This window comes from Ceratotherium simum, chromosome 31, assembly GCF_057802395.1.
Source record: "Ceratotherium simum simum isolate JZ-2026a chromosome 31, ASM5780239v1, whole genome shotgun sequence".
Lineage (NCBI taxonomy): Eukaryota > Metazoa > Chordata > Mammalia > Perissodactyla > Rhinocerotidae > Ceratotherium > Ceratotherium simum.
The window spans coordinates 21553223-21625311 of record NC_141930.1 but is presented as its reverse complement, the minus strand read 5'-3'; the positions used below and the strand labels follow the sequence as shown (position 1 = coordinate 21625311).

Sequence of the window (72089 nt, the reverse complement as noted above, 5' to 3'; positions counted from 1 at the left end):
AGAAATATCAAATCTACAATTGAGAAAATCCTCAAGATATATCCTGTATCTGCCTGACTGCAGAGCTCACATTCTTACCAACACACAGACTTCCTCCTTAAATACACGATTGCAGATTGAAATCTTCTCCTTAAGAAAGGCCAAAATTAGAGATATGAAAAGATACTACTTAATTTAAGGACAGCACTTGACTTAAGAGGGACTTTCCTTAGCTTTTTAGCAATACTTCATAGCCAATTCTGATTGCAGGGCTTTGAGATTATGTACAGAGTTCGAAAAAGCCATCTTTTTTTTTTTATTATTTATTTATTTTGTGTGTGAGGAAGACTAGCCCTGAGCTAACATCCGATGCCCATCCTCCTCTTTTTTTTATTTTCCTCTGAGGAAGATTGGCCTTGGGCTAACATCCGTGCCCATCTTCCTCCACTTTATATGGGACGCCGCCACAGCATGGCTTGACAAGCAGTGCATCAGTGCCCGCCCAGGATCGGAACCTGCAAACCCTGGACTGCCGAAGTGAAGCCCGTGCACTTAACAGCTTGCGCCACCAGGCCGGCCCTCGAAAAAGCCATCTTTATTGGGCATCCACAGTCTTCTTGGTATTGGAAAGAGAACATCTATTACTCGAGGTCAAGAAACTTCAGGAAAAGTCTTAGCTCTACCACTATCTAGGAGTGAGGACTTTGAGTTTTAGTTTCTTTTTTTCTAAGATGAGGATAAATATAGCCATGTCTCATGTCTGTATAAATGTCAAAATCAAAATAGAACAATGCATGTGAAGTAAACTGTATGAGTGTTCCACAATTGTAAGAAGTTAATTGTGCAGATGGGGGAACTGAGGCAGAGAGTTGAGTGTCTTATGTTAGGTTCCCCCAGATTAAAGAGGTGTCTCTGTGCACTGTAGAACCATGGAGTCTGAGCTGGAGTGGGGCAGAGGGAGTCTCCCCCAGTGCCACCATTAAAGAGAATGGGAGTATAATTAAACTATGCTCACTTTTATCCTTACCATTGCCAGTCACTAAGCCCTATTGCTTCCATCCCTACCCCCAATATCCTTCTCTAATTCTCCATTATCATTGCCTTCATTCACCTCTTCAACTTCTACCTGCTGGCTCACTTGACCACTAAACAAATGGAGTAGGTACCATGCCCCAGGCACAGTGTTAGCCATTGGAAAAGTAAAGATGAATGAAATTTGATTCTAGTTTTCCGAGAGTTCACAGTCTTTTTTTAAAAGGCAGTCTTACATCCATCGGGATAACTAGAATCAAAAGCCAGATAATAAAATTGTGGCCAAGATGTGGAGGAATTGGAAGCCCCGTATACTGCTGGTGGGAATTAAAATGGTGCAACCACTTTGAAAGGAAGTCCAGAAGCTCCTCAAATGATTACATGTAGAGTTACCATGTGACCCAGTAACTTCACTCCTAAATATATACTCAAGAATTAAAAATATATGTCCACACAAAAACTTGTACATGAACGTTTATGGTAAAAGTACTCATAATTGCCAAAAAATGGAAACCACCCAAGAGTCCATCAACAGATGAATGGATAAACATGATATGGTATATCCACAAAGTGGAATATTATTCACCCATTAAAAGAAAGGAAGTACATTAAAAGAAAGGGTACATGCTAACGTTTGGATGAATTTTGAAAATATTATACTAAGTGAAAGAAGCCAGTCACAAAGTCCACGTAGTATATGATTCCATTCGTATAAAAGTCCAGAATAGGGAAATCAGTAGAGACAGAAAGTAGATTAGTGATTGCTTAGGGCTGAGAGTGGGGACAGGGGTTGGGAAGGTAGGAGGAGGTGACAGCTAAAAGGTATAGAGCTTCTTTTTAAGATGATGAAAATGTTCTAAAAATGATTGTGATGATGGTTACACATACCTGTGAATATACTAAAAACCACTGAAACTGTACTCTTCAAATGGGTGAATTGTATGGTATGTGAATTATATCTTAATAAAACTGTTTTTAGAAAAGCAGGTTCAAGTAAGTGCTGTAAAGAATTTTAATTGCCACGATTAAAGCATAGAGTCCATCAGGGACAGCAAGGAGGGAATTCAACTTGGAGATCGGGGAAGACTTTATAGAAAAGTGATGATACAGCCAAGACTTGAAATATGAGTGGTTGTTTATTGTCCCCAGTGATCTTCCTCCAATCCATTAGCTATACTGCTGCCACGGTGATATTTGAAAAATTAAAATCTGCTCATGTTAGAGAGGGGCACACCGGGGTCTTATAAGGCACTACTTATGTTCTATTTCTTTCTGTGGGTAGAGGGTACATGAGTGTTATTTTTCTGTATATAAAGATTATATATATTCATTGGAATAGATGATACATTGTAAAATGAAAAATTCTCATTATATTACCACTCTGCCTAAAGTCACTCAATAGCTCCACACCACCAACATAGAAGAGATTCAGCTGCTTGGTACACCCTGGACTTGTTCGGCATCGCATCTTCAGCTACTTGCCCAGTGCCTGCACAAGTAAGCCTAGAGTTTTAGGTTGTTTCAGAGCCTGGGACTATGACTCGGGTGCAGGCAGTTTATTTGGGAGGTGATCCCAGGAAGCAAGAGTGAGTGAGGGGCAAGCTGGGAGGAAAGGCCGATAGAAGGGTGCATTCTTAAGGTTGCTACTGTAGACAATGGGGCTTTAGCTCCACCAACATCTCTGAAAAGCATATAGAATGCCTCCCAGAGTTGTCTACCTGAAGGACAGGCGGCTGGAGCATGCCTGCTTCTGTACCCTATGGCCACTAACTAAAGGACAGGCCAAACAGAATCCCAAGGGATCAGAGAAGGCCCTGAGTCAGAAAACATAGAGTAGGAAGATGTGGTGCACATTTGAGGCGGGGGGCCACCAGCTGTGGATGAGCCCGAGCTTTCACAGTTTCCCACCATAGCTGTGGCAGAGATTAGAAGCGCACCAGTAGAGATGTGCCTTGGAACACCAAAGGCTTCTGCTATATACTTGTTTCCTCAATGAATGAATTGCCCCATTTTCTCTACACACACATTTGCTCCAACTATACTTAACTACTTGTGGTTCCCTGAAAATGAAAATACTATGCTTTTCCTCCCCATATCTCTGTTTCTACAGATTCTAATCATTTGCATGTTTCTCTCCTATTAGGCTAGCACAGTATCTGGAAGATGGTAAGGATTCAGTAAATATTAAAAGAAGGGCTGAATGAGTTTCATGGCTGTTAAATATTTCAGGTTTTCTAGACAAGAGGAGCAGTAGTTTTCAAAGTTTTGGTCTCAAGATGCCTCTACCCTCTTAAAAATTATCGAAGACCCCAAAGAGCTTTTGTTTATGTGAATTTTATCTATCAAAAGAAGATAGAAGAAATAAGCTGTGATATATTAAAAATATGTCTTAAAAACATTACATGTTAGTACAAATCACATATTTTTATGAAAAATAGCTATATATAGTGACAAATTTGGCATTGTTCTACATTTTTGCAAATGTCTTTCATGTTTGGCTTAATAGAAGACAGCTGGATTCTCCTATCTGCGTGCTCATCAATCTGATGTGATGTTGTTTGGGTTGAAGTGTATGAATAAAATCCAGTTTCACACAGATGTGCAGTTGGAAAAGGAAGGTGTATTTTGATAGCCTTTTTAGGTAATTTGAATACTCATTGAAACTATGCCAAAACTCATTGAAAAGTAATTTCTTGAGGATTGGCTGCAATGTGGAATAAGAAACCACTTTTAACATCATGCTTTGGTCATTTGGAAAGTATTGGTTCACTGGGTGATACAAATTTTCCAAATGTTCAGGCTTTATTATACAATTTCAAAAAGTCATATTTGGTAATATCATCACCTGTCTCATCAGAAAAGTCTTTAAGTATTAGGAAGCTGTCACGCCCACAATGGTGAATTCAAGTTTTCAAAAATTCTAACTTTCACTTGAAAGTTCAAATTTTACTACCAACAACAAATACTGTGAGTTGTTTTTCTTAAAGCGATAGGTTTATTTTATTCGGTTTTTGGAGAAATTGTCTGCCTTATGTCCAAGTCTGAATAACCAGAGTCTGTCAGTCATTCTTTCAAGTAAAAATGGTGTTCCATGTACTCAAAAGTCTAGATTTAGTAAAGCTAATACATTTTACTGCTTCTTTAAGGGCATCGTTAAGTGAAACTGACACTTTCTCTTTTTACTGTTGTGTGTGGTGTTGAAGAACACAATGGCAAATAAAAAGTAGTTAGATCCCACTATCTTGATTCACACAGTTTTGTCCACTATATCTTTTGCACCATTAGTGCAAATGTCAACCCAGTAAAAATGCTCCCATAATGTCTTGGCATTATTATGAGAGTTGCTTTGGCCTCGGGGAACCCCAGACTCTCCAGGACCCCCAAAAATCCACAAACCATGCTTTGGGAACTGCCGAAGTAGAGTTCTAGTGTGTCATAAATTATCTGCATCCTTGAAAAGAATTTCAAGAGTTTATTAAGTTAGACACATTCCAATAGGATCAAAATCATGATCTAATACCACTTAATTACTGAGCCCATCCCAGCTGGGCCTCTTCATCAATTCTGGCCCATTTTGCTGCACCCAGACCTGTCAGTTAGGAGCTCAGCTTATTATCTGACATACACAGTGTCCAACAAGAGGGACCCAAAACGACAAACGAAAATAATCAGGAAGGAGAAGCAGAAGGTCTTTTGTAATTCTAGAACACACAGCTTCATTGTCAATGGGTTCCAGAATCATCAGTTTGCAGTCAAGTTCTTCTTGAACAGCTCAGCTGGTTTTAGACGTCCAAAGAGAAATTAAGGAAAGGGGACTTTGGCCAGACTCAGATTTGAGTTCTAATCTATTCCTACGGACTGGATTGACATGCAGGCAGCAGGAATAAGAGCGACTCTAGAGGAGGATAAGGTCAACAGCCAGAGTTGAACTTTCTCCTTTTAATGCTTTCCTTGGAGTGTTGTGTGTTTTAAGGAAGAAAGGTCATACCTTTTAACAAGGACAGAAAGAGAGGAAAATACTTGATAGCAATTCAAATGAAAAATGCCCAACAGTTTTAGTTGACCGGTGCCTGGGCTGATTTTCAAGACTGAGTGGGTCATATGCTTGGGAAAGCCATCTGCTGTGTGCCCTACTTTCCCTTTGACTCATCTCTTACTGGACCATGACAGAACTGAAAGCTTCATCTCTAAGGCAAGTGCTAATAATATTCAGACTTTACATTTTAATAGAGCTTCATAGTTTACAACTAGTACCCTAACATTAGTTAGTCAACATTTGTTAGTCACCTAAGCTGTGCTAGGCATATGTATATTTATTAGTTCATTTAGTAGTAGTAATATTAAATTTATTGAGCATTTACTATGTATTAGATTTTGTACCAAGCACTATACATATATTTTTATCTTGTTTAAATATTTTCAACAACATTACAGGTAGGGCTATTAGTATTTCCAATTAATGATGAGAAATCTGGCCTCAGGAAATTTAAGTAACTTGCTCAACATCACACAATTAGAAAAAGGTCTATCTGATTAAAGTGAGGCTCTTAACCACTAGACTATTCTAGGTGGAACATGCCCAAAAAGAGTAGATAACATGGTTTGAAGTGTTCAAGCCTTTGGGAGAGAAGGAAATATTTATTGAGTCACAACTAAAGGCATTTTTTTCTTCATTATCAATTTTTGTTTTTTGGTGGTTATTGTCCTAATAACTAGAAGAAGAAAAGCGTGCCTCCTCTGTCAGGCTCTGTGGCAAGTTAGATGCCTGGGAGGGGCACTCACTCCCTGGGCCCTGAGCGCATCAATAGTTCATCGCTGATGTGCAAATGCTGCTACTGAGAGCTAAATGGCCGTCAAGCGAATGGGATTTAGGTCGTGGAGACTTTTTCAATGTAAAGCAAGGCCTGTGGGTTTGTCATCCACTCCTTGCTGGCTACAAATGAATGATGATGACATTACTTCCTGTTGCTGGGATGGCCATGTATCTTGGATGACTGCAGCCATTCACAGATCTTCCCCTGCAGGTAATCATGGTCCTTCAGGAGGGCGAGGTTGGGTTTTTTAGGTCACGAGAGAATGACGTCACTCTGTGGAGTACGAATGCTGGAATGGCCAGTTGGCTCGGTTACTCTCAGGCCTGTGTTAATGAGCTTGGCGTCAGGTTTCAATTCCCATAGGAACCAACTGACTTTATATAGAGAAAAGTCTGTGCCACTGATTTTATGCTCCCATAATCAGAGCCTTTCTTGCAGGTTGGCATGCGGGCATACCCTTTCCTGGGCACTAGGTGCCACTCAGAGAAGGCAGCCAGTAATGAAGGCAGAGGGATCCTTGTGATGGTGAAGGAGGTGTCCAAGGTGGCTGGACGTGACTAAAAATGTCTCAAAATGACTTGAGGTCTTCATTTATTTATCCAGACATTTATTATAGCTTAATCAATATTTGTTCAATGAATGAATAAATTTACTCTATTTTCCCCTAAAAATCTTTATGGCCATGATCTCTGTTCCGGATAAGAAGAGGGAAAAGCCTCAGAATTAAAAAGCGTCTTTTTCTTCATAGACCCTCAGACAGGATGGAGAGTAGAACAGGATCCATTGTAATGGAGTTAGCAATTAAAGGATCAAAAAACTCTATTTTTTCAGATTTCTGACTCAGACTTCTTATATTTCCTCTCAGGGATTTCTTGTCTTTGTTTTACTATCAGTAGATAATTAAATTCATCTTAAAAATTTCACCCTGTTTTACTGTAGTAAGAGAAACTAAAGAAAGAGGAGTTTGGCCATGCTCCATTAGAGTATTTAAGTTTGTGTCAGTTATTCCCAAGGACCAGATTTGGTGTGGACAGTAGGAATCAGAATGACTCCAAGGGCAAAGTGCAAGTCACAGGACAGAGGAAATGCTCTCCTTCCTGCTTTTCTCTGTGTGGAGTGATCTGCGTTCTCTTTTAAGGAGGAAAGACCATGCAAGGCTAAATGACCAGGAAGGACTCGCTAACAATTCAAATAAAAGATAATGTGGGGTTTCGGCTAACAAATTCAGTTAAGCTCACAATGTGATACAGCTGCTAACATTCCCAGGCTGCATCCAAAGAAATATAATGTTCAATACAGAAAGAAGTAGCCTTGCTGTTCCTTTTGCTGGCTGTCAGAAATGGCTGGCACTTACCCTGGCTCTGCCTGTTACTAACTGCGTGTGCTTAGGAAACTTACTTCACTTCTTTCAACTTTGCCTTCCTTGTCTGCAAAATGGGGATTTATGGTAATAACGCAAAGGATGGTTGTGATGAATAAACAAATAATACATGGTAAAAATTTAGCCTAGCACTTGGCCTAGAGCAAGAGTTCAAATGGCAGCCCCTACGGCCATTGTTTTGCTGCCAATATTACCACGGCTGCCTTGTACACTCTGGCTCTAAAGTGAAGGCCTTTAGGTTGCAAAGAAGAAAATATTATCTGCCTCACATACAGCAAATGGAGATTTTATTAAACCATTAATAATGGAGATTTATTAAACTATTATATGGAGCCTTTAAAAACCTGATGGGAAAACTGGATATCTGGGCACAATAAATGAGCAGTAACAAGCAACTTCGTGGGTCCAAGCAGCTGGATCTATTTTGGCAGGCATGTCCAGACACTTTCACCATTTTCAGTCTTGTAGTCACTCTGTTCAAGATCCAAATTCCAGCTTGGATCACATTGCCAGTGTAGATCCATCAGGGGAAAAGTAATTCCCCAGAAGAAATCTTGCACCATTACTTAAGAAGGCTTACTAGCTAAAAAGCCAACAAATGTCTAATACTTCTAATAAGATGTGTATCTTTGAACATTTAAATAAAATAATTTAGGTTATAATTGATATTTACTGCTGTGGGGAACTGATTAAACCACACTCTTAGGTCCCATTTATGTTCCGAGTTTGTTACTGATTTAAGGAGCCCAAGTAAAAAAAATCTGAGTCATGTAAATATTACAGTGGCCACTAGATGGCAGTCCTAAGAGTTAGGAATTATTTAAAAATAAATCAATAGCAAAAATTTCTTAAAATTTTCAGCACTTTAACATTTGTTAACTCATTAGCTTCACACAATAGTTCTGTGATCTTGAAATTATTATTCCAAGAGTTTGCATTTGAGGAAACCGATCCTCAGAGAAATTCACTGACTTGCCCTATGCCCAGAGTTGAGCAGTTTAGTCTACGTTCCGCGCCTTTTCTACTAACTTTGCTAGATTATTTATACTTAAAGAGTTTCAAAGACTCTAAAATTTCCAAGCTTAGAAACTGGAAAGGGCCTTTAAAATCATCTATATAATCTGTTCATTTTCCAAGCGAGGAAACAGAGTCCCAGAAAATTTAAGTAACTTACTCAAGGTCACACAGTTGGTTCATAGCCAAGTCTGGTGAACCCTGAGCCCTGCCTAGACCAGGGGCCTTTTTAACAAAACACACTTCCTTGTGCACCATGTTGCACCACAAGTACCCTCCCTTACCAGACTTCACTAATAAGATAATACCTGTGGAATTGAACCAGAGTCTTTAGTAAAGCCTTGTCTGAAAAACAAAGTTTGGCTAAAATTCCCATCCTAAGGATGACCACGAACTCCTTAGCCATCTCCAGTGACAAATAAAACCAGATCCTACCTGTATTTGGCATTGTGGTTCACCTCTTCTGGCTGTAGGACAGCTGCTGTAATGAAAGGTGTCTTTTGTGGCTTGCCTGCTAAATGTTATGCTCTCAAGTCGTGAATTGGGTAGTATATTATGAAAGATAGCCCAGATAAATAAAAGAAACATCCATGCTGCCAAAGAGGAGCTGAGACCTACAGCATCCAGGGAAGATCTATGGTCACCTCAGGAACAATTGGCAATATTGTCACCATTCATTATGGAAATGGTCTTGAGTTAATGGCCAACCCAGAGGATATTGTTTACACTGACAAAGAGTTTCACTCCTGCTGTTCTCTTCATCCCCTCCACCCCTGTCCAACATGTACAAACCCTGAGAATTACAACCCACTCACCTTGGTCCATTTTTTTAGTCCAATGTATAATGAGACTTTCAACATTCCTAAGTGTCATTCCTCTAGGTGCTCTGGTTCTGCATTAAAAGCGTTCTTTCCAGCCTTGCACCATAAAACCTTTAACAAATAAAACATTCAGCTAATCATCTGGAAAATTTTTGTTTTATGTAGCAAAAGGCAACATGATGTTGTAGAAAGAGCTCATGAGGTAGACGACCTTGTTGTGAGAACTACGTTGACTGCTCATCGGTAGGGGGTTTTTTGTTGGATTTTGTTGGTTTTTTGTGTTAGGTTTCCTAATTTTCTGAGGTTCAATGTACTTACTTATAAAAATTGGGTAATAATGTCTGCCTCACATGGTATTGGTTGGGACTATTTGTTTCCAAGTAATAGAAACCATCTTAAGTTTTATTAAGCAAAAATTAGGGGTTGATTGAGGAAACAAGGATGTATCACAACCCAGGAAAGAAGCAAGACCTCAGGAAGGGCTAAAACTAGAAAATGGAAATAAAACCTTTTCCTCAATCTCTATCTTTTGTCTCTTCATCTTCTTCAATCTCTACTTTGTGGCAACCAACTGTCTCTGCCTCTCTGTCCACACAGCAGGAGGCCATGCGGAAAAGTGGCTAAAAGTGGTGGAAGGCATGTTACAAAAGCTCTCTAGGAGTAATTTTTCAACATTGGTAGAATGGATCTATTAATAGTTGTCTCTCTCTTTAAAGATTAAATAAGTTAATATATATAAAGTGCTTAGTAAAGCCCTAACATACAGTAAGCATTGAATAAATATAGCTGTTATTACTACAGGCCCACAAGCCCTTATCCTCAATTTTAAATCCAAAGAGCTCTGAAAATTGAGCTTTTTTTGTAAGTTTTTTGAAAAATTATTTGATTTCAAAACATGACCTAAATTGAGTTGATGCAATCAAAGTCTTTATTAAATTCCACTTAGTGTGAATATGCTTATGTTTTGCTATAGAAATGGTAGTGTGTTTGGTTATGGTGTGTTGCTCAGAACCCACTGGGAAATATATGGTATATGCACCTGATCTTTCTAAAATTCAAAAATTCTGAATTCTGAAAGAGATCTGGTCCCAAGGGTTTTGGATAAGGATTTGGGGGCTTGTTTATAGTAAAACTATAGTCATAGTATAGTCATTATAGTCATAGTAGACTAAAAATTTTAATTATGACCTGAGCCCTTGGATGGTAATGCCTGTGGAATGTTAGAGTCAATGTTTGAACATCATTAGGATAGCAGACTTTCTCACTGATTCTCAGTCTTAAATGATTCTAAGTGTCCTTTCCTGGCAACTGAAGGTCATTTTATTTCTTTAACAACAGCAACAAAAACAATGAAACTATAGCCAGTGTATTAGCTGACTGCCGTAACAAAATACCATAGACTTGCTGGCTTAACCAACAGAAATTTATTTTCTCACAGTTCTGGAGGCTGAAAGTCTGAGATCAGGGGGTCAACATGGTCGGGTTCTGGTGAGGACTCTTCCTGGCTTGCAGAGAGCCGGCCTTCTAGCTGCCTGCTGACATGACCTCTTCTTTGTGCCCATGTGGTGAAAGAAAGAGAGCAAGTTCTCTGGTGTCTCTTCTTATAAGGACACGAATCCCATTATGGGGCCCCACCCTAACCCTAATTACCTCTCAAAGGCCTCATCTCCAAATACCACCATATTAGGGGCGAGGGCTTCAACATGTGAATTTGGAAGGGTACAAACATTCAGTCCATAACAGCCAGTTATTTAAATATTCAATGATGAGGTACATGATATTTATTCATTCACTTATTCATTCATTCATTTATTCATTAAGCCTTTTAATTGAGTACCTACTATGCCCACACACTTCGACTTGTATAAGGTCGAGGAAGGCAGATGTGGTCACTACTACCGTGTTGCCAGTGACATACAGTTTGCTTCCTTTTTCTCCAAGTCCCTACTGGGAAGCACACAAAGGAAAGTAGTTACAAAGAATAAGTGTCAGTTTGTGGTTTCCTACAGGGAGCTCTTTCCTGCCGTTGGACAGTGGACTCTCAAGTTTTTGTGGCTCTACTTCAGCAACAACAGGATGGACACGTGACTGCTTCTTACATGCCCTGCCATCTGACTCACTCCTGGAAATCTTCGAAGGCCATGTCTCTGATAAAGGGAACCACCCAGAAGGTATTGTGGCCTAATTGTGTCTGTTTGTTGCAATGCAATGTCCTTAGCCTCCCAAGGGCTCTGCCTCAGAGCCTTGCCTACACAGCCAACTCCACTTGGCAAGCGATGCCTCTAACAAAGCAATGACCTTGGCCCCATTAATGTGCTTGCCTCGAGGTCTGTTGTGTTCCTCCTTTCGTTCCATGGGGCTCAAATTCTTTGGTTTTCCAGGGCTCAGTGTACTCAAGATGGAGTCAAGAGACCCTAACTTCCCTGTCATAAATAAGCACTGCTCCAAAGGGCTTGCAGTGAACTTGGACACTATTCTTTTCTAGATATTATTTTCCCTATCTATAAAGTGAGGAGGTTGGCTAAGACAGTGGTTTCAAACTTTGTACCAGCAGCAGAATCATTTGTACCAAAGAAAGCTTATATAGGAACACAATATGCTTCACAGTCTAGTAATAATTACTACTTGTAGTTCCCCAAACACTGTCATGCCTGGTACTTTTGCACATGCTGTTTTCTTTGCAAGGAATGTCCCTGCACGACATTCTTTAAAACCAGCTCAACCATCACCTGCTCTTTGAAGCCTTTCCTGACTCTCCAGTATTCTTCCAAAGTGTTACTCACTCACTCATTTGCTCATTAATTAATTCAGAGATGTAAATTTAATTTCTATCTTACATTAGGTGCTGTGCTAGAATACAGAGCTGAATTACAGCCTAGTCTTAAGATCTTTAAATCCTAGCATTTAAAGATTCACAATCCACGAGGGGGATATATCAGTCAGGGTCCTGGTATAGAAACATGTGGCCCACTCAAAGGGAAAAATTGAGGATAGTCTAATAAAGGGTCTATTTACAAAGGTGAGAGCGGAGGTGAAGGAAGCCAACAAGGGATGGGAAATGAGCCAAGAGGGGGAGCCTGAGACAGACAGAGGAAGAGAATGGAACTCAGAGACAACAACAGCAGCTACAGGAAAAAGCCTTCCTACAAAAGCTGTGGGCTTGGGGAAAGGAGGCCTGAGGGAGAGAGGCTGGGGAATGAATACCTGGCCCTCACTTTCCCCCAAGCCTCCAAACCTCTGACAGCGCCTCCTACTGGCCAAACCCTCCCAGAAGGCAAGACAGGTTTGGGGCTGCCCATAAAAGTCAGCCCCCCAAGACCCAGCAGATTTATTTTACAGATAAAGAAACTAAGGCACCAAGATGTTAAGCACTTGGCCAGGATCACCCTGCTGGTAAGTCTAGAGGTGGAATATGAACCCAGGCAGCCTCAGACCAGAGGCCTCCATCTTACACTTGAAGTTCTCACTCTATGATAGAATAAAAATAAAGTGACAGTACAAAGAAGATGATCAGCTCTGCTTGAGTAGGCTCTGAAGGATATGTAGAACTTTGCCAGACATATTAAAGATAGGGCTGGGGAGGGAGAGGAAGGAAGTGGATTCATAGCCAGGAGAGCAGGGCATGCAAAGACATATGTTTATGCCAACATTGGTAGGGTTAAAAGAGGATGATTTTGACCAAGCATAAGGAGGAGTTTGGATGTGTGTGAAAATTGAACCTGAAGAAGTGGCTATAGGTCAGATCATGGAGGGTCTTGGATGTTATTCAAAGTAGTTTGGGCTTGATCCTATAGACAAGGGAAGATCTCCAAGGTTTATAAGCAGGGAAATAACATAAGCAGATTTGCCTTGTAGAAACATCACTCTTGTGGCAGTGTAGCAAATGCACCTGGAGGCAAGATAGAGGGCAAGAGACCAGTTAGGAGAATACTACAGCATCCCAGGAAAAAGATGACAAGGATGTTACTTAAGGCAGTAGCAATGGGGAAGGAGAGTTAGAAAGTGATTCTAGAGGGATTTAGGAGGGAGAAATATGGGGCTTAATGATCAGGTGGATGTGGGAGCTGAAAGAAAGGAAGGAGGAACCCAGGACAACTCTCAGGTTTCTGACTTGCAGAATTTCTATGTTGTATAGATGCCTCTATTTCTATTATTTTATTTCTGCTTCAATTATTCTTATAGGGCATTTATTGAGTGCCTTCTCAATAGATTATTTGACCCAATAAATTTGAGCCAAAATCTATGCTAGATGCTGCGGATAGAGAGATGAGTTAGACAGAATGTTTTCCCTAGTTAAGGAGACAGACACATATGTAGACAATTTCAACACAATGTAATAAATGTTATCATAAAGATATGCACAGGAATCACTTTCTAGTGTAATTACTCATTTACACTACCTACAGCATTTCCTTTCATCTTTGGGTCCTCAGCATCATGGCCATTGCCTCTCACATAGCAGGGATTAATTAAGGATTAAATTGGGTTCGATTCTCAGAATAGTTCTGTTATGATCAGAACTGGTTTCCCAGAAGTCTTAGAGGGCTCATGTCTATCAGAGAACGAATAGTATATCCTAACCCCAAGACTGTATACACACTTGGCCTGTCATAGTTCATTAGTTCACGTCTATAAAAATGCCGAATGAAACAAAGCAAGGAAGGCAACAGCAGAGCCCACTTGACTTGGGAAGCCCCTCCCTGCTATTAGAATCAGTGATTTCAAAATATAAAGTTTGCAGACTCTTGTCAGAGAGCAAGCTCCACCCAGGCTGATGCAGAGTCTTTCCTTCCACTCTCACCCCCCAAAAATACACAATAAATCTTCTCAATTTAGTGCAAACATTAGTCAAAATTTCACGTAGTTTACTCTGCCCTCTCTAGCCCAAGTTAATGGAGTGAAGTTTTGCTCTGTAAATGTTGTGTTCCTCATTATAAGCTTCATAATATGTACTTAGTTCTAGTAATTTCTGCAGATCTTTATTTGAAACCAAAAAAAATACATGCTATTTATAGTCATCCCTCTCCCACCAAGTATCATCTAGTTTTAGTTATTGTAGAAAATTTTACTTGGGCTATCCCAAAATCAAGTTCTCCAAAATTTAACATAATGTTCATGCACCAAACTCTGGTTGATGCAAATTCACAGAAACACAAGGTGTTTCCTGCCTTCCTCAATAGATGAAACCTAATTCAGTAGTTCATTCTCACTTTGACTACTGGATTCAATAAAGAGTCTCATTCTTAAGTTCTTAACTGAGACAGTTTTGAAAATATGCAAACACATAAGTTAAGTGATTTTAGAGTTTCTAATGCTACATAACATATAGTTCTAAATTTTGGATATTTAAAACAATCATTTTTTTCTTTATGCTCATAGATTCTGTGGATCAGGAATTAGGATAGGGAATAGTGAGGATAGTTTGGAGATCAGGAGGCAAGACTCAAAGGCTGGGGTTGACCAGATGTCCGAGGGCTGGAATTATCTGAAGATGTGTTCACCTACATGTCTGGTGCCTGGGATCTGCTGACAAGAGTGTCTCCCCAAGCCTTGCCATGTAGCTTGACCTCCTTACAGCATGGCGGCCTCAGAGTAGATGGATGTCCTACATGGAACTCAAGAAACATGAGTGATCCAGCAGACAAGGAAGAATACACGTGGGCTCTTATGACCTTGCCTGGGAAGTCACAGTGTCCCTTCCACCATAGTCTATTGATTGAAGCTGTTATAACCCTGCTCAGATTCAAGAGCAGGAGAATTAGACCTCACATTTTGATGGGGAGAGGCAAAGTCTTATTGAAGAAGAGCACGTGTGATGGGAGACAACTCTGGATATTGCAACCTAACACCATTATTATGATTTAGTATAACTGGAATAAAATTTCCGTTCTCAAACATCACAATTTTCCAATACTAAAATTTGGGATGTTCAAACTCTCAGTGTCCTTATACAGTTGAAGGCATTGGGCTTATGGAGACGACTGTGTGCTTCCTAATTATCTTAGAAAAAGTTGTATAGTCATGTTCAGATGTATAGTAAATATTCAGTAAATGGTAAATGGTCAGGTCCAGCTATCTCCAAATGCCACTTTGGGGCAGAAATCAAGGATGAAAAGATGTTTTCAGAATAGTAGGTCACCTGCCTCAAAAAGTCTGGTCTATCATAGCACTGTTGTCTAGGCCTTATTTTTTAGATACTTTATAATCTATTTTACTGCTTTAATAACTTGATATTTTTGTTTGTTTGTTGTGTAGTCATTCCAACATTTTGCTTCATGCAAATGGAGTGCAGATGCCGTCTAGGTCAGAACACAACAGAGAAGCAGTTCCCGTCCTATGGGAAGATTGAAAACCCTTCTAGGGAGCTGGAAGAGCTAGAGAGAGGAAGTGGAGGGTGATAATTAGTCAGATGTGAGCATTCCCTGGACTTGGTGCTGAATCTGTGGGAGTGTGTAGTAAGAAATAACCAGAAAGTTCTAGGGAAATCCAGAGAAGAGAAGCTTTTCCTTACATTGCAGAAGTCTAGGAAAATTTCAAGCCTCTTAGGGAATTCCTTTGGTCGGAGAAAGATGGTGCCACATAGGAGGTAGTTCAGGATGACCGAGGAAGGCATCTACTCAGAAGGGCCTGAGGGCAGACTCACAGCTTCCTTCATATTCACAGAGTCAGTATTTCCAGGACCCCTAGGGACTGGGAAAGACCTAGAATGAGACTTAGAGACCATAAATAACAGGAACTCCAGGCCTCAGCCACAGCTGTGTCCATGATTTCCAAAGGGGTGATCACTCAGTGACCCTGCACAGGATACCCAGTGACCAGCAGAGATTTGTTTGCTGAGACATCACAAGTAGGCATCAGATAGTCCTCTCCCCATAGAACAAAATGATACTTGAGTACTACCCCTCACAACCACTTGCCCTCTCCCCCACTTCAGAATTATCAGTCTCCTGGAAAGGAACGCAGGAGAAGGGCTGGGAGTGGGGGGCAGAGAATCCAGACTTGACTATGCTTAACTTCTGCTATGGTCTGAATGTTGGTGACCCCCCAAATTCATATATTGAAACCTAACACCCAAGATGATGGTATTAGGAGCCTTTGGGAGGTGATTAGGTCATGAGAGCAGAGTCTTCATGAATGGGATTAGTCCCTTATAAATGCAGCCTAAGAAAGCTCCCTAGTGCCTTCCACCATGTGAGGAAACAGTGAACCAGGAAGAGGGCTTTCACCAGAAGGCAACCATGCTGGTGTCTTGATCTTTCAGAGCTTTGAGAAATTTCTATTGTTTATAAACTGTCCAGTCTGCCATATTTTGTTATAGCAGACCAAATGGACTAGGACAACATCCCTGAATTGATATTTATCCAGAACAGACTGAGTTTATCTTAAAGACCCTGTTTATACCAAAACATAATGAGATACCTTGAATGGACGAAGGTAATTTCTTTATTTGCCACCCAGCAGGAGCTGGGGTGGAGCAGGAGAAAGAGAGGCAAGAACTGGGTGAGATCACTTTTAAAATACAGAGCATTCCTTTTTTTGTAGGTTGGAATCGTAGTGGATACTTGTGATCAAGCTACAAGTAGTCAATTTTAATGATCTATTCATATAGCTCTTTCCCTCCTAGACGGCGAGCTCTTTGGGGGCAGGAATCTTTCTTGTGCATCTTTCTATCTCCAGGCCTGGCACAAAGGAGATGCTCTATAAATCCCTGGTGAAAGAATAAATGACCCATAGAGATACCAATCTAGAGACAGGGGGTCCCTTGTAGGTTACTCTTTTTTTGTGTAACTGGTGGGTAAACAGGGCAGATTTAGATAAGTCGCACAAGTCCCAAAGTTTGGAAATTCATTTCCCAGCACTCTTCTGGCCTTGCTGTGTGACTTCACCTTGAGTTATGAAACAGTTATATAATGGAGATCCCCAGCAGAGCACTGCACTTGAAGCTGCTTCTGTTTTGTTCAAACGAAACCCAGATTCCAGGTACATAATGACGGCACCCCAGAGCTATTATCAGTGTATATTGTGGTTTTAGTGTTGATAATGAGCATGTTCAGGTACATTCCCTTCCTCTCTCTGTTTTAATCTCAACAGCACTCTGGTTACAAAGCAGTGGGGCCAGCCTTATCTCTTCCTCTTCTGTCTGCTTTGGTTCTTTTCAGCGTGTTCTTGGGTCAAGGGTGAGATTCCATTGCTGGCTCTCAGCTGTAACTCACCTGGAACAAACCCTTCTTTGCTTCTCCTGTCCCCAATTGTGCTTTCAAAAAAGACAGGCTTTGGGACTACTCCATGTTCTGTCCTAGAAAATTTCTTTTCACTCAAGTCTGTAAAAGGAATGTTCAAAACGTGATAACTATATTCCTTTTGGTCACACCCCACCCAGCCATATGTTGTTGTTTTTCCAGCACACTTAGATTTTTTTGCAGGATGGCAATATGTTGTTTTTTTGGGTTGCCGCTTGTTTTGGAGTGCTTTTTTTTAGTCCTGTGGTCGTGAGAAATATGCCACGTTTCTGGGATCAGCCCCCTTGACCAGACCCCACATTTCATTTGAGTTGGCCAATGTCTGATTAAAAAATTTGAGGGCAAGGGAAGGTATTTCTCTCTCTTGTTCTGGGAGGTCTCCAGATACGGAAAAAGAAGGCAGTTAGCAAAGCACCACCATTTTTATTCCTAAAAGTGAAAGTGGTCTCCAGCCTAGCCCATTCCCAAGACACCGATAAAATATTTTTGTGTTTTTGTTACGTGTCTGAGTTCATGTTCATGCGCTAGCATGTGTGTATTTGTAGACAAAAACTTTCTTTTGTGTTTCACTATTTCAATTATTTTTCTGTTATTTCTATTCTTATGTATGCCCTTAAGTAGGACATATATTTTTCTCCTCTGTGCCTCTTATCCCTAGCTACCTGGAGAAATAATCATAATAGCACCATTTATTGAGACACTGGACATACATAATCTCTAGTTCTCACAACCCCTAGGAGACAGAAGGGCTAAGAGATCAATAACTTGTCCAGTCACAGAGCCACCAAGTGGCAGAGCCAGGAAAACACAGGTCTCACTGACTTCGCATGGCATTCGGTTTATCCAGTCAGACTGTCTCTCTTCCAGCCCCTGCCCTTAGCTCTGCCCAGTAAAACTAAATATCTCTTCTAGGACCAGCTCACCATAAAGCCTATCCTGATCCCCATCCACAGGGGACCTCTCTCCTTTGAACCTCCATGTAGATACTACCTCCATTTATAATCAGACATTTACATTTTTATCTTACCACCCACCATTTACATGATTGTCTTAACTTCCACAGTTGTACTGATAAGCACTTCAAACCCAGGGGTCTTGGTCTTGCTCATGGCTTTATCCTGCTAAGTGGGTAGTTATATGGCTTCTGGAGTCAGAGGAGCCTGAATCTGAATCCAGAGCAATTTGCTTTTCCACTCTAAGGTGCAGTTTCCTCATATGTAAATATGTAGTAACGCCGATTTATAGAGTTATTGGAAGGATCAAACAAAATAATTGCCTACAGATTGGGAGGTATACATCACTACCTTTAAATCCCCCAAATTTTAGGAAATTTATATGGTTCTCTAGGACTTTCATTTCTAGAACTGTCAATCTTTATCAATGCATTGCCTCCCAACATATTTATTCTCCAATATAAATCCTGGAACAGCACAGTGCACCTGGTTGTTCTGGTATCTGACCTGTTACTGTCTATATTGAAACTCGATGTGGGTAGATTTCATTCCGGCTGCAATACTCATGGGAAAGAAGAAGCATTTTCTGCTGGAAGTGGTTAGTTGTAAAATTTAGCTTATCCACTATGATTTCCTATGCCAGTCCTATACTAAATAATTATAACAATTATTTAATTAACCAACTATTATAACAACTATTGTTATAGTAGTTACAATATGTATTGAGTTTTATCTATGCAAGCTCTAAGCAGCTCTTTGTGGATTGTTTTAATCCTTACCATTCTGTGAAGATGACACTATTGTTATCCCCACTTTGCAGATGAGAAAACTGAGTCTTGAGACTTTAAACAACTTGCAGAAGTTTGAATGATTAGTTTGAGGCGGAGCCAGAATTTGAACACAGGTAGTCTGACATGTCCATTATGCAATATTGTCCCTTTTTAATATTTGTGGTAAAGTTGGATTCCTACCACAAGTCTTGGAGGTAGGTGAGATTAGTAGTATTTTGAGATGAGGAAACAGGCTGGGAGAGGCTAGGGGCTTGTCCAAACTTACTTGCCTGCAAAGTAAAACTGCAGGTTCTGAGCCAGACCCATGTGACTTGTGGGGCTCCAGTCTGGTGTCCTTTCTCCTCTGTCACGATGTGGATTCTTGGTAAAACGGAGGGACAGGAGGGCAGAAGGAAGAACTCACTTCATTATTCCCCAATCATATGATCAAAAACCAGTTGATGGTCTCTTTCCAGACCCTTATTAGAGATGGCAGAAACTCATTTATTTTCACTTCAATTTAACTGTCAGCCTTAAACTTCTGTGTCAAAGTCCTGAGGATGAAATTGTGAACTTCACAGACATACGGATACAAACACACACTTAGTCTTTGACTAAGACTTGACTTCGGTTTATGATATCCATGCTCCATGTCTTAAAAATATTTTTCATTTTCCTCTCTTTGAACAAGCTGTGAGCCCTACGGAGCATGTGGGTGCAATACTGGCTCTCGAGTTGCACTCTCTGTCACAGGCGGGTGTGACAGTTGCCCTTGTGGCCATTAGAATCACACCAGGAGTTCCAGACACCAACTTCCTGTTTATATCAGAAGATCTTACATAGTTCATCTGTGATTGTCTACTCTGCTGATACATTTTCTTTTTCCCTTGTAAAACAAAAAAAAACCTTCTCAGATTATTAACTGTGCATTCAGAGAAGCTATTTTGATATTTCCAGGCTGCCAGTGATGTTCTGGTTCTGCAGCCAGAGCAAGGCCCAGAGGGCTCCTCCTGACTGGCTCTCTCACGCACAGGAAGCAAAGCCCTGGCCATGAGCAGCACAAGTCCTGTGACACAGAAACTTTAAAGGGCAGAACTGGCCTTATATCTTGGTTCCGGCACAATCCTGGACTTTTATTTCCCCATTCCTCTGTAAATGATGTTTTCAGGGAAAAAATTGTCCTTTCCTATCCAGTTTCAATTTCACCTTTTGTAGTCTCACTCATCCTCCAGAGATCAGTAGAATACATAATGAGATGGAGAAAAATAGAGCAGGAAAGCAAAACAGAATTAGGGGTGGGAATAGGATTCAATTTTAATTAGAGTGAATTGAGGTGGACCTCACCGGGAAGGTGATATGTAAGCAAAAGCCAAAAGGAAGCAAAAAGCATAGGGAGGGGGTTGGCAATGAGGATAACTGGAGGATGAGTATCCCCGGCCAAGGAAAGGCAAATGTCCGGAGCGGGCAGGGCTAGCAGCATTGGAGCAGCAGCAGCCGGGGTGGTTAGAGTCGGGGGAGCAATGGCAGGGCTGCAGGAGTTGAGGGGAGAGAGGGGAGAGTCGGGTAAGAGGTGGGGCCAGATCCTGTAGAACATTGTTAAGAATTTAACTTTCCCTCTAAGTGAAATGGCAATTACTCTCCTAATATGGGTAGAGGGTTTGTTATTTACTAGTTAACAGCTTTGCAAGTAACCAGCATAGATAGTTACTTACCTCTTTGTTACAATTTGAGAAGTGTGCATATGCTACTCTGTTCAAGAGATCTCTCCACTGGTCCTTGGACAATAAGATCAGTATTCTTTGAGCCAAAGGCTTAGGTTCCAGTCTTATCTGTGTCATTACCGTTTGGGTGTCCTGGGGTAAATCTATTGTTGCTCAGTTTCCTTATCTGCAAAATAGGAGTCATGATCTTTCTAATTTATCACAGGGCATGTGGAGGAATAAGACAATGTTCCTGAAAATGCTTTGAAATACAAAGTATTATAAAAATATTATACTATTATTTTTTATACAGAAAAGTCTCCAGAGAACTGAAAATGCTATGCACAATTATCAAGACACGCAGATAAACCTTGGTTTATCAGATGGCATAGCTATTCACCTAGCTGAGTCCTTAAGGAATATCACCCAGAGAGCTGTGCTTTGGTGAAGTACAGTGAGAAATGATGCTAGAACACAAGGTCTGCTCAGAAGAACATCACAGAAGATGCATTTGTTTCCTAGGGCTGCTGTAACAAACTACCACTAACTGGGAGGCTTAAAATAACAGAAATGTATTCTCTCACATTTCTGAAGGCCAGAAGTCCAAAATCAAGGTGTCAGCAGAGCCATGCTATTTACAAAGGCTCTAGGGGAGATTTCTCCCTTGCCCCTTCCATCTTCTCCGGTGACTTCCAGCATTTCTTGGTTTGTGGTTGTATAACCCTAATCTCTGCCTCTGTCTTCACGTGACCTTCTCCTCTTCTCCCTGTGCATCTTTTATAAGGACACTCGCCATTGGATTTAAAGCCTACCCAGATAATCCAAGATGGTCTTATCCTGAGTTCCTGAACTATTTACATCTGCAGAGACCTTTTTCTGAGTAAGGTCATATTCACAAGCTCTACAGATCAGGATGTGAACGTATCATTTTGGGGGTCACCATTCAACCTGCTACAGGGGCATTCCTGGCAATAAAAGACAGCTTGGGGACAGGAGCCACTCATGATAGAAAAGCCATGTAAAGTAAGTAACTGGGCTCAAATCGGTATTTGGCTGCAATATATTCAGAATTGAAGAGTCAGTTCTAAAGCCTCTTTCTTCTACAAAACTCAAGCTTTCTCTCTCTCTCACCCAAAATGAAAAAAGTCAATAAACTATTCCGTCTCATCTAGTCCTCTGGTTCAGAGTAGCTGTTGACATGAATTTCTCCTTTACCTAAACTATAGAATCGCGGATGTTAGAGCTTGAAAGGACCATTGAAATGATTTAAGTCAACTTTGTCTTTTTAAACCCTAGTGATTTTTTCAAAGTCACACAGCGAGATGAGACCCTAGAATCTAGATTCTAGAACTTGTGCACATGCCTTCTTCACGACATGCTTTTCTGTTGGCCATTATTCCTTCCATCCCACCCCCTCCTCCTTTTGGTAGAGAAGGTAGGATTTACAGCACAACAAAGGAATGTTTCCCCTAATCCTTCTCTGATCTCTAATTCTTAACTCTTTTATATCTTTGATATAGGTGAGGGGGTTGAAAAGTCAGGTAAACATTTTTCAAATACCTCTTTGTAAATTTTGTTTATGTTTTAGATACCCTTTGGGATGCTGTTTCTGTTTTCTTTGACCTCAGCTAAGCTTTCTATTTTCACATCCTTTTATAAGTTCTGTCTTGGAGGTGTATAAAGGATGTTATAGGAACACACCAGAGGCAAATCTAATTCAGCCTTGTTGGGTTCAGGGAAAGCTGGATATGACCAGGAATTTACTATCTATGTGAGGCCTTAAGTGCTGAGGAGGAGTTATGCATGTGAATGGGGAACTGGTGTATGTTGGGGGAAGGCAGAGGAGAGAGAGGAGAGGAAGGCATTTCAGGCAGATGAAAAAACGTTTGCAAAGACCTAGAATGAGAAACTATACCATGCCTCTTTGGAAGTGGCATTGAAGTTTGGTGCAGCTGAAGTGTTGAGAGGTGTCGTGTGTGTGTGCGTGGAATGGGGACAAATAGAAGGAATTGTGGCAAAATGTGAGGTAAGAGAAGTAGGCAGAGGATAGAACATAAAGGATCATGCATGTCAGGCTAAGAAATTCGAGTTTTTCTTGAAGGCAATGGGAAGCTTTTGAAATGACAGGATCATATTTACATTCCAGAAAAATTTCTCTGGCTACATGTAATAAGGGGATTAGAGATGAAACAATGACAAAAAGAGGAAGGCTGTTTAAGGGTTTAATTACGGTAAAACAACGACAACTAATTGCATCAGGCACTGTAGACAGTGCTTTACTTTTATTGTCTCATGTAATCCTCACAAGAACCTTATAAGATGAGTACTATTACTCTTCCCATTATACACAGGAGAAAACTGAGGCTCAGAAGATTATGATCACCATGACCGTTATGTAGAAAATGGATTAGCTGGCGGGCAAAGTGGATTCAAGGAGATCAGTTAGGAGGATTTTTCAAAAGTCCAGGCAAGAGATGATAGTAGCCTGGACCAGGATATGAGAATGAAGATAAAGAGCGGTGAGCATATTTGAGAGATTTTAGAAGTAAAGCCAGTAGGATTTGATGACGGACTAAATTTTGGGAAATGAAAGAATCAAGGATTATTCTGAGGGCGTTGGTTTAACCAGATGGAACGGGGTACCACTCTGAGGTCACAAATAGTTGTGTAGAACAAAATAGGAGCTTGGCTTTAGAAATTTTGTGCTGTAGAGAGTCCAAACTTGTTTTTACCAACATGTGCTATTTATTCTGCGAACAAAAGTATACCATTCTTTTGTGTCCATTTTCTGCTTTGTGTTTAATAGAGGCATGTGTAGCTAGCTTCTTATGAGAGGTGTTGGAAGGTCTCACAGAATTTACTAGAGATGCATTTTTAAATGCTAAGCCTTACTAAGAAGTACAAAAAATGAAAATAGTGCTTCCTCCTGTTTACCATTTTTCTTTCATTCTGACTCTCTCTCTCTCTCTCTTTCTCTCTGTGCCTCTCTCTTTCTGACTCCAGTATGCACAGCACATGAGGTAAATCAATGATGAGTAATATGAACAATTGTAGCAACAAACTTCCACTTATGGATACTGAAGCTCTGAATATAACTAGGTTCTGGGTGACCCGTAAGTAACTTACCCTACATTCAATATGAAGAAAGAATTTTTTGAGGGCATGCCATTGATTTAACAGATGTTTATTGAGCTCCTGGTATGTGCCAGGCACTGGGCTACTTGACACATTCTCAGGCAGCAAGTCCATCATAAGCCAAGCTCAGCGGGCTGGTGAAAGAGTCAGGGCATGGCAATTAAAAACATTCAGCCAAGTGTGGCTATCTCCAGCTGCTCCTTTGCATCCTAATATTCACTTCTATCTCAAGCCATCCCCCAGTACACTGTTGTCACCTAGTGACCTATTTATCATTATATAAAAGTAGAATAAGTCTGAGTGAAAGAATAAAGTGACCTTTTTGCTTCCCCCTCCCTAGACAGGTGAAAGAGGACCTTGGCTAAGAATTTAATTGAGTCCTTATGAGGAGTAATCTTTAAGCTATATGTGGGTCATTGTGTAGCAAAGGAAGTGGATATTAAGTTCAATTATGGGGCATTTGAACTTACCTGAGTTCTAGATCCTTATATTGAACCACCTACTTTACACCTCCACTAGCTTATGAATAGGCATCTCAAACTCAACAACCTCAACAGAATTCTTGAATTCTCCCCACCTCACCACCACAGCAGCAGGGCAACATTTAACAGAGAGGATTGTGTGAGGAGTTCCAGACAATTACCAGCAGCAAAATAGATGGTGATCTAAGGCTAAACTGAGAAGACTAAGAGGAGTCCATGATTGTGAGGACAGGCACCAAGAAGCTCACATAGGAGAGACATGGCGGCAACCTCCAGGTTCCCAGTGCCTATTGGAGGATGCGGGGTATTGACAACAGAGTGATGTGGAAGCAGATCCTTGGCTACACTTGGCCTTCCTGTTCATCAGGTTTGACCTTTCAATCTCAACTTTCCCTCTCAAGCTCTACTTGGGTTTGTAAATATTTGCCTTCATTCGTCTTCAACAAGACCAGCTACATGATTTGCAGAACCCAGTGCAAAATGAAAATGCAGGGCACCTTGTTTAAAAGTCATTAATAACTTTAAGATGTTGATAGCAGAGCATTACACCAAGTTCAGGACCCTTCTAAGCATAGGGCCCAGTGGGACTGCACAGGTCACACACCCATGAAGCCCACTCTGGTCTGCTGCTTAGTCCTTCTCTGACTTTAGGGGACCAGCTCTGTGCAGCCAGAAAGGCACTAACCCTACCTCATCATTTTAGCTGTTTGTCTGAGACCCCTTCACCATCTCTTTCTTAGAGTCCTAACTATCTTAGTCATATAAAAATTTCATTAATATTCAACTTTCTATTGTGTTATCATCTTGAAAACTGAGAATAGATTTAGAAAAATTTTAAGTAGTTGTATTCATGCTGACATGAAACATGAGGAGCTGTTTCCACTCAACACCCTGAAGGGGGGAGAGTAATGAAGTAAGTCCTCCTAACGCACCAGATCTTTCACCCAACCTAGTCTCAGGACAGCCCACAAGCAGTCTGAGTTTCAGGTAGCTTCTCTACCCCACATTAAGTCCACAGGGCTTTGTTCTAAGAGCAGTTTCTTTCTCTATTTACTTATGGTGACTTTAGTCTAACACACCTATTGTTACCTGGAGATAAATGGGACTCCAATTATAGTCTTAAAGGTCCAGAGAGAACAACCCCTCAGAAATATTTGCTGACCTGACAGCACAAAGATGTCTTTAAAAATGCACTGCTTTAGAACTCAGAGAATATCTGAGGCCATCATCACAGAATGTTTCAGAAGATGGGAAAGACCCACAGATAAGCATGTACTCTCTCTCTCTCTACTATTCAAAGCTTCTTGAGATAGAGGCTCTTACGATCTCATTCATAGATTAAAAATCAATCTGCTTAAAGGCATACTGTTTTACTGCAAGCAACACTCTTGCAGAGAAAATTTCCCTTTGGCTTTCCACTTTTTTGACAAATAACACGCGTCTCAGACTTTCCTTTAGTCATAGCAAGACCACCCTGTCACTGGACATGTGGTTATTTCGTCCCTGTCTCTCTCCTCCTTATGCGTGTTCCAATCTACCCCTGGGCATTAAGGCAACATGACATAAGAATATAGTTTTTAAATTTGCATAAAATGAGAACTTCACAGATGGGCAGCACATGCTTCCCATAAGTCCAGTGTGAAAATGGCTCGATAGCACTTGTCGCTACACACATTCTTTTCACATTTCTGGCACACATACATCTTAAACAAACAGGAATTGCGACAAGCAAAACAGATGGGCAACAAAAAAAGTTTCCAAGGCACGCATCCCAAAATTCTTCCTTGAACATGATACTGTATCACTTGTCACAATAAATCTGAAAGTAGTTTGGATATTAACAGACAGTCTTTGCTGGAGGGGAAAGCTCAAGATATTCATTTCCACAACTCAGGAAGAAATGTTGGGAACACCTTTGCCTCTCCTAATTATAGGGAGACAGGTTCAAACCACCCTTCTGTATATCGAGTGGCCCACTAAGTGTGTAGCAAGCTTCCTTTGATGCCCTCTGCCTTTGTCCGTACCCAGAAATAGAAGTGGTGTAACTAGAGAGCAGGAGTGGACCAAAGCATGTTTCCTACTCCACACATTGTCAAGCATAGTTCTTGATTTGTTTATCTGAAGCCACACTCTATCCAGACACATGCACATCCCCAGTGAAGAATAAGACATAGTGCACTGACGAGGTTTGCGACATTAGCATCTAACTAAATTTTTCTTAAGAGTTACAGGCACCATTATAACCCTAGTCAAATCTCTGAAAGCACTTGGAAGGAAATGGAAAGAGCATTTGAGGAGAAGTTATGAAACCAGAGCTTTGGTTCTACCTTTATCACGGGTTACCTGAGTGAACTCAACAAGCCACTTAACCTCTCTGGACCTCCATTGTCACCTCTCTAGTTGGTCCACCAAAAGGTCCCATTTCCCACTACTATCCCTACAAGTTGTTACCTTAAACCTGAGGACTGAGGGGAATCTGGAATCAATATCTATTCAAAGTCACTACTAATGTTCTTGGCACTGATTTCTCTGGATGCTGGGTCAAGAGAGACTTCAGCACCTGTGTCAGGATCAGAGCTCCCCACTTGTTTGCTCCATGCCTTCACACAGTCATCTCCCCAGAATCACTCCTCTCTCCTCTTTTCCCCTCACCGGCCACCACGGCAGAAGGCAGCCTGCAGAGCCTAGAGAAGGCAATGATAATAGTCTCCAACCCATTTTCCAGATCTAGGATTTTTGGCTTTTGTGGGGCACCAGAATTTCAATCTAAATCTTAAAGTTTTCATGACAACCATTTTTCTTCCACCTTGAGAGCCACAGGCAATGATACACACTGTTTACTTCTCTAAGCAGAACAAGTGTTAGCCCAGGTCACAGCTTCTCCGTGTCCTCCAGGAAGTCTTACTTGTTGACTCAGAGGCTCATCCTGGGGAGCTTATCAAAATGGTCATATTTTCACCTCTAGAAATTGAAATGGCTAACTTTCTGAAAGGTAGTTTCTCTTAAAGTTTTTTAAAAATTAAAGTTACTTTACACTGGGCAGTTTGCTATATGTACTATGTTTAAAAGTTAAATAAATTTTAAAATCCCTAACTAATCATAGCTAACATTTATTGATGTTAGCATATATGATGTATCAGGCACTGAACCAAGTCCCTTACGTTAATTGACTCATTTAACCCTCTTAACAACTCTATGAAATAGGTACAATTATTATCATCCTCATTTTACAGATAAAGATATTGAGGGACAGGAGGCTTAAGTAATTGCCCTTGGTCACACAGCGAGGAAGTGACAGAGCCATTTTCAATCCTGGGTAGCCTGTCTTAAAAATTAACATTCTAACTAGGTTTTGTGTGTTGTAATAGTTGTTTTGTTTTCATTGTTAGTCTCACTTTCTTTTTGCATGTGTTTATTACACGAAAAACCTTTCAAAGATTGAAATTGGTATATACTTTGTCTAATCATTTACCTTCTAACACAGTTGTAATAGTCTATGATGAAAATTGATATTGAGATTGAAATTTCTGAGATTCAACAACATTCTCGGTCATCAAAGTAAGATGTTCACTATAGTCTACTTAATAACAAAATGAATTATATGTTTTTAAAAATGGTCTATAATAAGAATTAAAAACAAAAGTAATTTCTAATTAACTTTTGTATAATGTTTATATAAGTACAATGTGTTTTATATTTTGACTAAAAATTTCCTTCTCGCAGCGCAATTTTGTTGTGCTTATGTCAAATGAGTTTGTACTGCTGTTGAGGGTGGGACGTGATATAAGAAGGCATCAGAAGTACATTGAGTGACAAAGGAAGCCAGCTTAGACAAACAACTTGTCATGGACAACCCACCTGGTGGGCAGTTTCCCAACAGATTGTCAGTAGTTAACCATGGAAATAATTAAATATCCTGAAAATAACATTTTCCCAAAACTGCAATTCTAAAGTCTGCATCACAATTAGAGCATTCAGATTTGTGGTATTTTCAACACTAAGTCATTTATTTAATCCATTAGATTAATTTTCTAAACTCCAAATTTACCCCAAAAAGTACTTGTGAGAAAATGTCAGTGTGACATCATGGTAGGCCACAGGGGACAAATTCCAATAATTCAGAAAGCCGTGGTGGAATCTTTTCTTCCTGTTTGCAGGAAAAGGCAAGCTCAGGGAGCCAAATCCCTCATCCAGATAATTAGCAACTATCCAATCTGTTAATTGAGGACATGTGTGCCAAACCTTCTTGGCAACCTCAGACAGACAGTTGTAGGGTGGTCGGTCAGTCAGTCGGAGCTATCGAGTGCCAGAGTGTGCTCGGCCCTACATTAAGAACTTCGCATTAAAGACAGTTTAGATGTGCTCTTTGACTTGGAAGAATAAATGTGCTAAATTGTTAGGAAATTGGCTGTTCTCGGTCCTGAATTTGGTAATGTGAAGAATAAAATGATTTCATTAACCCTCACTCTTTTTATGATCTTCAGTGAAAAAAATGACTCCCTTCTCTATTTTCACTGTAACTTGGGGGAGATTTTTAAGAATCAGGTGCTGCTATGTCTAAACACAGGTAAATAATCACAGGTGGATTGCTAATAGGAACAGGACGGAGCAGGGAAGGGAAGATGGCATTATTCACGATTGGGCCTTTCTGGAAGACTCATCTAGGTTTCTGGTATGTTTCTACAGACTTAGATGTAATCACTTTGGTCTCTTTCTACTGACCAGGCACGACCATCACATTCCTAATGCAGACATCTCCAACTAGAAAGACACCTTGGAGGGAAGAAAGACACCAGAACTAGGGAGAGAAGTAAGCCTGGGTGAGGAAAGATAAATGCCACCAGAAGTGTCTGGCAGACAAATTATGGACCAAAGTCAGTTTAGAGAACAAAAATTATCAAATTTTTGGTATTCCAGTGAAAATGTGGATATGTCTTGGCTGACACAAAAACCTTCTTTAGTGTTTGGAGAGTGATGTTGCTCCCATGAACAAAATTCCCATTGCTTGGTTTAAAATGTTTTTCTAAGAGTTGGAGATCAACTAGCTCAGTTTGATTTGAACTCATGATGGAAAAGAATGCACAGGAATTAAAAATGTGAAGGAAAGTTTCGGGTCAAAAATGAGCTAAACAAGAACAGAATTCCTGCCTGACAATTGTGAAAAAAGCAACTCTATAACTCTGTGTACATTGGACAAAGACCCATTGTGAAGAAATGTGCATGAGAGCCTTTCAAAATTAAGGTCAGTTTTAGTGAGTTGCAACTTGGTAGTAAAACCATGTTTGTCAAACACGCGGAGAGTGAGTGAGACGCAGCCACAACTTATGTGCATGTGAATACCTCAACTGTAACACACTTGAAGGATTTTTAGTGTGTTGGTAACTACTTTACAGTTTTAAAAAAATAGTACTTGACATTTGGAAGTGAAATTATATGTGCAAAACATTAGTCAGATGGTGCTTCTTGCTTTGTGAATGAACTGTACGTAGTCTGTACAAATTAGATCCAAGGTTTAGCGCCATCAACTTTTCAGTCGGGGGCCCACAACTACACTCCCAGAGCACCTGATATTTTAACTGCATAAACTATCCAAATGGGTAAAATTGCTGATGACACATTGGTAATGAGAGACAGCTTACTAAACGAGAAACAGGGAAAATCCCTAGAGAGGAAAGTGACAATCTATACTGCAACAACCATTGCAGACGTGCCAGACCATGAGCTCCGACCCACACGTGTCCTCTACCTTGTTCACTGCGGTACTGCAACACACAGTAGGTGCACCATAAATGCTCACAGTCTCTGGAGTCAGAATGCATGCTCAACACCCCACAGTTTCATTTACAAGTTCTCAGACCCAGCTGGGTTACGAACCTCCCAGGCTTTGCTTTACACATCAGCACCTCCCTCACAGGGCTGCGGGAGGAAGGAACACATCACTCACCCTAGGGCCTAGAACACTGTGAGCTCCAATACATGGCTGCTTTTGTGATTAGGGTAATAATTTGGATTTGTATGAGTCCTTTGTTTGAAAGAATTCCAGATCTTTCACATATATAACCCTACCATTAGGGGAAAAATTGAGAGTTTTATTTCATTCTCAAAGCATAGAATTAAGGATATACTCTTTTTTTCTTTTTTTGGTTAAGAAATAGCCAATTTGGGGTTCAGAAAATGGGGTCCGATTGGAATTCTTCTTGAACATCAACACTTTGAAAACTCAGACTACAGTGACACTATGAAACGAGGCAACAGTGTCAATAATTTCTATCCACCTAAAATAATGGTGCTAACTCGCCCTTAAATTATACCTCACAACTAATTTTAGGCAGCAAATCATCAATTATTTATTGAGAAAATATGGACTTTACTAACAAGAGGGATGAGTTACAAAGTGTGGCTAGTCCAGCACATTCCCTCTCTTCTTTTCGTTGTTCTAAATCAGTGTCATGCTTTTTTCTTCTTTTTGCCAAAAACATTGTCATAGTACTTGATAAATGTGTAGTGAATAAATTAAGAAATACATTTTAGGCTGGCCCCGTGACTTAGTGGTTAAGTGCGCGCACTCCGATGCTGGCGGCCGGGGTTCAGATCCTGGGTTCGGATCCCAGGTGCGCACCGATGCATTGCTTCTCAGGCCATGCTGAGGCTGTGTCCCGCATACAGCAGCTAGAAGGATGTGCAACTATGACATACAACTATCTACTGGGGCTTTGGGGGAAAAATAAATTTAAAAAAAAATTAAAAAAAAAAAAAAAGAAATACATTTTACCTCAGTGAAATATTTTCCTAATTAACTTCTTTTTAAATTGCATTTAACAGATATTTATGGGGCACCTTCTAAGTCTAAATCTCTGTTCGAGATATTGTGTATGGTATAACACGATCCCTGCAGGACACTTGGTCTGGGCTCTTCTCACATACTTCAGGCTTCAAAATTGGCCTTGTAAGACCTGAATGGCCTTGTTGTCTTCAGAGACATGTTAGCACGTGGACAAGCAAACCTAAAGAGACACCAAATAGACATCCCACCATTTGGGGGCATGCTATGAGGTTATTGATGTCCACCACCCTCACATGGCAATCCATGAGAGCACAAACGTATATCATTACGAAACAAATTTGTTAACAAATTGGGCAGAAGTTCCTTTAGTGCTACTTGTAAAATATGAATATATGTTTACTTGTATATTATACATGATGAATCATCAATAATCCTAGCAAATTCTTGAACTAGTTTCTCAACTCATAAATGGGAATACTTTTAAGCAGTTTTAATGAATTTGTATTGTTTTAAAGAAAGTTTTATTAGTTTTCTAGAGCTGCCTTAACATAGTACTACCACAAACTGACGTGGCTTAAAACAACAGAAATTTATTATCTCACAGTTCTGGAGGCTAGAAGTCCAATCAGGGTGTTGATGGCGCCATGCTCCCTCTGAAACCTGTAGGGGAATCCTCCCGTGCCTCTTCCTAGCTGTGGGGGATTTATGGGAAATCTTCCGTGTTCCCGGGCTTGCAGCTGTATAATTCTAATCTCTTCCTTCATCATCACATAGCATTCTCCTTGTGTGCCTCTGTCTTCTCATGGCTATCTTCTTATAAGGACACCAGTCATGCTGATATAGGGGACCATCCCATTCCAGCATGACCTCATTTTATATAATTTCATTTGCAATGACCCTATTTCCAAAATAGGTCACTTTCTGAGGTTTTGGGGATTAGGACTTCAACATACCTTTTTTAGGGTGGATGTGATTCAACCCATAACAAAAGTAAACATTGAAACAGATCTACATGTGTTGCAAAGTCAAATAGAAATAGTAGAATGCCTTTAACTCTACAGGCTGTTCAGCTATTTGATCAAAGTGTTTAAATTTCTCTGGATGTTTCTTTTTTTAGTTTTTTTTTGTTTCTTTTTTGTTTTTGTTTTTGGTGAGGAAGATCAGCCCTGAGCTAATGTCCATGCCAATCCTCTTCTTTTTGCTGAGGAAGACCGGCCCTGAGCTAACATCTATTGCCAATCCTCCTCCTTTTTTTCCCTTGTTTTTTTTCCTCCCCAAAGCCCCAGTAGATATTTGTATGTCACAGTTGCACATCCTCCTAGTTGCTTACGTGGGACGTCGCCTCAGCATGGCAGAACAAGTGGTGCATCCGTGCGCACCTGGGATCCGAACCTGGGCCACCTGTAGCGGAGTGCGCTCACTTAACTGCTAAGCCACGGGGCAGCCCCTCTGGATGTTTCTTAAAGTATAAATTTTCCACAATAATTGTCAACGTCTCCAATCTGGAATCAGGAGTCGATCTGGGTAGAAAATGTTTCTAAGAAGCAGAAAATAATTTGGGGGCTCTCACATCTCCCAGAAAAAGTTATTTATGAAATTGTTAACTACAATGCTGTGTCGAGCCATATGTTTTTTTATTTGAATTGTGTTTTTTCATGGACCGCCTGATAGGCCTATCTTTTTGACATGATCTGGTAGGAAAACCCTGGGTGGCGATGAGGAGGGAATTTTTAGTTTAGTCCTTTCAAATCTATAGTTGGAGTTGAATGGGTATTTTATTTTTAGACTGTTTACTTTATTAATTTGGAGTGTTTGGGCTTGATTTGCATTCAGCCAGGGACGTTTTTGGGTGTGTTTCTTGTAAATATAAACGCTACAATGAAGATTTTTCACTGAAAAATGGTTAAAATACCAAGTAACTGAACAAAGAGAAAAGAAGCTTAAGAAAGGCATTTTTGTGAATAGAAAGATGATTTTATTTTCCATTTTCAGAGAAGAGCACCAGATTATTGTTTTCTTCTCAGGATCTGAAGAGGAGTGGATCAGAAAGTTCACTGTGTGCTTACTTAATGTGCTTTCCTATTGAACATTACCATGGAAAGGAGGCTGCAAGTCTGAAAAAAATAGCAAAACCTGTGCGATTGACTATTCCCTGCCTGACACTTAGTGGTAACTTGGGAGAACTGCAGCTTCTGACCTGTGGGAGAGCGTGGGAAAAAACCCATGAAGGAAAATATATCTTTGGAGTTTATTGTTCTCTGCATTCATGTGATCACCGAGAACTGACTCTAGAAAGTTGAAAGGCAGACTGTGGTAATCAAGCCTGGAAAATTCCCTATAACACTCTCACAGAGACTTTCAAAAGGAGGAGGAGAACGAAGAATATGTTTTCACATTTGCTCTTTGAATATCACTTTGCTTTTCTCATCTGTTTATTTTATAGACAAAATAATGGAAATCAATGTAGAGCTGTGCAATGAGAAAAAAAATCAGGGTAAGAACTTAGAAAGCAAGCAAACAAACAACAACATAAAAACTAGATGGGATTGTAAATTGGTACCACCTTTGTGGAGGCCTATCCAGCGATCTGTATGAAAATGTTTTTATTTTGTTTTTGTTTTGTTTTTTGGTGAGGGAGATTAGCCATGAGTTAACATCTGTTGCCAATCTTCCTCTTTTTGCTGAAGATTGGCCCTGAGCTAATATCGGTGCCTATTTTCCTCTATTTTGTATATGGGATGCCGCCACAACATGGCTTGATGAGCGGTGCACAGGTCCGCGCCCAGGATCCGAACCTGCCAACCCTGGGCCAGCGAAGCAGAGCATACAAACTTAACCACTACACCACTGGGCTAGCCCCATGAAAATGTTTTTTTGAGAATTGCCTCCTGGCTTGTTTTGGACTGAATGGTTGTGCCTGCCTCCACCCCCCAAATTCACATATTGAAACCTAATCCCCAGTGTGAGGGTATTTGGAGGCAGGCCTTTGGGAGGCGATTAGGTTATGAAGGTGGAGCCCTTGTGAATGGGATTACTGCCTTTATAAGAAGAGATCAAAGAGCTAGCTCGCTCTCTTTCTGCCATGTGAAGGTACAAAGGGAAGTTGGCAGTCTACAACCTGGAAGACGGTTCTCACCAGAACTCTGATCTCAGATTTCCAGGCTCGAGAACTGTGAGAAATAAATTTCTGCTGTTTATAAGCCACCCAGTCTGTGGTACTTTGTTATAGCAGCCCAAGGTGACTAAGATACTGCTCATTCAGAAATTCTACTTCTGTGACTTTATCCTAATGAAATAATTATTCATCTATTTAAAGATTTAAGGATTTGTATATAAAGATGTTCATTATCTCACTATTTATTAGTAAAAATTGGGGAAAAAACCAAAAATGTCCAATACTAGAGATAAGAAATGATGCAATTTTCATTATCATTAATATTATTAAAATAATATTATATGAGAATAGTTGATAACATAGAAAATCATATACTTTTTTAAAAATTTGATTACAAAAAATACAATCAAAATTTTGTAAGAAAATATACTCGTAATATAGACAGAAAAAAAGGCTAAGATGATATAAATTAAATATTAACAATGGTTATTTCTAGAGAGTGAGATTAAATTGCCATGATGAACATGAATTCTTTTGTAAATAGGAGAAATAGCCAATAAAAGATAGTTTTTGAAAACAACAGGACTTTAAAGTAGAAGAATCACTACCAAAGGTAGTGACAATTGGATGGACAGGAGAAACAAGTTATTAAAACATGAATTTACAAACTCGTAAGGGTCCTGAGTTCAAACGCAAAAAGAGGAAATACAGCAGATAATCGTCAATTATCTAGGATTTGGAGGGCCGGTGAGGAAACGGGAAACACGAGGACGTGTGTGATGAAGCCACATCATCTTTCAACTAGGTTGACTGTTGAAGCTACTTCTTCCATTTGGTCTTTAATAGGAACTCCTAACAAGTGGCCTGGGAGTCCTATCTCTGTGTAACTCGGGACATGTTTCTTAGGTATTCTGAAATTTACTAAACAAATCTGAGATGTAGGAAACAATCATAATTTCTCCCACTACCTCATAGGGTTATGATGAGGATCAGATAAGCTAGTAAAAGTGATAAATGTATTATAAGCTTTAAATTACTGTCCAAATGGAAGATGATAATGTGGCCTTTTCATTTTCACTCTTTTACCTTAGTGCAGATGATCATGGCAGGAAAATCCAGGGGTTTGCTTGTATTATTGACACACTGTACAAACACGCCTGAATGAAAGAGCAACTAAGAACACCACATGGAGCATACTATTACATGAGATTCCCCACCCCTCATTTTCTCAGTTTAGGCTGAGAAGTGACAGATCTTGCTTCCCAATCTAGAGAGAAGTCCTAGGTGCACTGTGTAGGGCCTGTCAATCAATTATGCAGCCTTAGCCCCCACCCACCTCCAGGCTAGGAAAAGCCAAGATTCATAGACAGAGTGATGAGAGAGGACTTATTTGGAGAGGGTTATAGGAGTGCCGTGTTTCCTCACGACCCCAAGCCAAGTGTGTGTGCATGATCACAGCATCTCTTCCCCACTGAGGATTTTGAGAATTGACTCTAGGCTTATCTTCAGTAAGTCCTAGCTGTATGCTGGGCACACTCCCAAACACAAAACTTATTAGCTTATTAGTTGAACATTTGTATTAGTTTTTTAGTGATTACCTTAGAGATTACAATATGAATTAATTTATTACAGTCTACTTTCAATTAATAGCTTCACCAAGTTTCACCAACACCATTTTTTTGTATTCCAAAAACATACAAGAACTTTACAACAGTTTAACTTTATTTACCTCCTCCACTTTTTGGGTTATTTTTGACTTCTATCTATCTATCTATCTATCTATCTATCTATCTATCTATCTATCTATATCTTTCTAGCTAATCTATTCTGAATTCCACAAGACATTACTATTGTTTGAAATCATCAATATTTATTTATACTTATCTACACAATTACCTTTTCTAGTGCTCTTCATTCCTTCCCACGCACATCCATGTTTCCCATATGGGATTACATGCCTCTCACCTGAAAAAAATTGTTTCAGTATTTTTTTTTAGTATGGGTCTACTGGCAACTAATTCTCCTAGTTTTTGTTAATTTGAAAGTGTCTTTACTTTACTTTTATTTATTAAGAATATTTTCTCTTGGTATAGCTATTCCACTGTCTCCTAGCTTCCACCATTTCTATGGAAAAGTCAGCTGTAAGTTTTACTGTTGTTCCTTTGAAAATAACGTTCTTTCCACTCTCTGGCTGATTGTAAGATGTTCTGTCTTTGTCTTTGTCTTTTAGTAGTTTGACTCTGATGTAATTAGGTGTGGCTTTCTTCAACTGTTACTTCTGGATAATTCTCTCTCTTTGCTTCTGGGATTCTGATTACATGCATGTTAACGTTTTTCACAATATCCCACATGTATTTTATGCTCTCTACTGTATTTTTCATCCCTTTTCTTTCTGATGACCTCACTTTCCATTTTCTAATCCTCAGTTCTGCTCTAATTTTTAAATTAAACTCATTTATTAGATTCTTAATTTCAGTTATTGTGCATTTTAATTCTAGAATTTTCATTTTACTTTTAAAGGTTCCATGTCTCTTCTATAATTTTCCATCTTCTCTTCTATTTTCTTAATCATGTTAATCAAAGTTATTTTAAAATTCCTACATAATAACTCTAATATTTGACACACTCATGGGACTATTTTTATTGTCTGTTTTTTCTTTTGATATAGAATTATTTTGTCCTGTTGTTTTATTAGCATGACAAATAATTTTGTAGTAAATACCACACATTCCACATGAAAAATTACAGAAGGGCTGAATGATGTCCTCTTCCTACAAAGAGGGTTACACTTTCTTTGGCAGGAAGATAGAATATTAGAAGATCACCTTGATCTTGTCAAATGTTGTTTTTGGCTTTGCTAGTGGCTGCTCTATTTCAGTTTTGCCCTTATTCCTGTGGCACGGCCCTTGTGAGATCTCTACTGAAAGTTTGATGTGTCTGCCAGAGCCAATCCACGGGGGCAGGAATTGAACATCAAGCTGTCTCTCTAGTACCACGTAGCTACTGAAATATCTACTCAGTAATTTAGGATTTCAGTTGCTGTTTTCTGCTGGTTTGCTTGGAGTCTCCCTCTGCATAGTTCAAGGGGAAATTGGGAGCAGATTTTTTTTAGCTCAATTCTCTGTGGTTTTCTCCCCTCAAAGATTTTGCCCTTTCAGCTTTATCTGCTTTAGAAATCCTGAATTCAGATCTCTGTTGCTCAGCCCAATGGAACTGCTGCTTTCTGCTGAGACCTAACCCCCCATGTTGAAACTGAAAAATGTTTTTAGAGGGAAAAAAATAAACCCTGGAGTGAGTGTGGTACTTACCCCCGTTGCTTCCCTCCCCTCAGAAATCATAGCCTCACGTCCTTTCTGTCCTCTCCAATGCCTTTGTCTTCTCTAGCTTGTATAATTGTTTTCAGTGGAAGATTAGACCAATGTAGCCACTTAGTTATGGGAGGAAGCAAATGTCTCAAAGCAGAGGTACATTAAAACAGGAAAAGGACATCTGTCAGGAGTCCTGGGGGGAAGAAACAAATTTCCAGCTGGCAGGAAGGCTTCTTAGATCGTAGCAACTGCCACCAGTGTCATGCGACCCTAATATTTGGTGAATAATAATACTAGGTGAAGCCAAGAGCTTCAATTAAGGTTGGAAATAGATTGTTAATACATACACTGAATATGTACTGAAAGAGAGCAAATGAATCAGATCAGGAAAGAGAAAAGGACTTACAAGAGGTAGGGCATGGAGAAGGTCATAATAACGGGAAATGCAGTACTCTCCATTTTGGGGAGAAATGAAGATTAGGAAAGCTTCCGAGGGAGAAGTCAGGGTCTCAGCAAGAAGAGCAAGAAATGTGTTTTCAATGTTAGCACTTGAGAGAGCAACTTAGTCAAATCCCGCTTAGTTGCAAGTAACAAAAACAAACCTCTAACTAGTTTAAGCAAAAACATAAAATTTTTTAAAGGACGTGAGAGTATTGAACCAAGAACTTGAATGCTGATAGAAGCCCAAGCAGCTTGTGTGTGTGTGTGTGTGCAAGCGTGTGTGCACGCGCACATGCATGCGCGTGCACACACTCAACACAGCCATCTCTAATTCCCTAGTTTACATCTCTTCACTTCTGAGTGACTTTCAGAGACTACCACAGAGTGTATCTAAGTCCCAGTTCCAAATTCCCTGGAGACAGACTTTGAGTGCCCTTCCTCCGCCTGGTTCTTTTCCTAGTCCAACTACTCTTGGCTGACAGGCCAGTTCCCATGGGGCAGAAATGACACAATGCTGAGAGAAGGGCATTGAGGGCTGGGAAGAGAATAAAAATATGCCAGATTTGGGGAGCCCAAATGCATGCACCCTCTCCATTATAAAAGATGACTTAGAAGACAAGGTGATATATCCCTATATATAAAGAGATTTTTCTGGATGTACCTGAAGCAGTGCCAAACCAAAATCAAACAAACCAAGGCTACTCTGAGCAACTCAGAATGGCATATAATCCAAACGGGGTTGAGCCAGCTGATTTCAGAGAAGAGAAATAAAAAACATTTTCCTAAAATAAGATTTATAGCAGAGATTTCCAAAACCCTAACCAGTGGTGACATGCTGGAAAGTCAGAAAGGAGAGAAGTTTTGTTTTCTGCACCTTCCACCAGTCCTGTCACCCGGAGGCAGTGAGACCTTTAAAACTGTAAGATTTAGCAGTAATCCTCCAAACAATCCTATGAGATTGAAGTAGATATACGAGGAATAAGGTTTGGAAATAATTTTGCTATGTTGGTATAGGATCCATTGTACCTACATTTTTATTTCATTCAGTCATTCATTCATTCAATAAACATTTACTGAGTATCCACTATGTGCCAGACTCTATACTATGTGTTAGGGATAAGGTTACAAAGACATAGTGCCTGGCCTCCTAGAGCTGCCATATAGTTGGGTATCATAGGGTCCTTGTGTTGCAGATTTTCTTGCAACACTGGCCACTTCGCCTAGTTTACCCACTGGGATTTCTACCTCTGTTCTTGATAAATGTGTCAGTCCCTTGTTGGGACCAAAGTCTGAAACTGTCCCTCCTTTCCCCACAGCCCTCTCTTAGCAAGCTGGAGGATAATATCATAACTACCCAAAGCTTATATTGCACATGCTATGTGTCAGGCATTGTTATAAGTGTTCCACATATATAAACTCATTTAATTGTCACCACAATTTTATGAGGCAGTACTATTAATATCTACAACTTACAAAGGAAGAACATTGTTGCTCACTGGAGTTCTGCTTCAGATCACATGTACTGCCTGTAGCCACATGGGTATTCTCCTTAGGAATGTTCCTACTTTCTAGAAATGCTTGTTATTCTGCCCTATCCATGAAATCATACTCCCTTAGACACTGTCATTTGGTTGCTGGCCACCTTCAATAGTTGAGTCATTATTTGTAAACATGCTTGGGCCTCACTTGACCCATTGGGGTGGTTCCAGAATTTCCACAGCTAGATCATCTGAGTTAGGACAAATGTGTTAATTTTGGAAATTTTGTGTGACCTATGTTCCCTTTTCGAGGATTACAGAATCACCAATCCCAAAGGAAAATAACCCTAACCCTACCTTATACAACTGTATGAAGTTTAGACTCCTTCCCCAAATACTTCTAAGAATTCCTAAAGACTGATATCTCCAAACCCTAGTTGTCAATTATCACCCCTTCTCTGGACCATTGCTATATTTTCTTTCCTGATCTCTTCTTCCCACTTCCTCACCTAACCATACATTCAGATCCCAAGTATTTGATAAAAACTTTACTCAGTATTTTGAGACAGCACAAGGGAAATTGAAGCACAAAAAAGAAAAGCCTTTCTGTCCAGAGAAAGCCTTCAAGCAGAGTCACAGACACTTGCAGTGGGAAGCTGTTGGCCTGTATGAGGACACAAGTACCAGTGGGATATGCGTGGGGGGCCTGCAGCATCTGCCACACCAGGTACTAAGCATGCATTGCCTTTATTTTACTGATGAGGGTCTCAGAAGATACGGCATGTAGCCAAGGGTCACATAGCAACTAATTGGCAGAGCCAGAAATTGAATTCAGATCTACCTTAAAGCCCATTATCTTTTTTATTTTGCCAGGCTTCCTTCCCCACTCAAAAGGAATACACTGAGGGAATAAATTCCATGTTGTAGTTGATTTGAACGGAAGGAAACCTAGGAGAGGCACTGGTTGGTGGCAGCACAGAGGGAAGAATATTATCACTGCCTGAGCTCCAGAACCTGAGGGGGAGAAAGAAAGAGCATTCCGTTCACGAGTATAGCTGGCATGAAATGGGTTGGTTGAATAAATGAACAAATGAATAACGGTTACTAGATGTTTGGGTAAATAAATATCGCTGGCACTACAGTGGATCAGAAAAAACAACATTTATTTATCACAATTCATTTTGCAGGAACAATGGAAGAAATCAAATGTATCACCGGGTTTGCACATCAACAAGCATCGAGAATCAGTGTCCGCACATTTTTAAAATTTTTTATTTGTAAACTTAAAAATAGAAGTAAAATTAGCGTGGTAGAGTTAATCTCTATAAACCCATCATCTGCGCTAAAAACGTTAACAATTTTCCATATTTGTGTCTTTTCATCTGGTGATATAGTTTAAAGCAAATCTTAAGCATGATATTTTATTTATAAGTACTCCTTAAAAACATCATTTTAAAAAAAGGTATTTTCTTATATAAACATAAAATCATATTTATAACTAATAAAATTAACAATTCATTAATATCACCTAATACTAAACCGTATTCAAAATCTTTTGATTGTCCTACAATTGTGTCTTTACAATTGCTTTGTTTGAATCAGTGTCAGAAAAAGGTTCACACGTTGCCTTTGTTTATGTTTTTTAAGTCATTTTAAATTTATAACTGCTCCCCTCCCTTTTCATGCCATTGCCTTCTTAAGGAGACCAGATCAGTTGCCCTATAGAATATATAGAATATCCCAAATTCTGAGTATGTTGTATCAGTGTATTTTTACCTCTTATTATTCACAGAGACATCCATTGACCTGAGCTAGTCATTTTGGTTACTTGATATAGCCACAGAAGCTCAGTCAAGTGTTTCTGAGGGGTCTTTATAGCCTCACCCACTCTGTTTCTGCTGCGGGTAAAAGAAACATTATGTCTAGAAAGCTTATAAATTGTCTCACCAAAATGCAGCCATTATGGAAGCCCACAGATTAGAAACTGTCACTGGTATAAGCCTTAGGCAAGTCCCAAGCTGACGGAGGGTGGAAGGAAGGTCAAGAACTAGGGTAGATGGAGCTACAAGTCAGACCAAGGTCTGTTTTGTTTATACGTATGTCTCCATTCCCTAGTTCTACCTTTTTAGTGTAGATGCTCAAAAGACGTTTGCACAAAGCCAGAGTAACAGCTGACGCTTTGGGAGAAAGCCTGCCTCACTGCAATGCAATAACGAGATTTTCGTTTTCATTCATCATTTGAGAAATGCCACTTTTTCAGGTCCTGAGAGTTGATGAACTTAAGAGAAATTCAAGTGACTTAAAGAAGCAGTCGGTACCTGTCTCAGGCTTTTTGAGACACTCATAGAGTTGGGGTTCCGCTACTTTTGGTGGGATGTCACTAACTAACCACTCTTCCAACCTAGAGGGTCCAAGCTAATTCAACTCAGCCTCACCAAATCCAAAGGAAAAGGCTTCTGTACCCTCCAGACACCACCCTGACTCCTCTATGTGTCCAGGGTCCACCCACCTTTTCTTGGACTTATGGTGCCCTAGTGCTGAGAGGGGGCCTGTCCACAGTGAGTCACACAAAGTCCCCTGGTAAGACCCTGGCTGTTAATGAGCTGAACTTCTCATGGGACCCTGAGAGAAGGGAGCACTAACAAAGTCCCTGGTGCAGACAATGTAAATTCTGCTGAAAGCTTTGCAAGCCTCTGCACTTTCTTTTTTTTATTTTATTTTATTGAGGTCACATTGGTTTATACCATTATGTAAATCAGCCTAAACAGCTTCTGCATGGCAAAGGAAACCATCAACAAAACGAAAAGACAGCCCACCAACTGGGAGAAAGTATTTGCAAATCATATATCCAATAAGGGGTTAATATCCAAAATATATAAAGAACTCATATAACTCAACAAAAAAAAAATGAAAAATCTGATCATAACATGGACAGAGGATATGAACAGACGTTTTTCCAAAGAAGATATACAGATGGCTGACAAGCATATGAAAAGATGTTCAACAACACTAATTATTGGGGAAATGCAAATCAAAACTACAACGAGATATCACCTCACACAGTCAGAAGGGCCTCTGCACTTTCTTGTCACTTGGGTCTCACAGAATCTTTGCAAAGACTCTCGCCTGGTGGACCCAGCTGTACCTTGTAACTCTTCCTCCTCTCTCAGAACTCCCACCTCTGGAATGGTGCCGCTGGGAAGCAGGGTCTCAGCATTCCCAGAGCCACAGATTCACAGGCTTCTCTCTAACATCAGCTTTCTCTCAATTCTGGGGAAAGCTCTTTAGTCTGGTAGGTGAGGGTAAAACCCCGCTCTCCTCGCTGCTTCCCTAAGAAATTGTGTCTATTCCACTTCATTCCCTTTTTCCTCTCAGTCGTCTGCTTCCCAACACAACCACTCCTTCATTCTTTCCCAATAGGCTTTGATGGCCCTTTAATCTAAAGCTCCCAAATCAACCTAAAACTAGTTCTCTTCCTCAAAGGTAGGGGGGACTTAAACTTCAATTCCCTCTAATGTAGCAAAGAAAGGAGGAAAAAATTTTGTATGAAAATAAGTCTGAACATTCATATCTGGCTACATGCTTATAGACTTTCCCTGCATTTTTCTAGGGAATAGGAAATATGATTCCTACTCCTTGCCAAAGCAAGTTAAGGATATAATCCCTGCCCTAGTGGTTTGAACACAGGCTACCTTGGAAAACATAAAATCTGAGGGGCCTGAAACTAGTCTAAACAGCTCATACTAGTAACAGTTTTACCATGGTTCCTTCTTTTTTTTTGAAAATTTTACCAAAAAAATCAGAAGTTGTGATCTTAATGACCAAACCTAAATTTGGTGAGCTATTGTGTTTTGCCATTTACCCTAAGTCACAAATATGGTGTGATTCTGGCATAGGTTTTAAATTCTTTGTAGCTGTTTTTCTACTTTTAAAATGAAAGAATTGGCTCCATTGATCTAAAACTTATATCTTCCTGCTCTACAATGGTCTAATCTGCGCTTGACTAAAATAGCTCATGCCACATTACCTGGAGTGTTCACCTCATGCCCACCCAAAAGACAGCCTCCTTGCTACACACACACACACACACACACACACACAGAGCTCCTGACAAGAGGTAAAACACTATAGGCCATGCTTAATCTTCATAATTGCCCTATTTTTCTAACAGTTTGATTTGTTTTTAGAAAATTGTCAACTCTTCAAAACCCAAAGAATGATATCATGAACCTAAAAGAGATAAAGGTTATTGGAAGGAAACTTGCCAAAATTTAGACAAAATTCACTCGTGATGGAAGAGGCTTTGTTTAAAACATGAACCAGGGTCAATCCCTCAGCAATAATTGGCAATTACACGTGCCCTTTAGTATGACTAATTTCACAGACTTATCATTGCTGACACATTTTATAATTTGACTCAAACTTCTCCCATGACCCCACTAACCTCAAACAAGTGTTTCTTCAAAGGATCACACCTTTATAAACCCCCAAATGCTTCCATAATGGCCCTTCTCAACTGAGTGAGAGACTATTCCTCTTTATAGACTACCTATACTTAATCATCTCCATACAGTCCAGCTATTTACTTGGTAGTTGATTTTCTTGAAACACCACGAGACTTCACTATTTGAATTACTGTCTAATCGTCAATCTCAGCAATAAGCTCCACGGGGCATTATTTGTGAATGTCGAGGTCTTAAAGGATTCAAACTCAGCTTCACTCACATCCGCAATAATTATCACCACCAAAGAGAACAAGATGTTAAATTAACGTTCTGAGGAATTTATCAAATAAATCTGGGCTGCTTTCTCGCACAAAGTTTTCAGTGAATCACTACAGACTCCTAATGACCTCATCAAGAAACTTCTGTTTGAGGTGGGGGTGAATTTGGGGACAAATTATGGCGATACGTGGCATAATATTTGGAAAACGTAGGAAACACAACTCTGCTGCTTCTTTCTAAAGACCTAACGAATGTCAGGAAAGCGCTTCAAATCATCGCTTATGTTTTTCTCTGAAAGCATAGGGAGACAAATAACCCCTTTTCAACGACATGTATATTTGAGCTCCCCTTTTAAATCTAGATAGAAGCTATACTGCATATTCAATGTACATGCACATATTTGTAGACTTTGCTCGGATACGCGTGTTGATGGAATGTTAGCTACCACGTGGAGAATGGAGCACATTCAGGTGAATGGATGCAAGTGACCAGCGAGTTGTTGAAAAAGTAGTATTTATTGAAAATCTCTTACATGCTTGTCAATATTCTAATTGCTTTATAAAGAGTATTTTATTGTTTCTCTTAACACCTCTTTCAGCAGGTACCATTACCAGTGATACCTCCATATTACAGATGAGGAAACTGAGGCAAAGGGAGACCAAATAACTTCCTCAAGCCCACAGTTATGAGACGCAGATCCAGGATGCAAACTGAAGCATTCTGATTCCAGCCCTCGCTGAATCACTGTGCTGTACTGCAGTCATGCATGAAAGAGATGGTGATCACTTGGACCACGGGATGGCAATGGAGACGGAGAGAAGTTGATAAACTGGAGATACATTTATGTTTATGTTTATCTACAAAGCAGAAAGTTGGAAACAAAAAGCAAAAAGTTGGAAATAATGTTGATACCCAACATTCTGGGTTTGACAATAAATTTTATCATATTTGTATAAAGGAACATCATATAACTATTCAAAATCACTTTTTCCAATTGTATTTAATAACAAGTATGCAAGGTACCATTCATTCTTGACTGTGAACATTACATTAAATGAAAAACATAGGCATAGAAAATACACATTTTGGATGATCCCATTTTTGATAAATGTATGTGTGCACGCGTGTGCATGTGTTTGCATGTGTGTACAACAGTAAAAGTCTAGAAAGTCACACAAAATGTGCCTGGAGTTGAGACTCTGCATGACTTATATTTTCTGTTTTGTACCATTTATTTTTCAATGATTTCTGCAAGAGTATGCATTGTTTCCATAATGAGAGCAAAACTGTTGGGGGGAATAAAAGGATCACCACACCACAGTTCAATCATGAGGACTAGAAAGACCAGTGGGGATTGGAGATATGGGCTGACAGGGGTGATGGCAAGAACGTGGGATTAATGCCAGACCAGCCCTGCAGCCACAAGCTCCTAGTAAACCCACCAGGCTTGGTCAGCACGGGCCCAGGCATCTCGGGAACTGGGCTTGCAGAGAGATGATTGTCAGCATCCGCACCCAGAGAAGACGGGAAAGCCACACATGGACGGGACCAGAGAGGATAAAAATAATTCATCCAGGGGGCCAGCCCGGCATCATGGTTAAGTTCACACACTGCGCTTGGGCTGCCCGGGGTTTGCTGGTTCCGATCCTGGGCGCAGACCCACACACCACTGAACAAGCCATGCTGTGGCAGGCGTCCCACATACAAAATACAGGAAGACTGGCACAGACATTAGCTCAGGGACAATCTTCCTCAAGCAAAAAGAGGGAGATTGGCAACAGATGTTAGCTCAGGGTCAATCTCACCAAAAAAAAGTAATAGTAATAATTCACCCAGAGCCCCACATAGAACCTAGCAATTTGTGCACTGAAAATGGGGATGGAAGGAGCCAAGAGAGGAAGTGGAGAAGGCAGGGAAGGAAAGGGGCTGAAGCAGAGCTGGTGGAATCTTTGGTCATTTATTCATCCCTTGGGTGGGGAGCCTTTACGTAACTTCCACAAAGGTGCTATATGTGCTAGATGCAGTCAAGAAGAGCAAGATGAGCTAAGGCCCTATATGGAGGCCTTTTGGAGTCAAAAGTCATCAAAGGTAAAGAGTCATAGTTGGGAGAAACTACGAGAGGAGGGAGGCTTGAAGGATGGATGGGATTTACATTGGAGAAATGGGCAGAAGAGGAAGCAATCTTGTAGTGGGATAGAGAGACATTTAAACGTCGAAGTTCAAGGTAGGGTCATTGATTGAATTTAAAATACACTATTGAGGTGGCAGTCTTTTCAGTCTGAGGAGCTCTGGCGTTAGTCTTCAAGGCATAGACAGACTAACACAAGGATGATTACATAAAAAAGATCACTGTAACTGGATCCTCTCTCCTTCAAAGGCCTTCTTTCTCCTGCTCCCTCCCAAACCATCTGCCCCCTGGCGCTAGGTTGACTTTCTGAAAGTGTCATCCCAGTTCAGACTCTTCTTTTTCAGCAAAATTACAACTCCAATAAGACACGTATGCTACATAAGGAACCACATTCTTCAGCTTAATCTACTCCGAGACCCACTCCTGGCCAGCCCATTCTGTCCAGGGAGCTAGGCAGATCAAGTCAAACTTTTGCATCATTTCCAAGGTATTCTGCTGACAATATGTTCATTTCTCCGCATGCAGGTTTGAGCAAAGTTTACTCTTCCTGGACAAATGCAATTTCTAGCGCATTTGCATGCTGTTAGTCCTCTGCTCTTCTGCAGAGCGTTTTATTGCCAAGCACGTTCCAATGATTTATTAGCTAGTCCTCCACTAAAGGCTGAAAAGTTGTTATTTCCCCCATGTTTATGGATGATAAAAAACAGCTACAGATGAGTAAAGTGTCTTCCATAAGGTCATCCCACAAGTTTGAAGGACAGAGCGGGGGTGAGAACTTGTAGTCTCTGACTCGCCCCACCCTGAGAGGTCCACTGGGCCACACTGCCTCTCTGCAGGACAACATAACATGCCGTCAGGGGCAGCTGTTGCCTGTCATCCTGACCATCCATCATGCCCGCAAGAAGGTGCAATTACAAAGAGAGATTTTAAAAAATAGCTCTTATCCAGGTGGCTAAAATCACTTTACTGAAACAAAGGCTTAGAAATCAATGTCTGAATATGGTCACATTCTAATCCTCACCTCGCTGGGTTCTGCTGACCACCCAGCACAACTCTGAGTCACCTTCCCCTGACATTAGTGACAGGTACTCAAAGAATAAAAATTCAGATCTTTTTAATATTTGTCTAAGCGATTAGGAAAGGAAAACTTGAGGCAGAGGCAAAGTCATCTGTGGAATTATAAAAGCAAGGATTAGGATTTGGGGATTGTCCACTGCCCCAGATTTATCAGAACCACTTCTCAGCCCTGCCTCCTCCTACCTGTCCTTTTTCTTTGTTCAAGAGTCATTTATCATACGTGATTGGGGAATGACTTTAAATGTCACTAAGAAAAATAGGCCATAGGCTTAATCTAGAAGAGAGCAGCTACTCCAACTCCTTTATTATACCAGTAAAGAAACTGATAGAAAAGTTACATAAAAGAAATTATGTAAATTCCTGAGGATTATATGGCTAGTTATTGGCAGCATCATATCTATAACATAGATCCACTGCCTCCCAGCCTAGGGTCTAATCTACCACATACTCAGGACACAATTGGATTAACTATATTCAATCACTTGTTCAATAAACTCTCACTAAGGGCCTGCAATGTACCAGGAGTTTGGCAAAACACAGCCTTTGCCTTCAAAAGATCCATAGTCTAAAACAACGACATATATGATCTGATTAATAACTATAATAGAATTTTTAAATGCTTCCATAGATAATAAGATGAGGGGATAAAATCAACTTTAACTGACTTGAAAGATATCTTCTATTTCTAATTATTTAAAAATTAAGGGAAATGTCTCTTAAGAGACACAAAGTGAAAAGGGCTTTGGCATAGTTTATAGGAAGCCTGGACTTCCCTAAACTCTCTCAATTTATCATTAGTGTTCCACGCCTAGGTGCTAAGACTTCTTCAATTCTGAGACTAATTGTAAACAGGGCAGGGAGTAAAATTTAGACACATTGCAGGGCTGGTATGTAGAAATGTGTTGTTTCAAACTGATGTTATTCATGATTGCAAGAATTGATTATCTACATAGCATTTTCAAACGCAGAAGTATTCCTGAGTGATTGAAGCAGGAAACACATTTAGCTTCTTTTCCTCTACATTCTGATTATGAGAATTGCAGGGTTTGGAAGGATGTAGTGAGGGGAAGGAACACAGAATGTAAAGTGGTACAGTTCAACAGGTAAGATCAGAGCCATGTGTGTGTGACTCACGTGTAGAAAGAAGATTCTATCCCTTGGCTCTCCTTCCAGTGGAGTGCCTCCATGGTGAAGTCCAAGGGGTCCAAGCTGGGTGTGAGCTTCAGCGGCATCCTGGGAAGTGAGCACTGTAGGAGTCTTTTCCGTATCTGACAACCTAGAAAAAGCCACGACAGAGAGAGACAATCAATCCCTTCATTGCAACCTCTAAGACGACTGGTTTAGAAAGCATTAGCTCTCCAAGGAGAAGAGAGGGCAGAGAAGACAACGAGTAGATGGACAGGGAGAAGACCAACGAAGTAACTTATAAAGGCCGTTAGAAAAGTACTGACATAGTATCACATCAAAAGCTGTTAGTAAAAATTGAATTACCATAGTGTTGGAGAGAATGCTGTAGTAGGAAAGTTAAGCAATTAAGAGTTTCCCAAAATAACACTGGAAAGAACAATTTGGAGGAAGTGGATTTCATTACAATTGTAAAAATTGTAAGGTTTTTACTTACAATTTACAAAAAGTCTATGTTTCCTTCATCCAAACTACAGAAGGACTTACTGTGGCTAAACAGGTGACCATATGAGAGGAGGCATGCTTCAAGGAAGATAAACACAAGATACAATATTTAGAAGAAAACAATAGAAATGTGACATCTCTAGAGGCTGAGTGAAGCAGTCCAGCTGACGTAAAAGCAAACCCCGCTATACTTTCCAACACCAAATCATAATATCATATCGTCATCCTAAGGGCACCTAGAAGATGTACAGCAGATTTAAACTCCCCCATATCATCCTGATGCTTAACCAGATACTTGGTTGTGTTCCTTGATTCCTGTACTTGTCTCCATGCTGGACTAGAGTTTTAGAAACTCCATGGAGAGATTTACGGTTCCACTTTGTGAATTTTGGATACCAGTCGCTGGCCCTCCTTCCCATTCTAACTCTGCTACAGAGTTCACTGATTATGCTCTTTTCAGGTGATGCTGATCTGATACCTTGCTGAATTCAACTTTTGTTCACTTGATTTTTGTTTCTGTTTTTGTTTTGCTTTTTTCCGCAAAATATTTAAAGAATTTGGAACAAAATAGTACTATAATAAACAGATAAATGAGTCAGAGAGAAAGATAACATTTTATCAATACTAAAGAACATTTATACAGAAATAAGAAAATAGGGGCCGGCCTCGCGGCTTAGCGGTTAAGCGCGCGCTCCGCTACTCGCGGCCCGGGTTCAGATCTCCGTCGCACACCAACGCACCGCTTGTCCGGCCATGCTGAGGCAGTGTCCCACATACAGCAACTAGAAGGGTGTGCAACTATGACATACAGCTATCTACTGGGGCTTTGGCAGAGAAAAAAGGAGGAGGATTGGCAATAGATATTAGCTCAGAGCCGGTCTTTCTCAGCAAAAAGAGGAGGATTGGCATGGATGTTAGCTCAGGGCTGATCTTCCTCACAAAAAAAAGAAAAAAAAGAAAAGAAAATTTACAATATTTAAGAAATAAAAATAAGTGTAGACCCCTTTTTATCTCTATTTTATGATGGAGAAATAGATATATGACATTCATAAGATATTAGCAATGAGCCACAGAACTTTAATTTGGTTATCTAGCTTAATCCCCCACCAAGTGCAGAAGTATTCTCCATAATGTCTCTGAGAATAAAATTTCAATAAATACAACGACAACTAACTAACTCACCCATAGTCAATGGATGCCATGTACAGAATGCTAGAATTGTTTAAAAAGTTATTCCTTTAAACCAATCAAAATCTACTTCCATTGAACTTCTTCCTAACTTCTTTCCGCTGGAGTAACCATGAATGATAGCTCCTCAGGTATTTGAAAACATTTTTGTGGTCTTGTCACCTCTCCTAGACAGTTTATGAGTGCTCTCCTTCTAACTCCTTCAGTTTGTCAACAGCTCCCTATATCCTTCCCTACAGCTCCCTCATTCTTGCCATGAGTCATTGTGAGTGAGGTAGTGAACTTCCTAGTCAAAATCAGCAAAACGTTGATGACATTCCCCAGAACTACCCACCCAGTAGCTTTATTAGCAGAGATGTAAATAGTGAAGATTTGGCATTTCTTATTTTTAATGATTTAATAATGGCTTCTACTGATTACCATTTCTTCTGCAAAAGTTCAAAAATCACCTGTTTAATAATTCATTCTAGTATTTTGCCAGTGATAGAATGCAATTTCATCAGTACGTGGTTTCAAGAATATATATTTTCACTTTTATTTAAAATTAAGAAAAATAATTTTCTCATCACCAGTCTCCTAGCAATTTTCCATGACTTGATTTTTAAGATTATTAATAAATTTTCCAGCATCGCCTTTTCAAGCCTTGTCAGCTACTGGGAATACAAATTGCCTAAACTTGAATTGTAACTCAATCAAAGTTTTTAAACATGTTTTGTTTTGTTTTGCTTTGTTTTGTTTGGCCCGTTGTAGGATTTAGCATTTTTCCACATCATTCTTTTAGCTCCCTGCCATTCAGTTGCACCTCTATATTCAGGTCTTGTGTGGGAGTGAGGGACAGAATAACCATGGGGCCCCCTGTTTCATTCAGGGAACAATTCCCTGGAGTGTTCCTTAGTGTGGAGAGTAATGACTTAGACCAAGACCAACCCTTCAGAGGAAGAGAAGCAGGCACCGCTGCTGTCGGCATCAGACACCTGCGTGGGCAGCGTTTCCCAGGATTTGTAAATTAAAATACCAAAGGAAAACTATTTTTCTCTATTTTTTCAAGAAAAATGGAAATCGCTTTTTGAAGTGCATACCCTTTGAACCAGAAATTCCTTTTAGAGACATTTATTCTAAGCAATTATTTGGACAAGCATTAAAAGATAGCTATACAAAATCATAAACTCTAGCTTATTGAAAAATATCAGAAATTTGCAAATAGCCTAGAAATTCAACAATTGGTTAAAGTATGGTACTTCCATGCTATAGAATGCCATGTAGAATTTTTGATGTGGAAATATATTTATTGATATGGAAGATATTTATATATATAGTTAAATAGCAAAAAACAGTTTCCAAAAATGAACTTTGTGCTATTGTTTAATTTTGTTTATATGGGTGTGGGTAAAAAATATATATGAATAGAAATGGAAATGGAGGACTATACAAGAAGTTTTAATAATGATTATCATTAGAAGTATACTTAAGGTTAAATAGTTTTCTTTTTGCCTATTTGTGTTTTCTATTTTTCTACAATGAACATGGATGTTGTACAATAAAATCTATTTCAGTGTAACAAAAGGAGAGACAGACAAAAACCCTACCATGTCAGAACAAGTACTTGGATGCCGGAAAAAAAAGGTTGATTATTGTCATAGAGGCGTATGGATATGTGGCATGTGCCTACAGGAAGAGGAGTAATTTTTTGACTTACGGTACCAAATAAGCCAGTAAAAGCAACATTCTCCTTTCTCGCCCTTACCTTCCCCTAACGCTACCTCCTCCCCCACCCATGTGGGGGCTGCTTGGGCAGGTTCTACAAGCAAATGAGGAGAAGCGAGCAAATGGTGGCTCCAGCATGGTCTCGAAGGCTGTATCATGGTGTCATTTAATTATGAAAACTGACCTTGTAAGACCCCTGAGCAGAGTCAGCCTGAGCCACGCTGAAAAAGCATCCACTTTCCCATCACTAGAAGCATTGCCTCAGATCAGATATTTCAGTGGCATGGGGAAACCACTGACTGCTGGCAACGGCTCAGTCCTTCTGAGGTTTGCAGAGGTGAGACCTGGCTCATGTCTTAGGGGAGAGTCCATGCAGGAGACAGCACCACTTCCCAAGTACCCATGGGGAGCCTGATTTTCTTCATCTATCACTCCTGAGAGCAGACTTTGGATTGCCTGTGATTTTCCCTGTGTGTGTGTGTGTGTGTGTGTGTGTGTGTGTGTGTGTGTGTGAGTTTGTTGGTGGAGGAGCAGTGCAGGTAGAGAGAATAAAGGCCATGGTGTAGCCTTCCCCCTCTTTGGAAAGCAAGAAAACTCTCACTCAGACGTCAGTGGCATCAGATAAGAACATGGTCTTCAGCTGCTCAAGAACCCACTAAACTGTTTCTGACTCAGATGAGGTACCACTGATATTGCCAATGACAATTTACTAATCTTTTATCACACTACTTCAAAAACATGGTGTATTTCTCCAAAATTAATTCAGAAACAGCTTTCCCATGTCTTAAATACATTGATTTTGTTCTCTGGATTATACTTTTCACTCCCTCTCACGTATTTATCTTGAAAAATTGCCTATGAGCATCAAGATGTGGTGAAAAGGACAAGAGCTTTGGCAATAAAAAGATAAGCGACGACATAGTAGCCATCGAAATCGGGAGAACTTCCATAATTTCTGTGTGCCCTTAGTTATCTCATCAATAAATGAAGCTAAATAAGAATTGTCACTCAGGGTTGGAGGGACGATTAAACGAGACCATGTATATGGCACCTAGTGCAATGTGGAGCACATGAAAATTACCCAGCAAATGGTCCCTTCTCCCGTGACCTGGGCACCATTTCTGCACCTGCAAAGAAAGCGGGAGGTATCCCAAAACTCCCCTGTTGATAGGTATTCACATCTTTACAGAAACTGCAGTGTCATCTCCAGGAGGCATGTAATAACTTGCAGCCTGGAAGAGAGAGACTAAAGCACTGATTAATTAAAGGTGTCAGGCGCATGTTAAAATTCCTGTTGGATGTTAAAACAGCTAGTGACAGGATTTGTAAAAGAGAATGATTTAAGGAATTCACTGGCCATGGCATAGCCATATTAAAATTCTGTCCTTCTAGTAGAGTCCATCAGGAAACAGCACAGTCATAATGTGCGGGGGCTTCATTATTTCCTTCAACCTCATCACTCTCCTTACAAAGTAAACTAAACCAAAATGATTCAGGTGTTGCTTTTGTATTTTTTATGCTCAGACTTATGTTGCTGCCTGACCTAAAAGACAATTTTATCTAACTAAGTTATAGATCATTAAGCTGAAAAAAAAAAAGTTTGCCTGTTACTGCTGTTTTACCATCTTTCCCCATCTTGTCTCATTAGCAGGAACTGATTGAGCATGAAGGTGTTCTCTGGCTGTCAGTAGATAAAGTAGGTGCTCTTGGCTTTCATCTGTTCTGAATTCTCCTTGTCTCATTATCTTCCCAAGGTCAGATTCTCTGACACAGCGACTGCTTGCTTAGCACTCCGTCCTGGCAATTACACACCAGGCAACCTTAGCCAGAATAAGATTTCTCCTCTGTGGCATCAAGGCACACATGGGCACCAGAATCCCTGTGCTTGGTCCTCAGCCCAGCCTCCCTCCCCAATTCCCCTTCTCCAGTACTGTGGTATCAAAGATCACCGTGGCTAGTTCAGGGTTACATCCCAGCACGTCCAAGGCACCATCCCACTGTGATATTCTAATGAAGCTGCAGTCCCATACAGATTATAGAGTGATATCCAGTCTTATTTTATATTGGGACAAGTTGTTATATCACAGACCTCATACCTTGGGCCCCATCCTTAAACTTTGCTTTGCTTCAGTGAAAGACACAGAACTGCAAAGCTATACACTCTTGATCTTAAATCTATTATCTTTTCTCCAACAATAATTCTTGCTGGAGTACCTGCTCCTTTGAGAGGCTGTCACGAGCAGCTGAGCATGGAGAGAACGTTCCAGGCTCGAGCCCCAGGGGAGCAGTTTCAACCAGAGCAGTTTGTGAAGGTGAATTTGGTCACAGTGGCTTTGTTTGAATTGAGTTCCTTCTTGCCTAGAGCAGGCAAAGTCCTTTTGAACATTGTTTGACTTGGTAAGAAATCTTCATGGGGAAAAGAAGGAAACAGATCTCTAATCTTATTCATTTAAAGGTGGGTCCATTTAGCGGTCAAATTTTCTTTTGAAAGTTTGGAGAAGAATCTTGGCCATTTGGATTGTATAAAGTTGCACACACCTGCTAGGCGGCACTTTGCTCAAAGAATTAGGTTAGTCCTCAGATTAGAAGCGTCCACTGGAAGTATCCACATCCTCTTCCAGACTGAAGAGACAGTGCACAAATGCACACGCATCTTTGTGGAGCAGGAATGACCAAGTCATCCTGGAGACAGCCAAGCATCAGGGCAACCAGGTGCGAGTCTTCGTGCATCAAGCAATCTGCTCACCGGGAAAAATCCAGCCATCTGCCCTGTTTTTAGCACAACCCACTGACCTTTATTTCTCAGACTTAACATGTGCAAACAGAATGATCCTTGGCCCCAGAATGGATGTATGACAATTATACTTACTGCATTGTCCAAACTTACAAATTTCAGGCCACTCTGCTCAAAATATAGCTGTCTCCTACAGTGGCATCTATTCTGTGCTCATCACAAAAATAATCAGAACAAAAGAATTCTAAGTATTTTTCTGTTTCTTGCCCAGAAATGATATATGTCCAAAAACTTGAGGCCAGAAAAATAATTCTTGAGAACTCTCATGCAGTAAGTATACAAGGTAAGCACAGTGAGTGATCCCAATAGCTTGGGTATGTACACAGCAGTGGTGTGGGTCATAGCCCTGTGTTTTTCTAAAATTCTGCAAGCTTGTAGAGACTCAGCTTTATTTTCTGGCCAGCAACATTTGAATCTTCAACATTTGGGCCTGTAAAAATATGCAAGACTATTTGAGCCAACAAATCCAGCAGTATAACTTTAGGACTGAACTCTATAATAGTTACTTTCTTACTCCAAATCAGAATTTTGTTTGGTGAATTTGTGCATTCTTTTCTGCATGGCTTCTATGGCCTTTGGCGTCTTAGGGAATTATACAGGCAGATATGTAAAGTATAAGACAAGCTCCCGTGCCTCTGTAACTAGAAGGGAGAGGCTTCAGCTAATGTTGGAATTGTTCATTGTGTCACCAGAGTGCTAAGAAAGGAATACATCCCTCTGAACCAAGCAAAAGCTAAATGGATTGGTCCTAGAGGTGTGGAGAATCTGGAATCTTCTTTCTTGGCATTATCTCAGATGACTAGATTCTCAGGAGCCTGGTTTTGTCCATCAAGATATCTGATAATAATGATAGCTAACATTTAATGAGTATTAATTCTATGCCAGGCACTATGCTAAGTCCTTAAAAATACTTAATTCTCCCAACAATCCCACAGCGTGGATGCTCATATTATTCCCATTTTTCAGATTAAACAACTGAGGTTTTGCAACTTGCAACGCATTACACTGATAATAGATGCTAAAGCCAGGTTTTGAGATGGTGCCTGGCATAACAAACAGATTTAGAAAAACCAAAGCCCGGCAAGGTACTTATGAATTCTGTCAGTCCTCCAGCACTAGAAATTACTAAGACAAGAGCAGAAATCTTTTAAAAGCTCACTATTGTAGTACTCTTTACATTTCTTCACACTCCTTGTACAATGATTTCCTTCTCTTTTTTCCTTTGAAACTTTGTCTGCCATAAGTCAGGTAAGAGAAATGATGGAAGAGATTTATAGCACTTTTGTGCTAAGGGCTAAAATAAAGAGGTTCACATGAATGTAACCATTCTAACAATCTCACGGGAAGGTAAAATTGAGTAGGCTGGACAACATTATGATTCATTTTATAAACCTCATTTCCCTATATAGAGATTCTTTTTCTAAAAGATCTTGTCTGTATTTTGTTTTAACAAAAGGTCGGAGTTTTTCTGTTTGTTTAATCAAGCTGGGAGTGAAAGTACAGTGAAGACAGGCTTGCCATCGAGTTCCTCCCACCGTGGCTTCCATGCTTTCTGTTTGTCCTTTAAGGGCTGAGGCACCATCTCATGCTCTTGGAAATGAAACCCAAAGAGAATCTATTACCATAAAACATCACCCAGCAATCTTATCATATCACTTGACAGTATCACTTTTGTTAACGTTGAGTTAGTGTTTCTATTATAAACCCAATTTACTGAAGGGGGTGGGGGGAGAGGGCAAGAAGGAGAGATGGGCTCATATGTCAACACTGTAAAATGACATGAGGCTGAAAGCAGGTTGCCAACCAGGGTAGGACTTTTAACCATGACATCTAAAGGAGAAAGCATCCATTTATGTTCCATACCTATACTATTCAAAATAGGGTAGCACAAACATCATCTAAACAATTAGCACAGTACCAACAAGCTTGCCTACCCTGCTGTTGAGAAGTGTAAGGTATATTAAACAACTGGAGGGCAGATAAGATAGAGCAAGATGTAATGGAAAAAGCTATAAATTAGGAAACAGAACAACTAAGCTCTAATTCTGTTTCTGCCATTTATTAGCCACATCATGACAAGTCACTTTATAATTTACATAAGGAGACATCAGTTTCCTCATTCATTAAAATAGAACCAATAACGCCTCTGATGATGCCTGAGCAGATTCCCGTAAGGAGCAAATGAGGTCAGTCTGGGAGTGCACATTGAAGCTCAGGAACCATAATACAAATGAGGAACACTATCACTGCCCTCACCAAGTGAACACGGTCCCGAATCATTTAGACTTAGCCTGGCATGCCAGTGGGGAGACTCGTTACATACCTGTGTGGCTGTGCTCAGACCTCACCAGCCTGAGCCCACTCTGAACCTCTCCTGTCTCCACTCTCTGCTTAGCAGCACCCAGGCAGTGTCAGGAGAGAAGACCATGGAATACTCAGATTGTTCCTTCAGAGATGAGATTTCCAGACTACAAGAGAGTCCTAGGCTTTGTTTAAAATCATATATGTATGTGTAAAAATATATGTACAATCATATATATGAGATAAAAATATATATAATAATATATGTATAAAATCATATAAATCATATTCATAATTTTATACATATATGCTTTTTATATATTTATCTCATATATATGATTTTTACATATACATTATATGTAAACATTTAACATTTATATGTAACTTCATACATTTTACATTATTTTATATAATTTACATGTAAAATCACATATGTAAATTTTATCATTTGTATATATACACACACACACATATATACATATATACTGGCCCTACCAAATCAACAAGTTTGGGTTTTGTGAGGACAATGTTTCCATAAAAAATTTCTAGCTACGCCTCCATGACATCGTCATTTAGCAATCTTTGAATACCTAAAATGTGATAGGAGCAGACAAGAAGATACATAGATACGCCTGAACAGAGAACAAAAATCAAGAAAATAAAAGTGATATATCACTGGGATCAGGAATTTTGATGAGTGCCTACCATAAAATTCAGTAACCATCATTTTATTTTTTGAGGAATAATGCTGCATTCAATTGCGTTTTCTGCGCAATTCTTGTGGATATTCTCTCTCTATGCTCTTATATTAATTTAAGGACATGATAAAGATTGATTCATGAAATATACAACAATAGGTTAGTATCAGCTTGGAATTCCACTCTAAGAAGGGTGAAATATATGAATTTCAGAAGAAAAGTATAGATGTGGTAGAGGGAGGGAAAAACTGAAGGACAGAATGAATTATAACTAGGAACAAGTGGAGGAAAGTTTGAGAAATTAAGGTAGTGTAAATGCCTAGGTAGGGAAATAGCATTGATTAAGAAAGAAGGACTCAATTCTAGAAGGAGAAATCTCCCTTTTGGGTTGATGGCAGTAGAAGTGACAAACAAGGAGTGTGGGTCTGCCCTGTTTGGTATATTCATGTTATTCTCTTATATGAAGTTCATGCTGATCATTCAGTTGGAGTGGAAGGCAGTGTCCAAGTGACCTAGGTTCCTCAGTGAGGGAGACAGCACCTGTCCAGGTGGCCAAGAGTGGGGGCTGTGGGGACAGACTGATCTGGGTCTGCATCCTGACTCTGCTGCATCAACCCCATAACTTTGGGCAGGTGAGTTAACCTCATAAATTCCAAGTCTCTCGGCTGTGAAATAGGGCAATGATATAACCAATATCCTAACATGCATGTGAGGATTAAATACAGTAAAACACGACAAGAGCTTATCCAACTGCTCGACACCTTGTGTGGGTTCCTGTGGGCTGCTGTCATCATCTTGAGAGGACCGAGGGGGAGGCTGACCCTGGAGGTCAGGGCTCCTTAGGAAGTGCTCCCATTGGAATACCGAGGTTGCCTGGAATTAGAGGTGAGCCTGAGCCAGTGGGAGATGCTTTCAGAACCCAACTGAAAGCATTTTGTGTCCTTAGTATCGAGAGCGCTGAGCAACGAGGTTATGGTTTGCAATTAAGAGCCAGAAAGATAAATCAGAGAGAAAATGAAAGGACCTGGGAGTAGATAATTGAGTCCTTCTAATTTTCCTATTTGTTATAATCTGAGTTTTATAGATGGAATGTGTTCAGGAAAAAGAGGCCAGTGCTTCCTCTGAAACTTTCTGGCTGGGGATCAGCAAGTCATTCAAACTTTTTGACTTTCAGTTTCTCATCCATAAAATGGGAATAGCAATCATAAAAATAATAAGAAAATGAGATATGGGGAAGATCAAAAGAGAAACCATATGTGAAAGTAGTACTTGGTCAGCTTTTAGTTCTATAGAAATTTTCTTTCTTAAATTGCCATTTTCTGGCACCCATATAGTCTTACTATGAGGTCAGGTCTTCCACCATATAATAAACAATAATCCTCAAAAAACTCACCCTGCACCTTCACCAAGGCCATTGAGATATGGTAGAGCCTTTATAGTTCTACACTGGCCAGGGCTCTTCTTCCTTGTGGGAAGGGGCGAGGGTTGCTCCTTCCCTGCAACCTAAGGGGGGCCGTTGCTTCTGCAGCTGCTCTGGTGCTGCTGGCCCTTTCTGTTGGAGTGCAAGTGCAGTTCCCACGCCGAAACCCACAGCATCTTCTTCCCCAAAGGGATGGTGATTTTCCCAGTTAAGTATGAGAGATCTCCAGGAATCTGAGTGCTTACAGGCTTTATATCAATTTGAAACACTCCCAGGGTAAGAACCTAAGACAGGGTCTCCAGAAGCCTTGCCTGGAAGCTTTGCCTGCGACTCACCCTAGGCCATGTTCTTAGCTTTCCTTGACGACCATCAACCTAAGACCAGCAGCGTATGCTTAAAGATGGGGATGCTGGACTCAAATCCCAGCTCTGTCACTTACTGAAAGCCAGTAGTTTTCCAAGTATACAAAGCGTTTCAAGCAAAATCACTGCCACAATAGTAGGGATCACAGTCAAGTCATAGCATATGCACATGTTAGACATAGACATAGACATAGGTACATTTCCTGCCCTTTAGGAACACAGCACTTGTCCCTGATTCCACTCTACTTCTCTTTCCAACAATCATCAACAGCATCCTAATGTCCAGTTTCACTGTGTGGGGGAGATTTAAATTACAAAGAGGAAAAGTTTTTTGAGTTTTGAAAGCGGTATACATAGCCCTTCAATCAATTATGGGAGATTATTCCAGTCCTAAGGGGTGAGGGTGGGAATGCTCCCTTTTTGGAGGGTATGGGCCAAGCAGGAGAAATGGAAAGCTGGCAAAAAGAGAAATTTGGCTGATTAGGTGTGCCAAGTGAGGCAGAAAGTGAGAAGTTATAAGGAGAAAGTTTAATTGTAGCACTTTCAAGAAAACGATGTCAAAGTTAAGGGACAGGATCTTGATCAATTTTATTATCTTGCTGGCTAATTATTAGCCAAGTACCAAGAAACAGGAAGGCATCTAAGGGTGTGTGTGTGTGTGTGTGTGTGTGTGTGTGTGTGCCAGAGAGAAAGAGAGAGAGAGTAGGAAAAAAAGAGAGACTAGAACATAGAAGAGAAGAGTCCAGCTATTGTAGATAAAATATATACGTGTATAAGTTCCCACAATAACATAAAATCACTCCCACAACAGTAAAATATCCTAACAGTAAAAACAACCTATAGGTTTACGAATACCAATACAATCAAACATACACACACATTCACAATGTTTTAAAACTTTCACAATGGCATTAAAGATTTTTAAATGATAACTGCACATAATTTAAAGAATCTGTTTTGAAACTAAGATAATCCAGGCACATCTTCCCTGGAAGATGCACCCTAATCAAGGTGGGGTCTGTGGTAGAACTTGAGGTTTGTCCTTTAATATCTGTTTTTACCTTCTCCCCTGGTAAGACAATTTTTGGCTGGGTGGATGGCTGCCCCAAATAAAGACAACATTTCCCAACTTGCCTTGGAGTCAGGACTCAGTTCTGGCCAATAGAATAAGAGGGAAAATTATATGTGTAATTCTTGAGCTGCGCCCTGAAGGGAAAGCATGGGCCTTCTCGCTTCCTGATGGCGGAATGTAGATGAGGTGGTGCAGGCCATCTTAGTCTGTGGAAAAAGAACAATCCCCGAGGAATTGTTCAAGATAAAAGGCACCTGGACCGCTGACTATTCAGCTCATGAGCTTGAACTTACATATGTGAGTAGAAAAACAGTCTCTCTTTATAAGCTACTACTATTTTCAATCTCTCTCACAGAAGCCAACTTATATTTTAAGACATCATTTCTCTTCTTTTCAAGAGGGCTAACACTATGCCACCACATTTGCATTGACTAACATGCCAGGGGTAGGAATATGCCAGGGTATAAACTATTCCACAACCTTATTCCAAATACAAAAGTGACATATCAGAATTGCCCCTGTGGTACTCACTGGTGATGGCCTTCAGTCCACATGAGTTCACCTGCACCTGCCACAATTTCCAGCAAGCTGCTCGCTTTGTGCCTCAGGACCTGCATCTCTGGTCTTCTCTGCCTGAGGGCTTCCCCTGGTGTTGCAGGAGCTTGCTGCCTCTCCCTCGGGGCGACCCAGAAAGGCAGAGGGATTGACATCCTTGGGGGTAGCTCTCAATCAAGGCAGACTGAGGATAGAAAGATAAACGTCGAGTGTCCTCATCCTTCACTAGAGAATTCTGAGGATTCCCTCACGGCTTTGCAGAGAGTGACTCCCCAGGCCCATCTAGACCTAGTTGCCCGGCAGTGACCTGCTCATTGACACATGGTTTACTTGCTGTCCTCCTTTCCCTGTCTCGCTCTCCCCATTCTTCCCTCTGCTTCCTGCGATCTCCTCCCAAGTAAACCATGTAGCCAAAACCTTCTTTCAGGATCTGCTTTTGGCAGAACTCAAACCAAAAGATCCCTATTCTCTAAGATTCTCTCACTCCAAAGATCTCTGAAAGTGGTTAGAAAGAAGAGTAATAATTCACACACAAAAAAATGTGAAAAATAATTACATATGTTCGTCTTCAGGTTGTTTGTATGAAAAGTTTCTCAACTTCTCTTACGTCACAGATCCTACTGGATTTTCCCAGTATGCAAAAATTTCAAACAAAACCTTGCTCACAAGGTTAAGGATTGTCGTAAAATTTTCTGTTGACGGAAATAAACATCTCTAACATAATGATCTATTTAATGCAAAGAGTTGGGGGCCAAACAAAAGTTTGGTCAGTCAACAAACTATATGAACACACAATGCTTCCTAAAGGTCTTCATACTGCATCATATCCCACACAATTGTAAGTAAGCCACCACGTGAGGTTCCTTCCCTTTCACTTTCCTTCTTAAATATATCAAACCAAGAAAGAATCAGGAAACCCCTTCCCCTGTTTGCCTAAACTTACTATTGAAATATCTTTTACAAAAATCCAATTCCTGGTTTTGATGTTTCTGCATTCAGAGGAACTTCTTGTAAATGCACTTGAAAGTTTATGCATTGCAATAATAGCATAGTTTACTGCTGGATAATAGCTTTTTGGTTCCTCTGACTGTTAGTAAAAACATAACTCTTATTAATAAGGGAATTCAGCAAGTATAAGAATGAGGGAAGAATAGTTTAAAAGCTTTTCATTTCTAAAATGTTTTATTCATATTGCTTTCTGTTTTTATACACTTAATTTACTGATCTGACTCACCCTTGATTTTGAGAACTATAAACTATTGAAAGCATAACTGTCATCATAACAGAGGCAGCATTATCTTTGACTTGTCATCTTTCCAATTAGATAATAGAGGTACCGAAACTAATCTTATTGTGACACTGCTCTGTGTGTAGTAAACTTCATGATAACAAATCTTTTTATTTTAAAAATAGGCCTTGAAAAAATGTAGATGCAAAAAATTCAAGCTAGCTATCTCCAGGAGGTCTTGCTGCTTTGAAATGAAGAATTCTGATTACTGACGAGTGCATTTAAAGCTCTCCTTTTAAAGAAAAGCAGTCCAACAACTAGGACAATGACTATGTGGTAGAGTGACCCCTTAAAAAGAGATACATTTAATCATCACATTGCATTAAGTGGGACCAAATCGGTCGATCCCATGAGAGGCTCTTACTGCCCTACTTATTAAGCCATTTGATTATCTTTGTCTCATGTTGTTTCCCATTTTCTAGAACTTAAGGTTAGATGAGCATTTCTCTTGCTAACTTTACACAGTGCAGTACCATATAGAAGAAACATGATGGGGTGGATTTCACCAGCCTGTGGACCCATTTGAGGTCATATTTATGTTAGTGCTGAAATTACCTTCCAAGGCAGGTGATTAGCCATCCACAAAGGGTCCTGGGTCACTTTCGAGGGTACCCAGGCGTGTTGTCTCAAGTCTATATGTGTTATCCCACTGCTTCCAGTACCTTCTGTAGGCACGCAGCTCCACTACCCACGGTCCTAACTCGGGCTCTCTACCTAGTTTCCCCAGCTTTTCCTTTCAACAGTGCAGACCCTCCCAGGGTCCCAGGCCTCAGTCTGAAGAATTAACCTCGCCTCAAAGTATCACCCATGGGTCGTTGAAGAATGCTGCTGTGCCTAATGTCTCACCAAGTCTCTCAGAAAGGCAGTTCCTTCAGCGTCTAGCTCCCAGCACCTGATCCAACAAACCAGAAATCTCATCCAGGGGAAAGTAAAACATTCCCCCTCAATCTTCCGGGAAGAAATAAAACAATTTCTCTCAAGGGACCCAAACACAGAAGAAATACAACTCTGTTTACCACACAGAACAATTTTAGATAATCTTGAGTAGCAGTTTAGTCATTTAGAATGACATCAACTCAAGCAGCTTTCCTAGCAGTAACACTGCTCTACAATTGAACAGTTGTTTGATTCCCTTTAAGGGGCTCTCCCAGATCAAAGATCTCCCAGATCAAAGGAACAGACTCCCGCAAGTCTCACGTCTTACAAATGCAGAACAAAAAATTCTTGCAGTTTGAAATTACTGACTTTGTTCTTAATTGCCTGCCATCCCCATTAATATAGTAAAAATATCAAGGACAAGTTTCAGCAGCACTCAAGCATAATTACCAAGCTCTATATCCTACTCCGCCCCAAATTCCCTACTGATCAGCCTAGAAACAGAGTTCAGTTCTCAGGTACATACTGCACAACCCACTACATTTTGCATCAAGGATGCTGCTTACATTTAACCTGGTCTTTTTTCAGAGAATCTTTAAGATTACTGCTAAAATAATGCCTATCAGAAAAAAAAAGTTAAATAAATTAAGCAACATTCTGACTATGTATATTCTCTAGAGCAATTTCTCTATTGCACCCCTAGTAGTTTAGAATTTAAAATTCTTATCCTTACACAATTAAAATTAAATAATGAAATACCCTAACAGATTATGAAAAATAATTTATCTCAGTATCATGATCTTGATATGCACATTTGACCATAAAAATAATTTGTGCTCATAATCAAAAACTTGGATATTAAAGAAAATTGAAGTGAATATAATATCAATCTATAGTTACCCACTATTTACATATTGGGACATTTCAATGCTTCTCCACAAATTCTTTTGTATAGGTAAGATCTTAAAGTTTTACAATTTCACAATCTGCTTTTCTTACCGCACGTATATGATAAGAATCTAACTATGATTCAAATGTTTTTCAAATGCTCTTTTTTAATGACTCCATAATATTCCACCAATGAACAAACCATAGTTTACTTAAGCATTACTCTATTTTTAAACTTTTAGATTGTCTTGTTTTAGCTATTATAGAAAATGTTGTCATGCATAGCTTTGTGCATAAATCGTTATAAGTATTTCAAATTATTTCCTTAGAACATATTCTGTGAAGTGGAATTTGGGGACATAGAATATTTTGGTATAGATATATTGCCAAACTGCTTTTCAATAAATTGTGACAACTTATAATCCCACAAATATATGAGTGCTTATATTACTACATCCTTATCAACTTTGAATATTACCACTGAAGTCTCCCCACTTCCAGTCAAGACGGAGTAACAAAGGACCGAATTTACCTTCCCACCTAAAACAACTAAAATACCAGACAAAATAGATGAAACAATGCTGCTCAGGACATTGGATATCAAGCAGCAAAGAATAGTGCTTCTTGAGAGATGGGAAACAGTGAGCACTGTGATTGCCCAGCTAACAGTCTGGAGGAAGTGTCTGGATGGCAGCACAAAGAGGAGGAGCCCAGGCGGAGCTCATAAATCTCCCCAGGTGGAGGAGAAGGAGGTGGATGTCTGGGAAGCCACGGAAGCTAGAGTTCACAAGGCAGAGTAACAGAGATTCAAGAGCTACACAGAGAGACAGATCCAAAGATCTGCATCTGGTCCCCTCAAGTCTTGAGCTGAGTACGGGTCAGCACGTGCATGTGAGGAAAGGCCAGGGAAAGAGCCAACCTAAGGGAACAGGAGGAACAGTGTCAGATCAAACATAGGTCTGGGAATAGGGCCTATCCCAATAGCCAGAAGGGAACACCTCATATTTTGGGAGCTATCTGTTGGGGTACTAAGAAGGTCTTGGATCAGTAGAGGGGAAAACTAACTCTGGACTAAATATAGCTCTAGTCCCACCTAACAAAGCTTAAAAGCAAGACCTGAAAGTCTCGAACTGTTTCCAAGTATTCTAATCACAACCCAGAACAAAGTTCAACAATAATTATAGGAACACTAAAATATCTGACACCTAACAAGGTAAAATTCACGTTTGTCATCCAATCAAAAATTTCTGACCATACAAAGAAGCAAAAATGAAACCTATAATGAGGATAAAATCAGTTAATTAAAACTGACTCAGAAATGACACAAATGGTAGAAACAGCAAACAAGGACGTTGAAACAGTTATCACAGCTACATTTCATGTGTTCAAGAAATAGAAGAAATATTGATGAAAAAGGTAATCCCACAGACCCAAGAAACTCAACAAACTCCAAGCACAAAAGACACAAAAAACTTGAAGAAAACTTTGCCAAGGTACGTAATAACCAAATCAATTCACCGTTTTACTGTCATCCCTACCCATCACAGCAGCTTTTTTGCAGAATATGACAAGCTGATACTAAACTTTATGTGGAAATGTAAAGGACCTAAAACAATTAAAACAAAATCTAAAAAGAACAAAGTTTGAGAAGCTTTAAGACCTGATTTCAAGTCTATTTCTAAAGCTACATTAATCAAGACAGTATGGTATTGATGTAAAGATTGACATATACATTATTAGAACAGAATAATCATACCAGAAATAGACTCACATATATATGGGCAATTAGTTTTTGACAAAAATGTTAAAGTTATTAAATGGCAAAAGGAGGCTACGAAGTCAAGATGGCGGCGTAGGCAGACTCTGAACTCACCTCCTCCCACGGACACAGCCAATTTACAACTAACTCGTGGAAAAATTACCCCTGAGACAGAACTGAGAACTGGATAAGAGGAACTCCTGCAACAAAGGACAATCCTAATTGAGGTGGAAGAGGCAGAGACTCCCTTCTGGAGAGGAAAAACACTGCCTTCACAAGCCGCCAGCTTCACGGACGCCCAGGAGCAGCCCAAAGGTACGCAGCCTCCCTGGAGGTGCCTCTGCTGGGGGCATTTTGTGGACCCAGCACAATCGAGACGAGTGGCATAATATCTGACTTTGCCTGCTACTAAAACATTGGGGAGTACCCCCAGAAAAGCTGGTTCACAAAGAAATTAAAACCAGCTCTTAAAGGGCCCACACGCAAACTCACCCGTTTCAGAAAGCAACCTAAAATCACCAGAAAGAAAGGTGAACAGTGCTTTGGTGAAAAGAGACTCACCTGATAGGCCCTGAGTGCATCTCGGTGAGAGGCAAGACCTCTCCAGGGACTGGGACATTGGCGGCGGCCATTGTTGTGGCCAGGTGTGGACGTGCTGACAGGGACGCCATTGGAGTTCTCCCTGAGGCCTGCTAGCCCAGGATCTGCCCCACCCAGTAGAGCACCGATTTAATCCAGCTCAGCCAGGGCAGGCAGCCCACCCTAGAGACTGGCCCCACCCAACAACAAGCCTCAGGCAACTTGTGGGCCTGCATAGATTGGTGACTGGATTCTCTGCAGCCTGGCAACTGAGCTGACATCAGTGGGGCAGGGCGTGCACAAGGAGTGGGTGGAGAGTGTGGGGCAGTGGTGGAGTGTGTGGAGCTCCCGCTGTGGAGAGACTTGGTCCGCTTCAGAAAGTTGGGGCGTGCACACGGAGCAGGACTGTGTTGACTGTGTGTGTGGACCTGTGGGCGGCAGAGCTTGTCAGCTGCAGAAGACTTGTGCTTCTCAAAGACCCACATAGGGCATTTGCCCCACCTTCCAAAGCATGAAACAATTGGGTGCTCCTGTGCCTGAGGCCAGACCCACACAGCCACAATCCTCAGAGAGCTGACAAGAGACCTAAAGGCTGGAGGCTTATAGCAATTGTAAGCCCCTGAGCCTAACAACCTGCCACATGGGGACCTACTCACATAAAAGAAACACTGCAACACAAATGTGATATTAGAACTTGCAGCCAACTGTGCTGGGGCTCCCCACACCTGATAAAGAGACTGAAGAGCCCACAACAACTACAAGCAGTTGAGCATTACAACAGCTGGCCAGGAGCATAACTCGGCCTCCCTGGGCACCTACAGGGAGAGCAAACAGGCTACAATAGAAGGACACACATAGCCCACATAGGGGTCACCCCTGGAACATTGAGAACTGAGGGAAGCACACTGAAGGCCTCCTAAGGCATCATTTACATAAGGTCACCTATCCAAGAGCAGGAGACGTAGCTGACCTACCTAATACATAGACACAAGAACAGGGAAAGAGGCAAAATGAGGAGGCAAAGGAATACATTCCAAGTAAGGGAACAGGACAAAACCCCAGAAAAGGAACTAAGTGAAACAGAAATGAGCAACCTACCTGACAGAGTTCAAACAAAGAGTGTTAAGGATGCTCACTGATCTGGGGAGAAGAATAGATGAACTCAGTGAGAATGTCAACAAAGAAATGGAAGATATAAAAAAGAACCAATCAGAAATGAAGAATACAATACTGGAAATGAAAAATTCACTAGAGGGACTCAAAAGCAGAGTAGAGGATACAGAAGAACGGATCTGTGAGCTGGACGAAAGACTAGAAGAAATTACCCAAGGTGAACAGGTACAAGAGAAAAGAATTAAAAACAGTGAGGACAGTCTAAGGGACCTCTGGGACAACATCAAGCACATTAACATCCGTGTTATAGATGTCCTGGAAGGAGAAGAGCGTGACAAAGGGGCAGAGAATCTATTTCAAGAAATAATAGATGAAAACTTCCCTAGCCTAAGGAAGGAAACAGACATCCAGGTACAGGAATCACAGAGAACCCCAAACAAGATAAACCCAAAGAGGCCCACACCAAGACACATCATAATCAAAATGTCCAGAATTAAAGATAAAGAGAGAATCCTAAAAGCCGCAAGAGAAACTCAAGTTACATACAAAGGAAACCCCATAAGGCTATCAGCTGACTTCTCTGCAGAAACCTTACAGGCTAGAAGAGAGTGGCTAGATATATTTAAAGTGCTAAAAGGAAAAAACTCACAGCCAAGAATACTCTACCCAGCAAGGTTATCATTCAAAATGGAAGGAGAGATGAAAAATTTCCCAGACAAGCAAAAATTAAAGGAGATTGTCACCAAGAAACCAGTGCTACAAGAAATGGTAAAGGGACTGATTTAAGGGGAAAAGAGAAGACCACAAATAGGAAAAATTATCTATTTCCATGATAAGAGGGTAATGGATACAAATGCACAAAAATGAGGTTAGATATGATATCAAAACATAAAAGGAGGGAGAAGGGGAGTTAAAGAGCAGAGCTTTCAGACAGAGAAGAGACCATCAATTCTGTATAGAAGAAGAAAGGAACAGAGAAGGACTACTAAAACACTGAGAAAAATTAAAGTTAAAATATGGCAGTAGGTACATACTTATCAATAGCTACTTTAAACATCAATGGACTAAATGCTCCAATTAAAAGGCATAGGGTGGCTGATTGGATAAAAAAACAAGACCCATATATATGCTGCATACAAGAGACACACTTCAGACCTAAAGACACTCACAAACTGAAAGTGAAGAGATGGAAAAAGTTACTCCATGCAAATGGCAATGAAAAGAAAGCTGGGGTAGCAGTACTCATATCAGACAAAATAGACTTTAAAACAAAAACTATAAAAAGAGACAAAGAAGGGCATTACATAATGATCAAGGGAACAGTCCAACAAGAGGATATAACACTTGTAAATATCGACGCACCCAATGTAGGTGCACCTAAATATATAAAGCAATTATTAACAGACATAAAAAGAGAAATAGACAGTAACACAATAATAGTAAGGGACTTTAACACTCCACTTACACCAACGGATAGATCATCCAAACAGAAGATCAATAAGGAAACATTGGCCTTAAATGACACACTAGAACAGATGCACCTAGTAGATATATACAGAGCATTCCATCTAAAAGCCGAAGAATACACGTTCTTTTCAAATGCACATTGAACATTCTCCAGAGATGATCACATACTAGGCCACAAAACAAATCTCCATAAATTTAAGAAGATTTAAATAATACCAAGCATCTTTTCTGACCACAACGGTATGAAACTAGAAATCAACTATAGGAAGAAAATCAGAAAAGCCACAAATACGTGGAGATTAAACAAAATGCTACTGAACAACAACTGGGTTAATGAAGAAATCAAAGAAGAAATCAAAAAATACCTGGAGACAAATGAAAATGAAAATACGACATGCCAGAATTTATGCGATACAGCAAAAGTGGTTCTGAGAGGGAAGTTTATAGCAATACAGGCCTATCTCACTAAAGAAGAAAAATCTGAAGTAAACAATCTAACAATGCACCTAAAGGAACTGGAAAAAGAAGAACAAACAAAGCCCAAAATCAGCAGAAGAAGGGAAATAATAAAAATCAGAGCAGAAATAAATGAAATAGAGACCAAAAAAAAAATAGAAAAAATTAGTAAAACCAAGAGCTGGTTCTTTGAAAAGATCAACAAAATTGACAAACCTTTAGCTAGACTCACCAAGAAAAAAAGAGAGAAGGCACAAATAAGTAAAATCAGAAATGAAAGAGGAGAGGTTACAACAGACACCTCAGAAATACAAAAGATTATAAGAGAATAGTATGAAAAGCTATATACAACCAATTCGACAATCTGGAAGAAATGGATAAATTCTTAGAGTCATACAACCTTCCAAAACTGAATCAAGAAGAAGTAGACAATTTGAATAGACCAATCACCAGTAAGGAGATCGAAACAGTAATCACAAAACTCCCCAAAAATAAAATTCCAGGACCAGACGGCTTCCCTGGTGAATTCTACCAAACATTCAAAGAAGACTTAATAGCTATCCTTCTCAAACTCTTCCAAAAAATTGAGCAGGAGGGGAAGCTCCCTAACTCATTCTACAAAGCCGACATTACCCTGATACCAAAACAAGACAAGGACAACACAGAAAAAGAAAATTACAGGCCAATATCACTGATGAATGTTGATGCAAAAATCCTCAGCAAAATACTAGCAAATCACATACAACAATACGTTAAAAAGATTATGCATCATGATCAAGTAGGATTTATTGCAGGTATGCAGGGATGGTTCAACATTCGCAAATCAATCAACGTAATACACCACATTAATAAAATGAAGAATAAAAATCACATGATCATCTCAATAGATGCAGAGAAAGCATTTGACAAGATACAGCATCCATTTATGATAAAAACTCTGAATAAAATGGGGATAGAAGGAAAGTACCTCAACATAATAAAGGCTATATATGACAAACCCACAGCTAATATCATCCTCAATGGTGAAAAACTGAAAGCTATCCCTCTAAGAACAGGAACCAGACAAGGATGCCCACTGTCACCACTCCTATTTAACACAGTACTGGAAATCCTAGCCAGAGCAATCAGGCAAGAGAACGAAATAAAAGGGATCCAAATTGGAAAGGAAGAAGTGAAACTGTTACTATTTGCAGATGACATGTTTTATATATAGAAAACCCTAAAGAATCCACCAGAAAACTTTTAGAAGTAATAAATGAATATGGTAAAGTTGCAGGATACAAAACCAACATACAAAAATCAGTTGCATTTCTATACACTAACAACGAAGTAGTAGAAAGAGAAATTAAGAATACCATCCCATTTACAATTGCAACAAAATGAATAAAATACCTAGGAATAAACTTAACCAAACAGGTGAAAGATCTGTACATGGAAAACTATAAAACATTACTGAAAGAAATTGAAGAAGACACAAAGAAATGGAAAGATATTCCATGCTCTTGGATTGGAAGAATTAACATAGTTAAGATGTCCATACGTCCTAAAGCCATCTATAGATTCAATGCAATCCCTATCAAAGTTCCAACAACATTTTTCACAGAAATAGAACAAAGAATCCTAAAATTTATATGGAACAACAAAAGACCCCGAATAGCTAAAGGAATCCTGAGAAAAAAGAACAAAGCTGGAGGTATCACACTCCCTGATTTCAAAATATACTACAAAGCTATAGTAACCAAAACAGCGTGGTACTGGCACAAAAACAGACACACAGATCAATGGAATAGAATTGAAAGCCCAGAAATAAACCCACACATCTATAGACAGCTAATCTTTGACAAAGGAGCCAAGAACATACAATGGAGAAAGGAAAGTCTCTTCAACAAATGGTGTTAGGAAAACTGGATAGCCACATGCAAAAAAACGAAAGCAGACCCTTACCTTACACCATACACAAAAATTAACTCCAAATGGATTAAAGACTTGAATGTAAGACCTGAAACTATGAAACTTCTAGAAGAAAACATAGGCAGTATGCTCTTCGACATCGGTCTTAGCAACATATTTTCAAGCACCATGTCTGACCAGGCAAGAGGAACAATAGAAAAAATAAACAAATGGGACTACATCAAACTAAAAAGCTTCTGCACAGCAAAGGAAACCATCAACAAAACGAAAAGACAACCTAACAATTGGGAGAAGATATTTGCAAACCATACATCTGATAAGGGCTTAATCTCCAAAACATATAAAGAACTCATGCATCTCAACAACAAAAAAACTACCAACTCAATTAAAAAATGGGGAAAAGACCTGAACAGACATTTCTCCAAAGAAGATATACAGATGGCCAACAGACACATGAAAAGATGTTCAAAATCATTAACTATCAGGGAAATGCAAATCAAAACTACAATGAGATATCACCTCACGCCCGTCAGAATGGCTATAATTAACAAGACAGGAAACAACATGTGTTGGAGAGGATGTGGAGAGAAGGGAACTCTCATACACTGCTGCTGGGAGTGCAAACTGGTGCAGCCACTATGGAAAACAGTATG

General features: G+C 40.0%; 1 long non-coding RNA gene across 1 annotated transcript; it reads right to left on the bottom strand.

Moving 5' to 3' along the window:
- Nucleotides 1-44684: 44684 nt before the first annotated feature.
- On the bottom strand, nt 44685-66554 carry LOC147913040 (uncharacterized). Its single transcript, XR_015549277.1, has 3 exons — nt 66472-66554; nt 48511-48652; nt 44685-45028 (listed from the first exon to the last, which is right to left on the bottom strand). It is a non-coding gene; the product is annotated as an uncharacterized LOC147913040 (long non-coding RNA).
- Nucleotides 66555-72089: the final 5535 nt, after the last annotated feature.